Genomic DNA, 72,089 nt, shown 5'->3' with positions numbered 1-72,089 from the left:
TCTTTTTCTTTTCTCTCTATCTTTTCCTCATCTCTCCCTATTTTTTTCTCATAAAAAACCTTGTCACTTTCAATGACACTGGCTTGACCTTCCTCCTTAGGGTTAACTTCAGTATTAACCTTAAAATCGTTCAATCTCTGACTAATGTAACGAAGGTTCATCTCCATCCTTTTACATGATTCTTCAATGTTTTTCTGAGTAGAGATGGAATGTTGAAAAAATTGTTGAAGTGCGTCCTCCAATGCTGGCATTCTTGCCGATAGAAAGGGTTGTTGCTGCCATTGTTGTTGTGGTTGATTCTCAAATTGTCCGGCAGCTTGCCAAAATTGACTTTGATCCATGCTTGAGTGAGGTTCCCACCAGTGGTTGAGATTACTTTGGTAGAATTGAGTGCCCATATAGTTAAATTCTTGTCCGAGTTGCATCCTGCAAGCATTAGGCACAAAACTCCTAGAAAATATTTGTTAGCATAAAAAGATGGAGAAGATAAATAAAGAATCAGAGATAAGAAGATAAAATAAAAACAGAAAATAAAAACAGAAAACAGAAAAAAATAAAAACAGAAAATAAAATAAAATAAAAACAAAAAAAATAAAAACAGATATTCAAATTTCAAAATTCAAAATTCAAGTCAAAGATAATCAATAATCACACAAATGAACTAGTTAAACCACGGTCCCCGGCAACGGCGCCAAAAACTTGATGACAAATTTATGAACACCGAAAAACGGCGCCACAAACTTGTTTAACAATCGGCAAGTGTGACCGAATCGTATCAAGTAATAAAACTCGGTAAGACCAAGTATCGTTCTCCCAAAGGACTCACGGCCTAGTTAGTTATATGATTTGTTGATTATTTAAGACTTGTTAACGATTGATTGTAGGTTTAAATGCAAAAGACAGTAATTAAACATGTATGCATGAATTTGATCAATGGAAATGAGGAATACAAACACTTTAATGAATTAGATGGATGAGTATGTTGTTGGGGTTATCAATTTCATCTTATCCACTCTCATATACTTTTAGGAATTCATCATTCTTATCATCAATTGCTAATGTCACTCTCTAAATCACCTTGCAAGAAGGCCTATCCTTAATTACGAGTTCATACAATTCCTAGCATTCCTAGTAATTAGTTCTGAAGTGTAGGAGCTTAAAGGCAACCAATATGCTATTGGGAGAAATTCCACAGATCTAGACTTCCCCGTACGTTCCCATATCGACAAAATCAATAATCATGGCAATGAATGAGTTAAACAAAGCAAGCAATCACTAGTGGAAAAATAACATTCTATAACAAGACATATTATAACGTAGTTATGAAATCAGTCATAATATCGAATGCAGTGGCAAACTTGTAAATAATTTCAAAACATATTATAACGGAGTTATGAAAATAAGTTATAGTATAAAACACGGTGGCAAACTTGTAAATAATTTCAAAACATATTATAACGGAGTTATGAAAGTCAGTTATAGTATAAAACGCGGTGGCAAACTTGTAAATAATTTCAAAACTTATTATAACGAAATTATAAATATCAGTCATGATATAAAACGCGATGACAAATTTGTAAATAAATTAAAAATATATTATAACGAAGTTATTGACCTATGTTATAATATGAGTTTGGTAATATATTATGCCTGATGTTCAAAAATTGGTCATAATATCTCTTCATTTCACCTTGTGGAAACCTAATGACTTATTTCTTCTTTCTCGACACCAATCCTCATCAACCTAACACCACACTTTAGTAGGGTCTTGACTCCATCCACGGGCCAATCTTCACATCTTCATTCAGCATTTCTTCTCTCGCGAGAAACACTCTCATTTCCACAGATTCACTCATTTCACCCTGGCGAGCATCAGAAGCTTCTCACTCTCTCTTGAGAGAGTTCTTAAGCCGTAAGTCTCCATTTCTCTTCACAGATCTGCATTTTCGCTTCACTCATCATCCAACCACATCTACTGCTAGGGTTTCTCACATACCTTCATCTTTTTCGCCTTTACCTTCGATTCCACCAATTGAAACATCATTTTCCACATTTTCTATCGATTATAATCACATTCTACTGATTATAATCCCTTTCCACCGATTAAACGTTGACTTGAAGGATGTTGTTGCGGTCGACGTTATCGCGGGGAGGGCAATGGACCTGAAGACGGACTTGGCGAGGTTACAACACGGTTTGATATCGGAGATGACTACGTTAGAGGAGGCGAGGGCGGATGATTCTGAATTAAGGAAGGATTTAGGGGAGAAGGAGTCGTTGGTTGAGTCTCTAGAGAAGGAACTTACAACTTTGAAGAAGGCGAAGGCAGAGGGTGAGGTTATGGTTAGGGATTTGGAGAGAAAGATTGGAGTTCTGGAAACCAAGGAAATTGAGGAAAGGAACAAGAGGATTAGGTTCAAGGAGGAGATGAGAGATAAGGTTGATGAAAAGGAGAAGGAGATCAATGGTTTCAAACAGAAGTTGGTGGAATTGGAGAAGGTAACTGCTGAGATATACGTCTAGGTAAATAGCTTACTCATTTTATCCTTGATGCACAAATTTATGATCACCAAAATATGATGTCACAAACTTGTTTAACAATCGGCAAGTATGACCGAATCGTTTCAAGTAATAAACTCGGTAAGACCAAGTATCGTTCTCCCAAAGGACTCACGGCCTAGTTTAGTTATGTGATTTGTTGATTAGCTAAGACTTAAGAACAAAATAAATGGAGTTTAATATGCAAAAGACGAAAATAAACATGTATGCATGAAGTTGATCAATGGCTAAAACAAAAGACAAGCACTTTCAATGAAATATATTGATGAATATGTTGTTGGGGGTCAATTTCATCTTATCCACTCTCATATATTTTAGGAATTCAACATTCAAGTCATCATTGTTAATGCCACTCTCTAAATTACCTTTCAAGAAGGCTTCTCCCTAATTACGAGTTCATACGATTCCTAGCATTCCTAATAATTAGTTTTTTTAGCATAGGAGCTTAAGGCAACCAATATACTATTGGGAGAAATTCCCTGGATCTAGACTTCCCCGTACGTTCCCGTATCAACAAAATCAATAATCATGCATTGAATGAGTTAAACCTTGTATGTTTGTTGGGGAATCAATGTAATCTTTTGAACAATAATGAAAGAATGAAAGAGATAGAAAAACCCGAGAAAGAGAAGAGGAGAGCTGTCACCATCTCCCAATCTACCCCAAGGGGTGGAAGAGAGAGTGTTTGCTTCGTTTCTGCCAAAGATACCAACCCTAAGACATCTAGGTCTTTAAATAGGACATAAAAATAATAGAAAACGGGTCCAGGCCCAAACAGATCATAAAATCGCATAAAACTGGCCCAAAACTCGTCTGGTTGACTTTTTTCGTATTCTGGTTGACTGTTTGACTTTTTGGTTGACTGGTTGACTTTTCTGGTTTCTGGTTGACTTTTCTGATTCCATCTCTCTCCTTCTTAACTTCTTTCACTAAATTCACCTTAAAACCTGCACAAAAACACTGAAATCAAGCATAAACCTGTCCAGCTCTCTTATTTCTGAAAATATGGATAAAAGCATGATTTCAAGCTAGTTTCTAAGTGTAAAGGTTGCTTTTTGTGTCAATTTTAAGCATGAAAATAACAGTTTTTCAACTGTTATCACAACCCCAAACTTAGAACTTTGCTTGTTCTCAAGCAAACAAGATGTAACTCAATCTTCAACCATTCATATGATGGTTCACTCATTCAAAAATCCTCTTTTTCAAGGTAAGTAACAACTTCACTCAAACTTATGACCAAGAGTTCAATCAAGATGTGCACATGCTTTAGTGTTCACAAAGTCATTTAAATTCCAACAAATGCTATTTTTCATGAATGATCAATCAATTAAGCATGGATGTTCATGTGCTTATGGAATATTTCCTCACTAGGTAAAGTGTTTCACTCAACACACAAGTGTATAAGAGGTAAAGTGTTTCACTCATTCACTCCACTATCACAATGTTACATGAATCAACTTTGCCTTTCATTTTACCACAATCAAAAACATTCACAAGCATGCATCATCACAAGGACTTTTCAGTGGCTTATAATGTGGCTGGGCTAACAAGAAAATTGGTTTTTCTGGATCACAAAATTTTTGAGTTAAGAGAATCATAACAACACAATTATTCTTATTCATTCTCAACTTTCTTTTGCATTTGCATTGAGCTTTGCTTCTTTTTCTTTTCCTTTCTTTTTTTTTTCTTCTTCTTTGCATATTCTTACTTTTTAGCTCTTAGCTCAATGCTTTTCCTTTTTCATGTTTTCCCAACAACCCCAAACTTGAACATTTAACAATACCACACAAGATCTTCTACTTAACTCAAGGTAAAGATTTTCAATCAAGGGTTTCAGTGTATGTTCAAGGCTAAGGGTTCAAAGGATAGAACACAAAGTGTTCTCTTTTAGTGGGCTAACTTTATGAATTTGGCCAATAAAAAGGGTTCCAATAAACGGCCTTGATCACATGATGCAAAACAAGCAATTGATTCAATCATAGAAAACCTGGGCAAAGTCATTCATGCTTTCAAAGTAATAGCATTCAATCATACCAAAAACTCTTGAGCTCAAAACCTCACATATAAGCTCATTCACATTTGACATACACATCCTGCTTAATTTCACAATCACAATCATGATATCCTGCATTTGTTCACAAAGCTTGTGAATCACCTGTATAAGCATTTTATGTGCACATCTATCTCAACATCAATCAATCACTAATCATCATCAAGCATTACTTATCACACAATCACAGTTAATAGCAAACCATCATAACAAACCATGTTTCCAATAGAGTACATCAAACCCTAATCTAAAACAAAAAATAAATAAGTTTAGAAAACTTAAACCAACAAAAGCATAAGCATATGATAGCATTCATCCGTAAATGTTATCTCAGCTCCTCATCAATCTGAGCTGTCCTCTGTATCTTCCTCTTCTTGGATCTTATAGTCTTGATTCTTTTTTCCCGATGAGGAGGCCATCCCTGCATCAAACATAATTCACAAAACCAAAAGATACATTGTAAAGCAATAGTAAACCACAATGAAGAAATCAGCCCCTTCAATGATGCTCTCTCCTAACCCCAAACTTAGATGGAAAACTAGTGAGCAAGTGAGTGGAAGGGAGATTTTCTAAAGAGGGATGAGGGAAAAGTTGTAGAGAACCTTTGAAAAGGTATGTAGGAGTGTGTGTGCAGAGAAGAGCCTGAAAATAAAAGCATTTGCGCAGCTTAGGGTATAAAAATACCCTAATGGGCTTGGGTTCCGCTAAAGGGTAACCAAAGCCCACTCTGCGATAGTACCGCTCAGCGGTAATTTGCCGCTTAGCGGCACTTTCGTGTAGTGCTCTTCTCCTTCTTTTCTTAACCTATGTGCCTCCTAGACATGCCCCTCACTGGTTCCCTGCAATTCAATGTTTAAAATACTTATGCAAACCCTAACTAAAATAAAACAAACAAAAACAATCAATCAACTGGGTTGCCTCCCAGGTAGCGCTTGTTTAACGTCACGAGCCTGACCCAAAATCCACCAACACCCATCAGTAGGTGTTACAACTTACCAACACCCATCAGTAGGTGCTAAATTTTCTCACCAACACCCATCAGTAGGTGTTACAACTTAGCATCCTTCAGTAGATGCTATGTCAAACTAGCATCCTTCAGTAGATGCTATCTCCAAAAATAATGACAAAGTAATGTTCAACATATTAAAAATTTACAAACCAAAGAAAAATTAAAAAGTTCTTAAATCCACTGGGTTGCCTCCCAGCAATCGCTCTTTTAACGTCATTAGCTTGACCTAGTCAAGCTCAAGTTCCTTCTTTATAGTTGATGTTGTCATCCCACCAACTCCTCAGCTGTTTCCTGTGAACTATTTTGGTCCTTCTAGAATGTGGAGACTCTATCTCTATCATCTCCTTCTCTTTAAAGCCCTTCACAACCCACAACTTGTTTTTGATTCTCACAGGTGTACCAAGTTGGGGTCTTCTTTTCTCCCAATCATCAGGAATTTCTCCTCCTCTTCCAATCTTTTCTTCCTTGTGCACCTGAAACAACAAACAATGGTTACCTGCAACCTTGGGATTTTCATCTTTATGACTAGTCATGTGTGCATCTTGAAATGCAGCTTTATAACTAGCTTCCTCCTCCTGTGCTTGCGTCTCATCTTTGAAGACGTCTACAACCACTCTCTCCTCTCTGTCCTGGAGCACTACTATACCTTCATTTACATCAATGATAGCTTTGGCCGTTTTCATAAACGGTCTTCCAAGTATGATAGGTATCTTCTCTGTCTCCATCTTCATCACCACAAAGTCTGCCAGGAATTGAAGTTTGCCAACACAAACTATAATGTCCTCTGCAATCCCACATGGCTCCTTTGAAGATCCATCGGCCATTACTAGATTAACCTTTACAGGTTTCACATTAACATTGCCGATTTGCTCCAGTAAAGAGTAAGGTATCAAGTTAACACTTGAACCTAGATCAAGAAGAGCTTTCTTCACCCTTTTCTTCCCTATGGTACAAGGGATAGAAAAACTGCCTGGGTCTGTTGCTTTAGGAGGGAATGACTCTTTTTTAACAGTTATACACTCTTTTGCCTCATCATCTCTACGTCTCTTCTTTGTAGAGATTTCTTCATTAGATTTAGTGTAAACCGTAATCTGTTGCAGAATCTGTTCCCAAGGTGCATCATTATCCACCATGTTGAATAACTCTATGAAGTCCAGTTGTTTCCCTTGATGGATTGGAAAAGGAAAAGTGTTATTGCTCTCTATTTCTCTTCTCTCTTCTGTATCTAACTCAACTTTCTCATCATCAACACTCTCTACCACCTTGCACTCTTCTCTGGGGTTAACCTCAGTATTAGCCCCAAAATTTCTACTTGGCCTTTCTTCCACCTGTTTGGTGATCTGCCCCATCTGAGTCTCCAAATTTTTGATAGCAGCTTCAGTGCTCTTCTGTGTAGACTCAGTCTTCTGTATGAAATTGTTGAGAGTTTCCTCCATCCTCATGGACCTTTCATTAAGCATAGATAACTGTTGCCATAAGGTGGGTTGCTGCTGCTTATTATATTGACCAGCTTGCCCAGTTTGCCCTTGACCAATACTTAGGTGTGGTTTCCACCCCTGATTGTAGCTTCCTTGACGATACTGATTGGTCATGTAGTTTACATCCTCTACGCCTCCACACAATTCGCACAACTGGGTTTGTACCTGTGTAGCAGTTTTCAACTCTTTGGGTAATTGTGCAAGAGTTTTAGTCAGAGTCTCCAGCTGTTGAGTTAGAATTTTGTTTTGAGCTAGCAGGGCATCATGTGTCTGTAATTGGAGGACTCCTTTTTGCATAGGAGCTCCTCTCTCACTGTGTAGCTCATTATCACTAGTAGCCATGTTTTCTATAATCTCTGTTGCTTCCTCTGGAGTTTTCCATTTAATATTGCCTCCTGCTGAGGCATCCAGCATCATCTTGGTTTGTGAACCAAGCCCTCCAAGGAAAGTTAAGACTACTTCCTGATCTTCAAAGCCATGCGTGGGTGTTTTTCTTAGCAAGCTTTTGTATTTGTCCCATGCATGCCCCAGTGATTCTTCCATACCCTGCTTAAATGAAGAAATCTCTTGCTTGCCTTTTGTCACCTTAGATTGTGGGAAGTACTTGTTTAAAAATTTTGTGACCATTGCTTCCCACTCTGTGAAACTTTCTTCTGGGAAAGAATTCAACCAAAGCTTAGCATTGCCTCTCAATGAGAAAGGAAACAAGCTAAGTTTGATAGCTTCGTCTGGCACCCCATTAATTTTGACTGTGTTGCAAATCTCATTGAAGGTAGTGAGGTGCTCATATGGGCTTTCATGAGATAACCCATTAAATTGGTTGTTTTTCACCAGTTGAATCAGTGCTGGTTTGACCTCCATATTAGCTGCATTGACTCTAGGTCTATCTATACTGTTAAAGTGCTGAGGTCCAGCTATATTGGAGTAGTCAGCAAGAGTTCTTCTAACATTGTTGTTCTCCATATTTTCTGTGCTATGAACAGAACCTTGTGGTGATGATTGTAAGAGAGTTTCTGGAGAAGGGAAAAGTTCTCTAGATGTTCGAATTCTTCTCCTCCGTCTACTCTCGTCTAGACCTTCAAGCAGAGGTTCTGTTGTTTTCTTGCTCCTTGTTCTAATTGCTTCCTGCATACACAAGAAAATAAAACCCTAGAAAAGATTTGTTAGCACAAAAAGATATAGGAGAAGATATAGATTCAGAAGATAAAAGATTCAGAGGATAAAATAAAATAAAATAAAATCTAATCTAATCAAATCAAATAAAATCAAATCAAATCAAATCAAATCAAATAAGATAAAATAAAATAAAATCAAATCAAATCAAATCAAATCAAATCAAATAAGATAAAATAAAATAAAATCAAATGAAATAAAATCAAATAAAATCAAATAAAATCAAATAAAATAAAACCAAATCAAATAAAAACCGAAAATAAAAACAGAAATTCAAAATTAAAGTCAAAGATAATCAATAATCACACAAATTAACCAGTTAAACCACGAGTCCCCGGCAACGGCGCCAAAAACTTAATGCACAAATTTATGATCACCAAAATATGATGTCACAAACTTGTTGAACAATCGGCAAGTATGACCGAATCGTTTCAAGTAATAAACTCGGTAAGACCAAGTATCGTTCTCCCAAAGGACTCACGGCCTAGTTTAGTTGTGTGGTTTGTTGATTAGCTAAGACTTAAGAACGAAATATTTGGAGTTTAATATGCAAGACAGAAAATAAACATGTATGCATGAGTTTTGATCAATGGCAAAAGCAAAAGACAAGCACTTTCAATGAAATATATATATGAATATGTTGTTGGGGGTCAATTTCATCTTATCCACTCTCATATATTTTAGGAATTCAACATTCAAGTCATCATTGTTAATGCCACTCTCTAAATTACCTTTCAAGAAGGCTTCTCCCTAATTACGAGTTCATACGATTCCTAGCATTCCTAATAATTAGTTTTTTTAGCACAGGAGCTTAAGGCAACCAATATACTATTGGGAGAAATTCCCCGGATCTAGACTTCCCCGTACGTTCCCGTATCGACAAAATCAATAATCATGCATTGAATGAGTTAAACAAAGCAAGCATTAAGCAAAGAGGAAAAACCCTAACTAATGATGAAAGAAAGCATAAATCTTAGATTAAGATGCAAGCACAAATTCCATATATGAGAGCTTCAAAAGATTACATTGATTCCCCAACAAACATACAAGGTTTAGTTCACCATATTCATGGTGAACCTAGATGAACAATAATGAAAGAATGAAAGATAAAACCCTAGAAAGGTGAAGAGGTAGCCTGAGCATCCAAGATCCTCCTTCAAAGGGGTGGAAGAGAGAGTGTTTGCTTCGTTTCTGCCAAAGATACCAACCCTAAGACATCTAGGTCTTTAAATAGGACATAAAAATAATAGAAAACGGGTCCAGGCCCAAACAGATCATAAAATCGCATAAAACTGGCCCAAAACTCGTCTGGTTGACTTTTTTCGTATTCTGGTTGACTGTTTGACTTTTTGGTTGACTGGTTGACTTTTCTGGTTGACTTTTCTGGTTTCTGGTTGACTTTTCTGATTCCATCTCTCTCCTTCTTCACTTCTTTCACTAAATTCACCTTAAAACCTGCACAAAAACACTGAAATCAAGCATAAACTCTCCAGCTCTCTTATTTCTGAAAATATGGATAAAAGCATGATTTCAAGCTAGTTTCTAAGTGTAAAGGTTGCTTTTTGTGTCAATTTTAAGCATGAAAATAACAGTTTTTCAACTGTTATCAATCCTCACGCTGCTCTTTTGATTTCATCTCTAATTGGGATTTTGGTGTGTTGTATACTTTCCGCATGCTAAAAATTGGGGATGCAGGGGACTTTTGTCTTGCTAAAATGTTGACATATGATGATCTTGCTTCCTCAATGAGTGATATTGCCAAACTTTTTTTTTGTTCACTGTTTCAACATTTTTTGTCTAAATTAATTTCTGTTTGTTCTTGCTCTAAACTTAGGTCATTAGGACTCCAAGTTATATGTGCCCAGAATCATACCTGGGAGACTTTGTACTGGAAAAATCACTCGTTGAGAATCCAGAATCTAATGCATTGTCTAATTCTTGCTTTGCTGGATCTTATGGATACATAGCCCTAGGTAATAGTTGATTACACCATTGACTTTTGTTATTCATCTCATTCTTTTGTTATGCAAACTTTTAATACCCAGATGAAATTTTAGTTTAATCTAATCAGAATTTTGTTCCAGAAACCTCTAAGTATCTTGTCCAAGTGTTAACCATGGATTGACATTTATATGATTTTAGAGTATGCATACTCACTAAAGGGCACAGAGAAAACTGATGTGTACAACATATGAATGGTGTTTATGGAATTTGTTACTATTAAAATGCCAACAGATGCAGCTCGAGATAGCCATACACTATATACAATGTTAGGAAGTTTCCTTGCAATCGTTACACTCGCTGCATGACATCCTCCACTGGCATTGATCTTAATCTTGCAAGGAAGGAAATGATCATCCTTGGGACACAGTATGCAGGGGAAATGAAGAAGGGTGTCTTTAGTGTCATGCACTATCTCATGCCTAAGCGCCAAATCCTATCCCTGCACTCTGGCTGCAACATGGGAAAAGCTGGGGATGTTGCTCTCTTTTTTGGACTCTCAGGTATAACTCTGTTGGATCATCAAATAAGTGTTAGAACCAGAAATTTACCAGTCTTGTTACACAGAACTTCCGTATTCCAAAAATGGATTTTGTCCTCTTCCATTTTGCAGCACTAATTAATGGACCTTTTTTCTACAATTGTTCATATTAGGTACTCGAAAGACCGCTCTGTCCATGGATCATAATAGGTATTTAATTGGAGATGACGAACACTGTTGGAGTGAGAGTGGTGTCTCAAACATTGAAGGGGTGCTACGCCAAATGCATTAATCTCTCTCAAGAGAATGACATCTGGAACGCCATCAAATTTGGCACAGGTGCTACCTTTGATTAATCATAGGCTACTTTAACATCTCTTCATCTTTGACTTCACGAATTTTTACACATTTTTATTATTCACTTGGTTGTGAGTTCTGGAGAATGTTGTCTTTATTGTAAATGTTTTATTAATAACTCGCCTTTTTAGCTCTTTTTATGCATTAAGAAAATTATATTGGTAGAGCTTGAAACTTTTTGTATATATAACGTATAAATAAACTTTATATTCATATATATATATATATATATATATATATATATATATATATATATATATATCACTTACCATTATTTTCATTATGGTTAATAAAAATATTTTTAGCAATATAGTGTTAAAAATTGAGCATCATTGTTTGCCTTTTACTAATAATTAGTGTTTATCTACTCTAGTTGTATTTAGTATTCGTTAAAAGTCTATATTAAGGTAGAAGCTTATTAACTAATACTATTATATTTTCATAGCATGTGCATTTGATTTTAAAAATATGAATACTAATTATTTACCGACTTTAAGAATGAAACTTAAAAAATCCAACCTCAATTTGCAAAACTCCTGATGCAGATAGTTCATTTGATTTGCACTATATTTGGAGCATAAACAATAAAGTGGACTAAATTACAGGAAAAATTGGAGCATAAAAACATGATAAGTAGTTAGTTATAAATCAATTTTTATTGTAATAACAAATTATTACAATAAAAAATTGTAATAATCTTTTTTTTTTACAAAAACATATATTATAACATACTAAGTCATGTACGTCATAATACGTTAGTGTTGAAAACACCATATTATAACGTATCAACAAATCTACGTTATAATATCTTTCGCGCATATTATAACAGATTTCAGAAACTACGTTATAATATGTTTAAGCTATTATAACGTAAATTTCTGCTACGTTATAAAATACGCAGACTTATTACGTCCAGAACTATGTCTTTAGTAACTACGTTATAATAGGTCATTTTTGTACGTTATAAAATGTCATTTTTCCACTAGTGAATAAGCAAAGAGGAAAAACCCTAACTAAAGATCAAAGAAAACATATATCTTAATATAAGACGTTAAAACAAATTCCATATATGAGAGTTTCACAAGACTACATTGATTCCCCAACAACAATACAAAGTTTAGTTCACCATATTCATGGTGAAACTAGATGAACAATAATGGAAGAATGAAAGATAGAAAAACCCTAAAAAGAGAAGCGGAGAGCCGTCACCATATCCCAATCGACCCCCAAGGGGTAAAAAGTGTGTTTCTACTTCCTCCCAGCCAAAGATACCAACCCTAGGACGTGCAAGTCCTTAAATAGGGCATAAAAATAACATAAAACAAGTCCAAGCCCACTTAGAATGACGCTGAGCGGTAATAGCGCATGATCCATTTTGCCCCCAGCTGCTGTTTTTGCCCCTCAGCGGTGATTTTGGCACCCAAAAAGTGCCACTCAACGGTATTTTACCGTTCAGCGCCACTCGGTCACACTTTTTCTGCATTCTGGTTGACTTTTCAGCATTCTGGTTGACTGGTTGACTTTTCTTGTTGATTGGTTGACTTTTCTGGTTGATTGGTTGACTTTTCTGGTTGACTGGTTGACTTTTCTGGTTGACTGGTTGACTTTTCATGTTTCTGGTTTACTTTTCAGCACTCCAATCATTCGATACTTCAATTCTTCTTTCAAATCATTCAATTAGCCTACAAAATAAAGGGAATCTTGCACAAAACCATTAAATTCACTTTCAACTCTCTTATTCACAAAACTAAAGCAAAAATATGAGTTCAAGCTAGTTTCTAAGTCTTAAAGGTTGCTTTTGGTATCAATTTTAAGCGTAAAAATAACGGTTTTTCAACCGTTATCAAGCAGCTGCTTCACCAAATTGTGTCTTAATTGAATATGTCTATTCTTTCCATTGTAATTTTTGTTTTTAGCTATAACTATTGCCGATTGGCAATCACAGTGTATTGACACAGATGAGGTTGGTTTCATTCCTAGTGGAATGTTTGCTAAGAAGTTTTTCAACCACTCAGCCTCACTACCAGCCATCTCAAGAGCGACAAACTCAGATTCCATTGTTGATCTTGCAATAATTGTTTGTCTGGCTATCTCCATGTAATCGTACCACCCCCAAGTGTGAATACATAACCACTAGTGGATTTTGTCTCATTTGAATCAGAGATCCAGTTAGCATTAGTGTACCCTTCTAGTACAGCGGGAAATCCACTATATTCAATGGCATAATCCATTGAACCTCTTAAGTATCTCATAAGCCTAGCAAGTGCATCCCAATGTTCCTGATTTGGACATTGAGTGTACCTACTTAGTCTACCTACTGCATAAGCAATATCAGGTCTAGAAAAGCTCATCAAGTGCAGTAAGCTCCCAATTATCTGGGCATACTGAGGCTGAGATAATGATTCTCCTCTATTTTTCATTAATTTAGAGTTAGCATCATAAGGGGTACTCACTGGTTTTAAGTCATAAAACCCAAACTTTTTAAGAAGTTTCTCAATGTATTGTTCTTGAGATAGTAATATACTATCTCCCTTCCTTATGATTATAATATCTAAAATCACATTGGCTTCACCCATGTCTTTCATTTCAAATTTTGATCCTAGAAACAATTTAGTTCTAGCGACAATCTCATTGCATGTACCAAATATTAACATGTCATCCACATACAAGCATATAATGACACAATCACCATTTTCAAACTTAGAGTACACACATTTATTAGCATCATTAGGTGAAAACCCATCACAAAGCAACACATTATCAAGTTTTTCATGCCATTGTTTTGGTGCTTGTTTCAACCCATATAAGGATTATAAGAGTTTGCATACTTTATCCTCTTGACCAGGTACAACACACCCTTCAGGTTGAGTGATAACAGTTGAAAAACTGTTATTTTCATGGTTAAAATTGACACAAAAAGCAACCTTTACACTTAGAAACTAGCTTGAAATCATGCTTTTATTCATATTTTCAGAAATAAGAGAGCTGGACAGGTTTATGCTTGATTTCAGTGTTTTTGTGCAGGTTTTAAGGTGAATTTAGTGAAAGAAGTGAAGAAGGAGAGAGATGGAATCAGAAAAGACATCAAAAAGTGCAAAAGGAGAAGCCGCAAGTACCGCTCAGCGGCAGTTTACCGCTGAGCGGCACTCAGGAGCTCACGGGAGGACCGCTGAGGGGCAAAATGGCCGCTGAGGGGAAGAAACGACTCACGCACTTACCGCTGAGCGGTACTTTACCGCTGAGCGGCACACTTATGGGTTTGGACCTAGATTTTTTGTAATTTTAGAATAGTATATAAGCTTTAGGACGTCCTAGGGTTTGTATCTTTGGTAGAAACGAAGCAAACATTCTCTCTTCCACCCCTTTGAAGGAGGATCTTGGATGCTCAGGCTACCTCTTCACCTTTCTAGGGTTTTATCTTTCATTCTTTCATTATTGTTCATCTAGGTTCACCATGAATATGGTGAACTAAACCTTGTATGTTTGTTGGGGAATCAATGTAATCTTTTGAAGCTCTCATATATGGAATTTGTGCTTGCATCTTAATCTAAGATTTATGCTTTCTTTCATCATTAGTTAGGGTTTTTCCTCTTTGCTTAATGCTTGCTTTGTTTAACTCATTCAATGCATGATTATTGATTTTGTCGATACGGGAACGTCCGGGGAAGTCTAGATCCGGGGAATTTCTCCCAATAAGTATATTGGTTGCCTTAAGCTCTTGTGCTAAATAAACTAATTATTAGGAATGCTAGGAATCGTATGAACTCGTAATTAGGGAGAAGCCTTCTTGAAAGGTAATTTAGAGAGTGGCATTAACAATGATGACTTGAATGTTGAATTCCTAAAATATATGAGAGTGGATAAGATGAAATTGACCCCCAACAACATACTCATCAATATATTTCATTGAAAGTGCTTGTCTTTTGTTTTAGCCATTGATCAACCTCATGCATACATGTTTATTTTCGTCTTTTGCATATTAAAATCCAATTATTTCGTTCTTAAGTCTTAGCTAATCAACGAATCACATAACTAAACTAGGCCGTGAGTCCTTTAGGAGAACGATACTTGGTCTTACCGAGTTTATTACTTGAAACGATTCGGTCATACTTGCCGATTGTTAAACTAGTTTGTAACATCATATTTTGGTGATCATAAATTTGTCCATCATTGAGTCATATAAATTTCCTCCTCTAAATCACCATTCAAAAAGGCTGTTTTAACATCCATCTGATGTATCACTAGTTTATGGATAGCTGCTAGGGCTAACAACACTCGAATAGAGGAAATCCTAGTCATTGGACCAAAAGTATCAAAGTAATCTATGTTGGGTTTTTGAGTAAAACCTTTTGCTACTAATTTTGCCTTATATTTCTCTATGGATCCATCAGAGTGATACTTTTTCTTAAAGATCCACTTACAACCAATGGGTTTTGATCCTTTAGGCAAATCTACTAAAGTCCAAGTATTGTTTTTCTGAATTGATTCAATTTTAGTCCTAATGGCCTTATCCCACTGTTTTGCATCAGGAGCACTAGTAGCTTCTATAAAGCTTATTGGATCATTATCAACAAGATAAGTATAAAAGTCATCTCCAAAGGAAGTTTCCTTTCTCTGCCTTTTGCTTCTTCTCAAATCCTTATTTATGGTATTACTATTATCATTATCATCAGCAGGTTGAGACATCTCACTAACCTTTAAGGGAAACACGTGTTCAAAAAATTCAGCATTTTTTGTCTCCATTATAGAATTTCTCTCAAGTATGTTACTTTTAACAACTAGAAACCTAAAGGCAGCACTATGTTCAGCATAACCTAAGAACATACAATCAGAGGATTTAGATCCTATTTTCCTTTTCTTAGGATCAGGTAACATCACCTTAGCTAAGCACCCCCACACCCTTAAATATTTAAGGTTAGGTTGGTAACCTTTCCACAACTCATAAGGAGTTTTACCTATTTTCTTATGGGGTATTCTATTTTGTAAAAAACATGCAGTAAGCAAGGCTTCTCCCCAAAGGTTATCAGGTGCACCAGAACTAACAAGCATAGCATTCATCATTTCCTTAAGGGTTCTATTTTTCCTCTCAGCTACTCCATTAGACTCAGGTGAATATGGTGGGGTCACTTCATGGATAATTCCTTCTTTAACACAATAGTCATTAAAAAGCACATACTCACCACCTCTATCTGATCTAATCCTTTTAATTTTCTTATTCAACTAATTTTCTACTTCTGCCTTATAGGTTAAAAATACATCAAAGGCTTCATCTTTATGTTTTATTAAGTAAACTTTGGTCTATCTAGAATAATCATCTATAAAGGTCACAAAATAATTTTTACCTCCTCTAGACATGGTTTGTTTCATATGAGGTAGATCAGTGTGAATTAACCATAATAGCTCAGTTTGGTGTTCTACAGCAAAACATGTTTTCTTTGTTAATTTAGATTCTACACATATATCACATTTTCTACTCTGTTTATCATGCATATTAATCAATCTTAGTCGTTGTAATTTCAAAACATACGAAGAATTCACATGTCCTAATCTAGCATGCCATATATCATACGAGTCAACAATATAAGCAGAAGAACTTGATTCATTAAAATTTTCAGAATCATTTAGAATGAAGAGTCCTTGATCACAATATCCCTTCCCCACGAACACATTATTTTTTGTCATGATGATCTTGTCAGACTCAAATGACACTTTAACCCCCACCTTTCCCAATAGTGCTACAAAGATTAAATTAACTCTGATTGATGGCACATGTAGCACATCACTCAAGGCAAGAGTCTTTCCAGATGTGAGTTTGAGAAGAACTTTTCCTTTTCCCAGAACAGGAGTGGTCCTGGAATCACCGAGGTAGACGTGTTCTTCTCCATCCCCCACACTAGTGTAAGAGGTAAAAGCACTTCTGTTTGCACAGATATGCCTAGTAGCACCAGAGTCTACTACCCACTTGCTCACATTGGTCATCAGATTCACTTGAGAAACGACCGCAGCAATAATGTCATCTCCTTCGGCTATATTGGCCCTAGGAGGATTGTCGTTTCTCGCTCTACGTCTGCACTGTGATGCATGATGGCCTGGCTTCCCACATACGAAGCAATTTCCTTTCTTTTTAAAGGTGGGTTTAGATTCATGGGGACGAGATTTAAGAAAATTATTTTTCTTTTTGTGATCAGGTTTGTATTCGTACCTTTTTGGAGCAAGTTTTACTTCTACCATATTTGCTTTCGCAGATAAAGCTTTGGCCCTTGTAGTAGCACACTCCTTCCTGTTGGTATCTTCAATTATTATGTGTGTAATGAGTTCTGGTAGAGACATTTGCTTGTGCCTGTGTTTCAATTGTTGTTTGTAATCTGTCTAGGATGGCGGCAATTTCTCGATCAGAAGTTCTGAAACAAATTCATCCGGTAGTAGAATGTTTTCTGCTTTGATGTCTTCGAGCAACTTGTGGTATTCATTGATTTGAGTTTTTATGTCCTTGTCTTCAATCATTTCCCAACGGTAGTAATTTCCTATGACGAATCTTTGTCTGACGACATCTTCGACAGTGTATTTGAGAATCAACGAGTCCCAAATGTCCTTTGCTTCCTTGTACGAATAATACACATCGAACAAATCATTAGAAAGTGCACTAAGCAGAGTGTGTCGGCATACCTTGTTCGCGTAAGTCCACTCTTCAACTAGTTTTGAGTTTGAAGGAATAATGGAGTCGGGCTTCGGAGATGAAAGAGCAGCAACAACTCCATACATGTCTAAAAGGGTGGAAACGCGTTCTTGCCAGCGTTGGAAGTTCTGTCCAGAGAAAATCTCGATTTTTGACACGTCCGAAAGAGATTTTGCGAAGACCGTCTGGGTTCCGGAAGCAATGGTTTGACTCTCTGAAGGCATGTTGTTGATGTCAGTGACGCACAAATTTATGATCACCAAAATATGATGTCACAAACTTGTTGAACAATCGGCAAGTATGACCGAATCGTTTCAAGTAATAAACTCGATAAGACCAAGTATCGTTCTCCCAAAGGACTCACGGCCTAGTTTAGTTGTGTGGTTTGTTGATTAGCTAAGACTTAAGAACGAAATATTTGGAGTTTAATATGCAAGACAGAAAATAAACATGTATGCATGAGTTTTGATCAATGGCATAACCAAAAGACAAGCACTTTCAATGAAATATATATATGAATATGTTGTTGGGGGTCAATTTCATCTTATCCACTCTCATATATTTTAGGAATTCAACATTCAAGTCATCATTGTTAATGCCACTCTCTAAATTACCTTTCAAGAAGGCTTCTCCCTAATTATGAGTTCATACGATTCCTAGCATTCCTAATAATTAGTTTTCTTAGCACAGGAGCTTAATGACAACCAATATAATATTGGGAGTAATTCCCCGGATCTAGACTTCCCCGTACGTTCCCGTATCGACAAAATCAATAATCATGCATTGAATGAGTTAAACAAAGCAAGCATTAAGCAAAGAGGAAAAACCCTAACTAATGATGAAAGAAAGCATAAATCTTAGATTAAGATGCAAGCACAAATTCCATATATGAGAGCTTCAAAAGATTACATTGATTCCCCAACAAACATACAAGGTTTAGTTCACCATATTCATGGTGAACCTAGATGAACAATAATGAAAGAATGAAAGAGATAGAAAAACCCGAGAAAGAGAAGAGGAGAGCTGTCACCATCTCCCAATCTACCCCCAAGGGGTGAAAAGAGAGTGTTTGCTTCGTCTTTGCCAAAGATACCAACCCTAAGACATCTAGGTCTTTAAATAGGACATAAAAATAATAGAAAACGGGTCCAGGCCCAAACAGATCATAAAATCGCATAAAACTGGCCCAAAACTCGTCTGGTTGACTTTTTTCGTATTCTGGTTGACTGGTTGACTTTTCTGGTTGGCTGGTTGACTTTTCTGGTTTCTGGTTGACTTTTCTGATTCCATCTCTCTCCTTCTTCACTTCTTTCACTAAATTCACCTTAAAACCTGCACAAAAATATTGAAATCAAGCCTAAACCTGTCCAGCTCTCTTATTTATGAAAATATGGATAAAAGCATGATTTCAAGCTAGTTTCTAAGTGTAAAGGTTGCTTTTTGTGTCAATTTTAAGCATGAAAATAACAGTTTTTCAACTGTTATCAGTCAGCCATAAGTCCTTAAGATTGTTGGAAAAAGCTGACAAAATAGTATTTTCTGAGGCGTGTAGAGTCACTGTCCTTAAGGACTTATCCGCGGTGTGTTGCGCAAGTCCCCTAGGATACAACAGGAACTTCTCAGAATGTCTGAGGATCTCAGAACTAGCAAGGAACTCTAAATAGAGTATAAGAATAACCCTGAATATTTTTAGAAGAGAGAAAGAGCTAAAGAATGAAATTCAGAAAAGAGAAGAATGAGAAAGATTGAATTTGGTGTGTCTTCGAATGGAGGAGGAGCTCCCTATTTATAGAGCTAGAAAGAATCAAGAAAATAAAAGAAATTAAAAAACCATAAATGATTTAATTAAAACAAATTTGCACGTTGAAAGAAAATGAACGTTGCCACCCAATGTTCCAAACATTAAAGCTCATAATTTAATGTTTTTAAACCACACATTAACTTTTGCAATAATATAATATTAATATATTATAACACAGTCAACCACGTCAGTTAAGAAACTGACTACAACGTGCCACGTCAAACACACACTAACGCCGTTGAAGACAATTTAACGGAAAGGGTCCAATTGTTGCAATTTTTATAAATTTGGGACCCAATTGAGATTTCCAGAAACAAAGGGACTAAATTGAGATTTCACGCAAAAATAGGGACTTCGTGAATGATTAAACCTAAAATTTTTAAACTATTTAAATAGTATCAATAGCTGAATCGGTGAAAAGAAATAAAGATTTTTAACTACCAATATTGCTAAATAACAACTTCAAATTGATAACTAATTTTATTTACAAAATTTTTACATATTTATAAACAATATTTTATTTTCACATGCTTATAAACAATGTTCTTGACGAGTTATAAATACTAAAAATTTAATAATATCAAATAACAATCAACATCAATATATAATTTAGTAAAGACTAATATAAAAATTAAAAGTATAAAATAGAGTATTAAAGTTAATCGATGTTTTAAAATAATGAGACAGAATATTTTAACGTTAAAATAATTTAATAATATAAATAAGATTTCATAAACTCGTCTCATTATCAAAAACACTAATTACCTTTTTAGAACTTCTTTTCTAAGTTCTTTTTCCTTCTCTCTACAATTTCTAACTCCTGGATCATCTGTTTGATGATTAGGAAGTGTCTAAGCGATCACGTCGATGAATCTTTCATTTCTTATCGATTAGTTTTCATTATAGAGCAAGTAAATTTTAGTTCATTTTTCCTTTACTTCTTAGTTTGAGGCCATGCATAAGGGATTCTTTTGCATGCGTCATTTGGCTTATTTTATCCAGCTCCTTGTTGATAAGAAGTCATAAAGACTTTTTATCAAAATTTTGTGGTTCATAGGTGTTTATAGAGTTTCTTATGCTCAAAGCAAGAGAAGTGCACTATGTAGAGGGTGGTAACATTCCTGTTAAGGTAAGGGAAGCTAGTGTTTTCTTTTAATATGAGTTATGAAGTATGAATTGATAGACAATGGTATGTGAACTTGATGTATGTGGAGTGTTATGTTTGAAATTTTTAGCATTTAATGTGTTTGGATGAGTGAATTTGTGCTTGGATTGGATTATTGTGATAAATTCTATGGTTATAAGGTTTGGTAGAGTCAAATGTGTTTTAATATTGATAGAAAATATTAAACAAAGCATAGGGTTCTAGAACGATGGTACCTAACGTATGAACATGAATGATTTCTCACTATCTGTGGTGGATCATGACATTATGAGTGGAAGCTCCGTCATTTGCTGTTCCACACAACTACCGCTACAATTCCTTCTGCCTATGGTTCTATGACTGTGAATCTGACGGACAAATTGAAGATGGACAATCGAAAGGGGAAATGAAAGAAGTGAGTGAGAAGAGGCAATGAAGGAAGGAAGAAAATAAGAAAACGAAGGAGGAGAGGGAACGGGACGACGAACAGGAAGTCCAAAATTTTGAGAAGAAGGGGATTCGAAAAAATGGGATTTGGAATTGGGAAAGAAAAAACTTTAAGTCTAATTTTTTTAGAGGGAAATCATGTAAAAAAATGTAGAAAATAGATAAATTATTTGAAGAGGTTATAAACCTCTATAGAAAACAATCAAAACTCCCACTATTATTGTCAATTAGATAATTCAACTTAAGTATCTTAAATCATGTTAATTTGTGGGGTTTTTTTAATAACTTCTGCAAAATAACCCCTGCTAAATAACTTTTTTTAGTGGCTGAAATAGAGAGCTTGGGGTCTTGTGTTAGACCATTTCTAGAGTTTCGACATTCTCAGAGTTCAGTGGTGTCGGTGTAAGTAAAGCTATATTTTTGTTAAAAGTATGTTTGTTATGTAAATCTAGTATCTTCATGAATGGTGACATGATTTAAATGTAAATGGGGTATTTATTCTAGTATTCATTGTATAATATGATGATTATTGATAGTATGGTGTTTGAATGTTAGCAAGGTGTGATCGTGGTAATATTATTGTTCAAATTGTATATGTTTAAGTTGTACTTTGATGATTGGAATTGGTTGATAGGGTAGGGAGTAAAGAGTTCTCAAATGCAGAGGTTTAAAGTTGAAAATGGAGGTTTTAATAGGCATTTTTGTGAGATAAGATTTAGATTGAGAAATCTGGTGTTTCGAGTTTGATTATATGTTATTTGAAGGTTGTTAGCAACTTGAATTAGTAAATATTTGATAAGGAACTAGGTACGGGTCAATGTAGTGATTTTGGTATGTTTTAGGTTCAATTTTAGAGGTTTTAATTAATAGGTGAAAGTCTAAAAGAAATAAGACTGAGGTAAAATAAAACTTTTAAGTCCATCCTTAGGTGATTTAAAGCTGGTTTGAACTTTAAGAATGGTGGGAAAACTAATGTGAGACTTATTACTAGTTGATATGTTGAAATTGGCTTGAATTAGAACTAGTTTTAGGGGTTTTACGAACGTCGAAACTCTAGAAATGGTCTAACACAAGACCTCAAACTTGTATCTTTGGCGTTTACCCCCATTTACATTTAAATCATATCACCATTCATGAAGATACTAGATTTACAAAACAAACATACTTGTAACAAAAATATAGTTTTTCTTACTTTACACCGACACCACTAAACTCTAAGAACGTCAAAACCCTTGCTTCCAACTCAAGAAACTCTAAAAATGCCTACAAACTATAGAATTGAGATTAGAAAAGATCATTAAGACAGTTGATTGACAAAGAACAACAAATAGATAAGGGTGAATACATGCGCCAACCCTCAAAACCAAAGATTTTATAACAAAACAACGAAAGGAAAAAGGAGTCGAAACTTACTTGCTCTATAGGAGAAATTGATCAGGTAGAAACGTAGACCTTGTTGTCATGGTCATTTAGGGACCTCTTGATCGTTAAAGAGATGATTTAGGAGTTAGAACTCTTTCAGAGAAGGTAGAGAACTCAAGAAAAAAGTTTTAGAAAAAATGAATTGTGTTTTAGATAATAAGACGATATAAACTTCTCTTTATATCATGAAATCTTTATTATTAAAATAAGTCGATCTCATTAAACTAAAACACCAATCTACTTTATACACTCAAATTTCTCGGTTATTACATTAATAAATCATAAATTAATTTTTATAAAAAGTCTATAAAAATAAATAAGTTTTATAATTTTTTTAAACTATAAATATCTATTTGAATTCAAAAGAATACTTACTAAAAAATAAAATTGAAAAATAATTTTTTATTTGAATTTAGAAAAATAATTATTAAAAAGATAAAAGTGAAAACAAAATATGTACAACAATCTCCTTTATTAATAATAAAATAGTATAAATTATAGATTCTATATAGTTATATATAAGAGAGAATATATATTTTTCCTAACTATTTCGAATCCACTTTTTATCAATAATTCTCCCAGATAAATAATATAAACACACATCTTTTAATTTGTAAATATTTTTTTAGATCATAATTTTTTAAATTGTATTATTACATTTAATCTAAAAAGTAGGGATACACAGGGCGAGAGCGCGTGTTTGTATTAGTTGGAACTTGGAAAGAAAAATTCTCCCTTGTGAGCCTACACCGTTGCCGTGCACCTCCAAGCAGGAGATCCGAGCACACACCGAAACGCGCAACCAAACCGTTAGTTTCAGAGCCGAACAAACGGAACCACCAACAAGCCAAACACAAACCCACACTTCTTCTTCTGCTAACCCAAGAAAGAGAAAGAAACAGAGAAACAGGAAGCGAAAGAGTTCACCATAACGCAGAGAACTCCACTTTTGATCACACTCAGAGATGGACTGTGCTTCAGTGGGAAGCGAAGAGTACTCTTTGTTGAAAGATTTAAGACTCGAAATTGAAGCAAAGGACGGAACTTTCTCTCTCTGCTTTTGGCTTTATTTCACGACTTCCTCTGCATTCCCCTCTACCATTATTCAGCAGGTCTTACACATTGTAGTTTTTCCCTTCTTTCTGAGTTTTGTGTGTTTGTGGGGTATTAAGGTTTTTCTCAATCTTCTTGATCAACCTTTTTTCACTGTTTGGAATTTGTAATCGTAATATCGTGGGCCTGGACATTCTGTTTTCCTTGTTCTGTATAATTGGGATAGTCTCGTTCGAGAAAGTTGTGAGTTCTCTATGTTTTCACTGCAAATTAAATTTGTTTTGGTTTTGATAACTGATGGACTGCTTGAACGTGTGTTTCTCATCCTCTAGTTGGTGGTTTAGGCTTTAAGGGGTTTTCATTTGTGCTCTTTAGTCTGAAATCTGCTTTCAATCAGTAAATTTATTACTTCCTGTTTTGCTAAACCTCTTTGCGTTAACTAAAGTTGGAGTTTTGATAGGATTAACTCAGTTTTTGCAGAATGTTCTTGTTGTTTTACTTCATACTCAAAAATCCTTATTAGTAAATTAGAGATGTAGAATTTAGACTAGACCTATTCGATTATATATAGCTAAATATGTGATGCTCACATTATGTTAGTAATGCCGGCTTGCTATAGAGTTGGGGAAACTGATTTCGATAGAATTTATTATGAACGGTTTGTTGAATGAAATTAGAATGGATCTCATTTTAGTCATAAATTTACATAAGACCATGTGTCTCTTTAGAAAGTGTGAGAATTTGTTTTCCATAGCGAAAATTAATAGGGCCAGGAATGGTAAAACATCTCCCATCCTCCATTTGACGCTACGCCATCTCTCAAGTGCAAGGTTAAATGCTTTGATATTTGATCATTCAACTTTAACTGTTTAGCATTTAGGTTTGTGTAGTGATATATTAGAAGCGATAGTTGTTTTTGTTTAATATTTTGTCTGCTGTCTTGATACTTAAGGTTGAAAATTTTCCATGCCAATTACTACGGGCAGTATTTTTTTGTCATTTTCTTACCTTTTGGGGAATAAAACTTAATATTTTTAATCATTGAATGGACAGAAATATAAATCAATTTGCTTTGCAGGTTTACTCTGATATCTCTGAAAGTGCTCCTTTTCTTGTTATTGATGATAACAAGAGAATCCATTTGTTACCAGTTCTGCTCTTACACGAAGAAGCTCCTGATACCGGCAATATAAATTCCTGGGCAGAAGTTCCACATGCAACTATTGATTTTAAGTTTCCTTTGGAAAAATGGGTTCATGTTGGATGTCAGGTATCTTATATAATTATTTGAGAATTACCTTTCGTAAACTACTTTAATGTTTCTTTGTTGGTTTTTTCACTTGACTGAAATGCCATCCTGCTACACTCCTAAAATTGACTTATTTTACCATAAGGCACTTGCCCTAATATGTGTATTCTTCAATCATTGATTTTTTATTTTTGCTTGCTGGAATATATAAACTGGGGTAAAAATAATAGAATGAAACAGAAAAGCAAATTCCTTCTCGTAAGATTTTTCCTTCCATGAAAGAACTTGTGACGAACAATGGAGCACTTTTCTTGCTGCTACTAGTAGAGCCCTCTCCTGTCCTTTCCTTTATACTTTTTAATTTTGTCTAATTGGAATATCAGATGGTTACCTTCTTGTGCAGGTTTGTCCAGATTATATCCAGCTTCAGATTAATGGAGAGATTGTAGGAGAGAAGTCTCACTGTTCCTTATTAAATGAAAAATCTGGTTCAAGAGATTTGAAGAAACTCACATTGGCAAATGTTGGCGGAGATGGAAATAGTGTACAGTGTTATGTGCACAATTTTGAAATATATCCTACTATTGCTTCTGTTAAGGATTACCATTTAAAGGTGATTCCATGCTCATATTTTTAAAGTACATGGTAGATTCACATTTCTTTGTGCATCTTTGTTTATAAGAATCAGCAAAAACCTTATTTGATCCTTTGAATGCCAGGACCCTCCTCTGAAGTTATCAATTGATGAATCATCTGTCTCCGAGATTGAAGAAGAAAGTGATGGTGTTTGGGCTGTTGTTGGTGGCAAGGTAAGAAAGATATTTTATAAACGATACCATGTTAATCTTATTTTATACGTTCATCTTTATTGTCATAAATCATAAAGAGAAAAGTCCAGGCTAAGCCCTGCATTTTCTGTTGGAGTTTAATTTTGGATATATGTGATGTGATGCAATTTATGTTTAACATTTTAAATGTTCTTGTAAACCAATCATGTATATGCAAGTTTGCAAGTGTTAAGAGTTAAGTCAAACTTTTCTTGTTACCATGAAAATAAATATGAACAAATAAAATAGATGATGGAGAGGTGAAACAACTGCTATGTTTCTAGTATTTGCATACCTATTATTTATACTTCTGAAAATGTGACTATTAATTCTTACTCTTTTCTTTCCAGTGCTCATACTTTTGAGAAATGCACAAATTAGTTCCAGTGTTAAAGTTTCCTTAAGTGAAAAATTTAATTTCAAATTCATTTGCATAATTTGGCACAGGCATCTTGTCGTAGGAACTTCTCTTTGGATGTTGTTCTATCAGATGCTTTTGGACAGCCCGTAGATAAGGAGAATGAGGTTTATAATCCTGATTTTTATTCTGGGCAAGTTAATGGTCTCTGGAAAAAGGAGCTTGGATTTGTAATTTCACATTATCGTTGTTGATTGTAAGCAGGTTTTTGCTTCACTTTTGTATGCCGACACTAGAGTTCTAGTGGAGAATACAACTGATGATGAAGCACCCCTTTTAGCTAGTTATGATGGAATTGAATTTTCTTCTCGTGAAAGACCAAGTAAGCTTATGCTGGGTCGTGCTTCGTTTAAGCTCAAAATATCTCAGGTGAAGATGCCAACAATGAATGTGTGCTTTTGTCATTTCCTCTAATTTATTGTTTTTCTGCTGCTACTTGATAACTCTTTCTGAACTTTTAGTTGGAAGCTAACAAGATGACTGATGTCATGTGCCGTGCACAACAATTCATACTTTTATATCATTACCATAATTATGATGGTCAGCATAGGCAGTAGATTCATTCAGAAAATACAAAAAAATCCTAAAGAACATAATATGGAAGCACCACCATATTGAAAAGTGTGTCAAATGGGTGGGCAATGGAAATAGGTGTAACCGTTTTTGGAAAACACCATTAGGAGTTAGTGAGAGAAGATGATAGAATGAGGCTCTTGGTTAGACAAAATAGCAAAGGCATCCTTTGGATAAGATAACAAGATATAAGAACAACATTGTTAGGGGTTGGAAGGTATATGAGAGAAAAAGGTTTTGGAGAGAAGGAGAAGGCTGAATGGGGGAAGACGGAAGACCAAGCCGAACGGTGGAAAGCGAGGAGAGGCCAGACCGAACGGTGGAAGGTGGGGAGAGGTCAGACCGAACAGTGGAAGGCGGGGAGAGGTCAGGCTGAACGGTGAAAGACGGTGAGGAGTCAAGCCGAACGACCGAAGGAGATGAGAGCTCGAGCGAAGGGATGGGAAGCAGTGAAGACCCTGAGCCGACCATTTGAAGAGTGACTATCCTAATTGGGACAATAGTTAGGATAGGCGGGAAATATTTAGTAATAATTATAGTAAATAGAGTTATATCCTAGGGAAATATTCAGTACAAGTTAATTATAGTAATTAGGGCTATATCCTAGGGAAATATTCAGTACAAGCTAATTACAGTAATTAGAGCTAAATCCTAGGGAAATATTCAGTATAAGTTAATTATAGTAAATAGAACTATATTCTAGGGAAATATTTAATATAAATAAAGCCGAGACGCTAGGGTTGGAGGTATGCTTTTGATTATTGAGTTTTGTTGACAGGCTGCTAGAGTCTTGTGAGGGAGGTTATGCTCCCAGTTATCTTTGTTTACTTTTGTTTATTCAGATATTACCATCAATAAAAGAGATTCGTTCATCCATTATCATTCGTTCATTGTCTTTTCTACCTATTGTGCCAAGGGGGATTAGGCCTCTGGTTCGAATCCGGCAGGTCGGACCAATTTGTTAGGTTCCTGGGTTGGAAACCTAACTATCAACGCTCACAGTAAGCAAAAGAACAAAGAAAGAATGAATTTCTATATTGAAATTGAGAACAAAGTACACTGATAGCGTTAATGGAGGCCTAATCCCCCTCTTAACCCTACCGGAGGCCTAATCTCCCTCTTCTGGCCAATGTCCAGATTTACAAAATAATCTTCAAAACTCCCCCCACAGAATTACCAAAAGGCTTATTTATACTCTATTTCTCTCCCTAACAACTTAACAAACTTTTCCGCTCTTTACTTTTATCCTAAATCCATTACCCATTATACCGTGCCACCCCATATCCTAACAAATGCTCAGATTTTTGAATATACAAAGGAAAATGGAGAGGTCACACTTTTCTTAGCTCAATTATGCTTTCCTAATTGACATGATGTATAACGTAAGTTTGACAACTTGGAGACACTTGGTCTAATAGCTAAAGCTTTGACGAACCATGATGTCCTAGCTAGGCATTTATAGGCAGTGTCAATCATTCCTCCCATAGTTTGTTCCTGCAAGATAACAACTTTTAGTAAAGATAATGGCAAAATTGTGATACTGTGAGTCAATGAACAGAAAGAATGTTAAATGGCAACCAGGGACATATAAGTTAAATTCAACTGTCAAGGAGGGAAGAGGATGATGGTGTCAATGTCATGTGATTTCATCGGGGAACTATTAGAAAATGTGATAGCCATTAAATAACCAATATAGGGGAAAGAAAATAGAGGAGGGAAGAGGATGATGGTGTCAATGTCATGTGATTTCATCGGGGAACTATTAGAAAATGTGATAGCCATTAAATAACCAATAAAGGGGAAAGAAAATAGACAGTGAGAGATACTAGCTATAGCTATGGTAGTGGTGATTTGGGTTTTCTATGGCAGCAGTTCATGGTCTCTTTGAACACCATGACTAATGCAACACTGGTTGTGAGAAAGAAGATGAAGCCTCTGGTCTGCGTGACCTGACCCAAGACTAATCCACCCTAATTTCATTGTTTTTAAAGCTGCTCTAGGTCCTTATTCCAAACCCAATACTAGTAGTTTTATTTTGTGAAAAAGGGTTGGGTTGTACAACCTAACCCAAACCTAACTCAATTAAAAAAACCTAAGGTACCAATAACAACCCAAAACGAACTACAGTTTCATTAAACAACCACAATAGCTCAGCAAGTCATTGGTGTCGTCCATGTGACTTGTGTTGCATGAATTGCAATCTATTCCATTGCTGCCTATGATTTATTCCTCCTCCACCTAACCTTTCCCCTAATGCAAAAATATTATCTTTTCTCTTTTTTCTATTTCCTATTCTGTTCTTCATCGCCACCTCCCCTTTTTTGTTTCCTCTTTCGTTCTATAGTGCTCCCCTTCACTTTTTCAATTTTATTTTTCCTTTTCTACTGTATTATTTGCCTTTATTTAAAGTCTTGAATTTGAACTTGGTGGTATTTTGGCATTAATTTTGTTGTTATTTGAATATCTAGACTTGGTATTTTATTAACTGTATGGTTATCTTTCATTAGCATTGCAATGATATTCCTACATTTTTTTATATTATTTGTTTGTGATGCTTTTGACATAATCCGTTATTGCTTTCTATGTATTTTTGTAAAGTATTTTTGTGTTTCACATTGGGTGCATTTTCCAAAATGATCAACAATGATGATGGTGGTTGTAGTTGTGACAATACTTGGAATATAATGTCATTGTTTGGGAATGTGCTTAATGCTTTGAGATGCAAGAGAAGATATACTGAGAATGTGAGAAAAAGAGCTTAAGAGATTGGTCCTTCTTATTTATAGAAGAAAATTACGTCATGAATATCTAAGTAATTAATGCTAACAACTCATAGGTATAACATATAGCGGTTTTCCAACACAAGTGCTAACTGTTAGGATATTTATCCTATTTTATCATCATTATATTGTGTCAAGGGTTACTCTATTTATCATGATTATATTGTGTCTAGGGTTATCCTATTTATCATGATTATATTGTGTCTAGGGTTACCCTATTTATCATGTACTCTTGTATCAATTTATTCTTATAAATAGAAGATTATGAGAGGGATCAATCAAGCCCTCTAGAATTATTTTACAGTTTAATTCTCAAGTTGGTATCAGAGCGGGTCGATCCCTCTTAGGATTTCCACGGTCACAAAAGGGCTATAAGTGTTTTTCCCCTTCCCTCAATCGTCGTTTTATCTCTGCTGATGTCACTTTTGATGAATCTTCTTTTTACTTTTCACGTCTATCTTCTAGTTCTGTACCTCCACCTGCTACTGTTGATATTCCTATTTTCTGTGATCCTCCTGGTGATGCTTCACCCATTTTTGTCTCCTCCTTCTTTAAACTCATTCACCACAGGGTCGTCGTTCACCACCACCCCTTCAGGTTTATAGTCGCCGCAATTGTCTCCCTCATGACTCACTTCTAGTGCCGCCTCCTGTGTCTCCTCCGGCTCCAGCAAATGAGTCTGACCTGCCTATTGCCCTCTGTATAGGTATACGCTCTACACGTAACCCTTCCCCCCATTATACTGTTTTTAGTTACCACAAATTATCTCCATCTTTTTACATATGTCTCTCATCCATTTCTTCTGTGTCAATTCCCAAGTCTGTGGGTGATGCCTTAACTTATCCTGGCAGGCGTCAAGCTATGCTGGATGAATTAAGCGCTTTACAGAAAAGTGGAACTTGGGAGCTTGTCCAATTACCATCTGGAAAGTCTATTGTTGGTTGCAGGTGGGTGTATGCTATCAAGGTTGGCCCTGATGGCACAATTGATCGTCTGAAAGCTCGACTGGTTGCCAAAGGCTACACACAAATTTTTGGTTTGGATTATGGTGATACTTTTTCTCCAGTGGCAAAAATGACCTCTGTTCGCCTATTCATTGCCATGGCCGCTCTTCGACAATGGCCTCTTTACCAACTTGATGTCAAAAATGCTTTCCTTAATGGTGATTTGCATGAAGAAATTTATATGGAGCAACCGCCTGGCTTTGTTGCTCAGGGGGAGTCATCTGGATTGGTATGTCGTCTTCGCAAATCCTTATATGGCCTAAAACAGTCTCCTCGGGCCTGGTTTGGTAAATTCAGCTGTGTTGTTCAACAATTTGGTATGTCTTGCAGTGAAGCAGATCATTCAATGTTCTATCGCCACTCAAGTGCTGGATGTATCTACTTAATAGTGTATGTCGATGATATTGTTCTCACAGGAAGCGTCTATCTTGGCATCTCTCAGATGAAACAACACCTATGTCATCATTTTCAAACCAAAGATCTTGGCAAACTCCGGTACTTTTTGGGTATTGAAGTAGCACAATCCAACACTGGTATTGTCATATCTCAGAGGAAGTATGCGTTAGACATCTTGGAGGAAACAGGGTTAATGAACTCTAAATCTGTTGAGACACCTATGGATCCTAACATCAAACTCCTACCAAATCAGGGGGAGCCTTTCTCAGATCCTGAACGGTACGTTACACGTCCTGACGTTTCCTTCGCAGTTAGCGTGGTGAGTCAATTCCTAAACTCCCCATGTGAAGACCATTGGGATGCAGTTGTTCGCGTACTGAAGTATATTAAAGGATCACTTGGAAAATGTTTGCTATATGGTCCTAACAACGATACAAAAGTCGTTTGCTATTCAGATGCTGATTGGGCTGGTTCCCCTTCTGATAGGAGGTCTACTTCTGGATATTGTGTCTCTATTGGTGGCAACCTGATATCTTGGAAAAATAAGAAGCAAAGCGTTGTGGCAAGGTCCAGCGCAGAAGCACAATATAGAGCTATGGCATCAGCTACTTGCGAGCTTGTGTGGCTTAAACAATTACTTAGTGAATTGAAATTTGGAGATGTCACTCACATGACACTTATATGTGATAATCAAGCTGCTCTCCATATTAGCTCTAACCCTGTCTTCTATGAAAAAACCAAGCACATTGAAGTTGATTGTCATTTTATTTGAGAAAAAATCATATCTAGAGATATCAAGACTGAGTTCGTTAACTCAAACAACCAGTTGGCAGACATATTCACTAAGTCCTTACGAGGACCTATAATTGATTATCTTTGTAACAAGCTTGGAACATATGATTTATATACTCCAGCTTGAGGGGGAGTGTTAGATCTTAAGATGTGTGTTTCTGTTAATTGGGCTCAGCCCATTCTATATTAAGGGCATTGGCCCATATCTTACATTATAAATAAGCTACCCTATGTGTATGCAAAAGGCACAAGGGATATTTCTCCCAATCTTCCCTATTTCTCACAGTGTCCTTCATGGCTGAAGCCCAATCTGCCGTCGAAGAAATCAGGATGTTTTTGGAAACGGACCCATTAGAGGAGATCAAAATGAAACTAGACAAATTTTACATGGTGTTGATCCTTCGTGCCCTACATCCGATTTTGATCATCTCAGAGATCAACTTCTAACTAGTCATGAGGTCCCCTCTATGGAAACATTGACCACTCGCCTTCTGCGTGTCCCGGTACCTCAAACTCAGGAAGCGCATGAACTAGTGGAACCATCTGTCATGGTTGCCACACGAGGAAGAGGAGGACATGGCATTAGAGGAGGAGGACGAGGAGGTCGAGGACGTCCTCAGTGCACATACTGTAAAAAGATGTCACACAAGAGAATTGCTACTCCTTACATGGTTTCCCTTCCAAAACTGCCAATATTTCGAAGACTGAAACTTCCACTTCGAAGACTGAAACTTCTACTTCTAAGTTCTCCGAGGATGAATATCAAGAGTATTTAAGGTTAAAGTCTAACAGTTTGGAACAACCATCTCAATCTCCCAGTACATCAACAACCTGTGTTTCTCAATCCATGGAAGGTCAAAATTCATGGGTAATTGACTCAGGTGCTTCTGATCACATTTCTGGTAATACCTCTTTGTTCTCATCTATTTCCTTTCGAGAAAAACCTCATTTCATAACCCTTGCAAATAGATCTAAAACTTCCTCTAAAGGAGTCAGTCATGTTTCCTTGTCTCCCTCCCTCAATCTCAACTATGTTCTTTTTTTCCCTAATTGTCTTTTTAATCTAATATCCTTAAGCCAGTTGACCAAAATGTTAAATTGTTTAATAACCTTTGATCACAAATCTTTTGTTATACATGAGCGTGGTTCGGGGAGACAAATTGGAGAAGGATATGAAGCTGGCGGATTATACCATTTTGGATCTCGTCCAAGAGTGTTCTGTGTTGCTGCTCCTAATCCTAAACTGCTACATGACCGGCTTGGCCATCCTCATTTGTCCAAATTAAAAAAGATGTGTCCTGAACTTAGTGATCTCCAGACCTTAGAATGTGAGTCATGTCAATTAGGAAAACATGTTAGATCTTCCTTTCCTAAAAGGTCTCAATCAATATGTAATTCTAGTTTTTCCATCATCCATTCTGATATATGGGGACCTAGTCGTATCTCTTCTTTTGGTTTTAGATATTTTGTTACCTTCATTGATGAATATTTAAGATATACTTCGGTTTATCTTATGAAAAATCGTTTTGAATTGTTAACCATCTTTACATCTTTTTTGAATGAAATCAAGAATCAATTTGGTTAAGTAATCAAAATATTAAGAAGTGATAATGCAAAAGTGTATTTCTCATCCTCCTTTCCTGCCATCTTGAGTACCCATGGTATCTTACATCAGTCTATTTATCCTCATACACCGCAGCAAAATGGTATAGCAGAACAAAAAAATAGACACTTGGTTGAAACTGCCTGTACCCTTTTGCTTGGTACCCATACTGGGGGATGCCATCTTAACTGCATGTTATCTTATCAATAGGATGCCCTCCTCCTCTATTGATAATAAAGTCCCTTTCTCCATTCTGTTTCCTAATGATCCTCTCTTTCATACATCTCTCCGAGTGTTTGGTTGTGTATGTTTTGTTCATGACATGTCTCCAGGTCTAGACAAACTCTCTGCTTGCGCTCTCAAATGTTTCTTCTAAGGCTATTCTCGACTTCAAAAGGGATATTGGTGTTACTCTCCTGAAACTAAGAAGTATTACATGTCTGTCAATGTCACATTCTTTGAACAAACTCCTTACTTCTCTCCATCTGTTCAGGATGTTTCTATCTTCCATCAGGTCCTTCCTATTGCAGTGGTTGAGTCAAATAGTTCCACTGTCTCTATCATTCCAAGTCTTGATCATAGTCCTCCTGAACCTGTTTCTCCACATGAGATCATGCCATACAGGGCCCCAATGGATAGTCCACCTCCCCAAGACAATGGTGAATCTCCTACTTCAAATTCTTCTTCCTCGTCACATCCTCCCACGCCTCTTGGTGGAAATGATTTAGCATGGCCTATTGCTCTCAGGAAAGGTACTCGTTCCACTCGAAACCCTCATCCCATTTATAATTTTCTTAGCTATCATCGATTGTCGCCCTCCTATTTTTCTCTTTTATCCTAAGTGTTTTTTGTTGTTATACCCAAGAATGTGAAAGAAGCACTTGATCATCCTGGATGGCGACAAGCTATGATTGTAGAAATGCATGCTCTTGACCATAGTAATACTTGGGAGTTGGTGCCCCTTCCCCCGGGCAAAAAGGCGGTTGGTTGTCGATTGGTGTATGCAGTTAAAGTTGGCCCTGATAGTGAAATTGATCGACTCAAAGCCCGACTTGTTGCAAAAGGTTACACTCAGGTTTATGGTCTTGATTATTGTGACACTTTCTGTTAGGAGGTTGAGAGTGTATGAAAGAAGAAAGAAACATTAATTAGCCTAACTGCCTTTGCAGTTAGGAAAGGCGGGAAGGGGATGTATAAATAAGCATTGTATTTTGGTTAGGGGGAGCGTTTTTTGAGAATTGTAGTTTGACAGGAATTCTTTAGTCCTGTAAGGGGGAGGTTAAGCTCTCATCATTTGTGTACTTTGTATTCTTTACTATTGATAATACAAAGAGAGGTTATACATCATTCTGTGGAGTCTGTTTGGGTGTGTTAGTGTGAGTTTCTGTAGGTTTCTTTACCAGAAACCTATCAATTGGTCCAACCTGCCGATCAAGAGGACGTGCGAAGTGTTTGGGTGAAAACCATGGAGGGGAGAATGGAGGCGCCGAAAATCACAATGGAGGGGATGAAGGTGGAGGTCGTCGCCGTGCGACGGGATATACAACAAATGATGCGGATGATTGGGGCGAGAACGAACAATCATGATGGAAACTCTGACGGGAGTGACAGTTCGGTGAATGATAATGGGGGAAGACCCGATCATGTGGGGATACAACAATATTGGCGAAAACTGGTGGATCTACCATCCTTTGAAGGGGTGGAACCTCACTGCTGGATTAATCGGGCAAAACGTTTCTTTGACATTCAGAAGGTGGCGGAGGAGGACAAGGTGGAGCTCGCATATATTAGTATGGAGGGTAGTGCGAGTTACTGGTTTAACATTTGGAAGGAAAAAGCCAAGATTTGTTCTTGGACGGCCATGAAAATGGCGTTAGTTAATCGGTTTGGAGGGGGTCCAGAGGAACTGTGTTTGAGCAGCTTGCGACAATGTGGCAAGAAGGATCAGTGGAGGAGTACGTCCGGAACTTTGAAATACTAATAGGCCAGACTCGTGGGTTATCGGAGGAGCTTGTGCTGGGGATTTTTCTCGCCAGTTTGCGAGAAGACATAAAGGGTTTTTTCTCGCCGGACTCCATAGAATGCTGTATAACCTCTCTTTGTATTATCAACAGTAAATATTTAATACAAGATATTACAAGTCTAACTACCTATATTTAATACATATTTTAGCACTCCCCATTAAGTTAAAGCATACAAATTACATGTACCAAGCTATAAACAATTGGGGATCCCCGACGTATACTCACTTATGCTAAGGATTGAGCATCTAAAGTTGTGGAGATCCGCCCACAAAATCTAGAGGATCTATTGAGAGACATGGAGATCCCTAGAGATGTGGAAGGAGTTTCTAGTGATGTCAGGTCTGGTGAGAGGACAACAACTAGAAGTAATTTGTATCAAGGACGTTTTCATGGGAGTAGGGGAGTGGTTTCTTGGGTAGAAATGTTGAAGGGGACTTAGACTAAATCGAGGAGTTCTAGTCATATTAGCACAACTAGAAGAGATGGTGAGAAGACAACAACCAGAAGTAATTTATATTAAGGACAAATGCAAGGGAGTGGGGGAGTGGTTTCTTGGGTAGAAATGTTGAAGGGGACTTGGACTGAATCGGGGAGTTCTTGTGACATCCCAAAATATATAACAATGTATATATGTAGAATGCATCGATTATAATAATAGAAAGCAGTTAAGAGTACACAATAGATAGAATTAAGGAGTACAATTATCCAAGTCTGGCTGGAAAACTTTAAAACTTAAGTACAAGTTCATAATTCTCCAAAACACAGATCATGCTAAAATGAAGGCTAGAGTCTTTCAAAATAAAGAGTTGTTTAAAATAAGAGCTATAAGAAATCCTAAGCGCTAGGGGCTGGATCTTCCTCAACTTCCAAAGCTTGCTCCAAAGGTACATCATCACCTACTGCTCACATCCAAAGGATTGGATGATCATCGCAAGGGAGAAAGCAAACACATGCAACACATACAAATGCAAGGGTGAGCTAGGTCTCAAACAATCATACAATTCATTTTCAATCAATCTAGCATTTACCAGAATATCCATACACATATAAACACCTTAGTCAACATAAGCATTTATTTCATAAAACTCATCAAGTCAAGCATCCTATCATGTTAAGACTCTAGACACGTCCGGACATAGAATGTATGTAGAGCTGGGGCGGGTTGTGCACTTATGATGGCCTCTACTGCTTTGCAAAGCCATTGCCGAGGGGTTCCACCCGACCATACACAAGGCTAGTCCGTTACCGCGGAATAGACCTCCAGTGATAGCGTCTACCCTAGGACCTCCCACTACTCCCACCACACGCGTCAATCCTCTCTAAGTGAGAATGAAAGACCGTTGGAGTGTTAGGGATAACCCCCGTATGGAAGCCTCTTACATTCATTCAATACACTAACTGATCCCACCGAGAGATCTAAATTTCCGATTCAATCCGACCATTTTAAATCTCATAATATTCCTTTTGGATCAACAATGTACATCATAAACCACTTATAACCATACACTTTCAACCAATCTGGATCACATGAAGATGCATTCATAAATTGTAACCGAAATATTTAAATAACATAACTTACTGGAATGAGAGAAAACATAACAGAAAATATCACTACTGGACGAACACTACTTGGACGAGCGCCAAAAGCCCTTGGGCGGACACTGTTTGGACGAACGCCCTAACCCATTGGACGAACTACTTGGACGAGCGCCAAAAGCCCTTGGGCGGACTTTGTTTGGACGAACGCTCAACGATCAAACCTCATGAAGACCGAGCGCTAGCGATCACTAACCAATATCAAGACCGGACGCTTAAGATTCAACCTTAAGAATACAAACTTAAGGCCGAACGTTCAAAATCGCAACTTAACCAAGGCCGAACGCCACCAATATGAACGCTCGCTACTACCTATGGACGCTCGCTACTACCTATGGACGCTCGCTACTAATTCAACCCCTGACCGAACGCTAATTAAACCTTCAACTGACCGAACGCTACTAAACCAGCGAATGAACGAACGCTACTAACCAACACCTGAGCGATCGTTACTAAACCATAACTTGAGCGATCATTATTTAAACCAATGACCGAACGCTATTAATATCATCCCCTAAAACCGAACGCTCTCCAGACAAGGACGAACGCAAATTGCCTAAACATTATGACCGAACGCTACTCAGCACATGGCATGACCGAGCGTTCAAATCCGACATGGACGAACGGTCAGCTTGCGCATTCTGCAGCAGAATGGTAACAGAACCTCCCTTGACCATTTCTAACCACTTTTCTCAACTTCTTAGACTCTTAATTCTCGTTTTAGACTTAATTAAACTTATCCAAATGATTCTAAACATTTCTACTACCATTTTTAAGTGATTAAAGTTCACTTTCAGCTCCAAAACACTAACTTCAACAACTTAGGGACCCAAATTTGATTCTACTACTTGGAACCTGTTTTCGACTACTGTTATGCTTCTAACAAGTCACAATGGACTTGTCTAGGCTGCCCAAACAGTCCAGGAACACTGCAGCCTTCATTTACTCAAAATCCCTACCTCACTTCCTCTAAAATGGCCTAAAATTGACCCTAAAGACACTTTATTTCCTTTCTAATAGTACTACCACAGAATTTTCACGCCAAAACAATTCCAACATACCCAATTCCATCATTCTAAGTCATTCCAAACAGTTTATAGACATCAATCACCAAAATCACATAACACACACTTCCATACATGCATTTCAAGTTTACTAGAACCAAGTTCATGCTTCCACAACATACCATTTCAAAATTTTATCATGCATTCACTCCACACAGTAAAATCAAGAATAGAACTAGCTCCCCTTACCTCTAGTGTAGACAACCAAGCTCAAGTAGGAACCCTAGACCACTTGCTTGCACTCTCAAAATGTTAGAATCACCTAGAAATCATCAATTGATGATAGAAAACGAATCTTAGAACCAAATAGAAGCTAGAATACGGAAGAAAACGAAATGGGTTGCATGCATCAAGTTCAATCACATGCTTACAACCCTAGGGCACATGAGAAAGGGGGTTTTCTTACCGGTTCTGATTAGAGAAAAGGATCGACTAAGAGCAAGACCCGCTACTTTGTGATCGTTGGGGCGGCACCTAATCGAGAACTTAATGGTTCAGTGTGAAGAATGGAAAGGGAGAAGATATAGGAGGAGGAGAGAGCTTGCAGGAAGAGGAATGGTTTCTCAGACAAGAGGAATGAGTTAAAAATCAATGTTTCAAAACTAATGTAATTTTATTTTAAAGTACTCAACCTCTCATCTTTTGCCACTTGTCATCCCCTTTTTGCTGACTCAAATCCAAGTCCTTACAGTTCTAGTCATATTAGCATGAGTAGAAGAGATGGAGGAGAAGTAACCTTAGAGTCTAAGATGAGTAGTTCGCATCCAGGAGAAAACAGAATAAGGGGATGGCAAAATTTACCCTACCCTGAATATATTAAGCTAAGAGAATAGGGCATATGCTTTCATTGTGGAGGACCATATAGTCCTGGTCATAAATGTCCCAATAAGAACCTTTGGGTGTTAATTTTAGGGGAGAATGAAGAGGAAGAGGAACCCGAAGAAGAAGAAGATTGAAAATGCAAGCAGCGAAGAAAGTCGTGGATCGTGTGAAGGAAACCGCAACAAACATTGTTGCTTCTGCCAAGTCTGGTTTGGAGAAGACCAAAGCCACTCTTCAGGAGAAGAGTGAGAAGATAAATGCACATGATGAAGGAACTATTCGTGATCAATTTCCATATTTTCACCTTGAAGACAAGGTTGTTCGGAATCCGAGGAGTATTGATAAGGCTCTTAAGGTGTGTGTTAGAAAAAAAGTTGAAAAGTAGAAGTTACAAAACAAGTTAGTAGTAGTTAGGCAGTTTATAGGTGGTTAGCGGAGGTTATTAAGTAGGGTTATCTTTTAAGGAGGAAATTGTCCCTCCTCTGTTGTGTGTATTTTTTGTTTTAGAACACGGCTTGTCCTGTGTGGAAGGGAATTTCTTCCCTTGGAAGTTATTGTATGTTTTCTTGTATTATGTTCTTTAGAATTAGAATGTTATCTTCCATTGTGCAGGAAGATTTTTGTGTTAATTTCTTAAACTGAATTATAAATCTGGTTTCTTGTTTCCAAGAAACCTAACAGGTTGGTACTTAATTATATATTATAACGGTTAGATGTTAAGTTGTGTGTTTCTATTAATTGGGCTTAGCCCATTCTGTATTTAGGGTTTAACCCTTATCTTACATTATAAATAAACTACCCTATGTGTATGCTAAACACATAAGGGAGATTTCTCCTAATCTTCTTCACTATATTCAATATGGTATCAGAGCACAGGAATAGTTCCCGCCAACTCCACGGTCTCCGGTACCCATCACCGCTGCTGTCGCCGTCGTCGAAGTTCCAGAATCGACCGACGACCACACCATTGGAATCGTCTCGGCTGGGCGACCACCGTGGAACAAAGATCGCGGTGAACGGACCACCCACGCGCCTCCACGTGCCGCCGCAACAGTCACCGCTGCCGCCGCTTCCCGCCGCGTGTGCCGGCGCGTCGCCGAAGAGTTCCGCCGCCGATCAGAACCGCCGTGATCGCCTCCTCGCCCTCTTTCTAGATCTGTGGTCGTTGCGTCAATCGGAGCACTTTGGATTTTTTTAGGGTTTCTCCCTCTCCATGGCTGCCCAACTTGATGATCGGAGTCGGTCTCGCCAACCAGGTAAAGGACGTCCAAAATGTGACCACTGTGGCAAGCTAGGCCACAAAATTGATAGATGTTATGCACTTCATGGACGTCCTCCTCGACCTATAGCAATGGCTAATTCTGATCCACCCCCCAATCACCGTCTGCAGACCATCCTACTTCATCAAATACCATAAATAACCCTTTACTCTTTCAGGAATTTCAGATGGTATGAGGACCGTCAGCACTCTAGTTCCACTACATCTGCTTTTGTTATACGCACAGGTACTCCTTTTGTCGGTCTGACTCACTCTCTCGGATCTTGGGTCCTTGACTCAGGCGCCACCGATCATATCACTAGTAACAAGTCCTTGTTTTCTTCCTTGTCATGTCCGGTTAATTTACCCTCGGTAACGATGGCTGATGGGTCTAGAGTCTCATCTCATGGTATTGGTACTGTTCATATTTTTCTGTCCATATCCATTGATAATGTACTTTATGTCCCTGGGTCTCCTTTTAACTTATTGTCCGTAAGTCGTCTAACTCGTTCCCTTAATTGTGTTATTTCATTTACCAAAGATTCTGTTTGGTTGCAGGACCGGAGTTCGAAACACATGATTGGCACAGGATGTGAGTCTGATGGCCTATATCATCTCAGGCCTTCTCCACATGCTGGCGTAATCATGGAGTCACCATCCCTTCTTCATGCTCAGTTAGGTCATCCCAGTCTTGCCAAACTGCAGCAACTTGTTCCGAGTTTGTCCAAATTATCAAGTTTGTCTTGTGAGTCTTGTCAGTTAGGTAAACATACTCGTAGTTCCTTTCCTCGTAGTGTTTCACAACGAGCGTCATCCCCCTTTTCATTGGTTCATTTTGATATTTGGGGACCTAGTCGTGTTAATCAACTTTAGGATTTCAGTATTTTGTTACCTTTATTGATGGCTATTCCAGATGTACTTGGTTGTTTCTCATGAAGAATCGTTCTGAGTTGTTTTCTATTTTTCAAACTTTTTTCAATGAAATAAAAAATCAGTTTGGGGTTTCTATTCGCACTTTACGCAGTGATAATGGCCGTGAATACCTTTCTCAACAGTTTAAACATTTTATGGCTTCTCATGGCATTCTTCACCAAACCTCATGTGCTTATACCCCTCAACAAAATGGGGTGGTTGAGCGTAAGAATAGACACGTTATTGAAACAACTCGTACCCTTCTCATTCATGGTCAAGTACCCTCACGTTTTTGGGGTGATGCTGTTCTCACGACATGTTATCTTATCAACCGCATGTCATCTTCCGTCCTAGCGAACGAAATCCCTCATTCTATATTATTTCCTCAAGACCCTCTACATCTATTACCTCTTAGAGTTTTTGGGTCTACATGTTTTGTTCATGATTTTAGTCCTGGTCTTGATAAGTTATCTCCTAGGTCTCACAAATGTGTCTTCTTAGGATTTTCACGGTCACAAAAGGGCTATAAGTGTTTTTCCCCTTCCCTCAATCATCATTTTATCTCTGCTGATGTCACTTTTGATGAATCTTCTTTTTATAAGGGAGATTTCTCCTAATCTTCTTCATTATATTCAATAATAACCATATCTCAGGACAATGTGAAATCTCTAACAAAATAAGTATATAGTAATTGTATATCCTTTGTTCCTAATTCTCAATAGACATATTGCCTGGGTATTTTTTTGTCAATAATTTATGGTTTTCTCTTTAGTGATATTGTTTTCCTTGAAAATTTAGAAAAACGCTAGACGTTGAAGTAGTTATACTATGATGACATAAAAGTATTATAATTATCCATATCGCTGTTGGTCTTTGGTCTTTCTGGAATTTGTACATGGTGTTATAATTAGAACCAAAGACCATAATATGTTAATTTTATTGACATGGGGTTGTCGTTGTATTTATCAGCAATTTTAGTATCATAGCATATAAGCATGTTTCATTTCAAATTCATAGTGCATTATGCTTGAATTAACTCTGCTCCCAGTAACTATTCTCCCATCTGCCAGCTTTCATCCAAGTGTGATAACAGGTTCTTCGTCATCAGATTTTGTGTTCCAAAATTAGGAAATTATCCTTTTCTTGAGACATACTCCCATCCAATTCGATGCATCTCCAGAAGCCGTAACACAAGATTGTCCACTCTGGTGTGGAAAAAGTCAACTGCTCTTAATTGCTCTAGTGTATCTCAATCTTCAGCTTTGGATGATGGGTCCTTCGAACTTCAGCATTCAGGTCATGAAGCACAAGCCAATCCACTAGTGAAGCGGTTTAGACTTGGTCAAGACAAGACATCTGTATCAGTGAAGACTGACCCCACCTTAGAGCAACCTGATGAAGAGTGTAACTCTCAAGTCCAGACAGCTAACCAGGTGATTACATGATTTATTTTTCAATCTTGTTTTCTGTATACATGGAGATGTTCTACCTAGTTGGTTTACTACTGACAGCAGAGGCTGATGTGATCATCATTGACAAAATTAGTTTCAGTGTACGTGTTTGGACTTCTTAGATTCGTTATTTTTAATTTTGTCCATTATTCCACCTCATGCAAATACCAAAATATTTGAAAGCACAGACCAATTCAAACCTTCTAAGATTTAATTAAGAGAATCCTTGAGCAATAGGTCTAATATTCTTTTATTGTATAAAGTAGTTGGCTATCTTTGACGCTTAAAAGTTAAGGAAAAGGCCTTGGAATGGTTTTGATTTATATCAAACATTGAATATGATCTCTCTAAGGCCAATCTGATATTGTCAGCTATATGATGTTCTAATCTACTTCAGATTCTTACTATACTGGTCTAACCTAGACTTAAGTGTAGACAAGGCCAATTTGTCAACCTTTGCTTGTAGATGCTTCGTTAAATTATTTTCTTAGATATTCTTAAGTAGGTCCTCTTTGCTCTTATTTTCTCTTAACTGACACTGCAAACTTATTGTCACTAGGTTGAAAATGAATTTCCAAGAAGCTTCGATGGAAGGCCTGCAAACTTCAATGAAGCATATGATTCTCCATCTGATTCAGAGAGTATAGGGGAGGGAAATTCACCTTTAAATACTGCGAGTAAAAGATATCCAATATCTGATATGACCATTTTCAAATACTGCCTTGCAAGCTTGGCTGAGAAATCTCTCATACTCAAGGAAATTGCAACCTCTGCTCCTGACAAAGAAATTTTAGAATTCGCTAATCATGTGTCACACTATTCAGGATGTTCGCATCATGGGTGAGTGATTTTGGTAGAAGCAATTATGTAACTGCTTAAGGATGGTGAATGGGTGTAATTGCATGTAAATAGAAAAAATGGATCAAGAATCTAAAATATTTATGGATAATTATTTTTCAAATTTTATATCTTTATGAATTCTTAGCTTAAGCTGTTTGGTCCTTGTCAGTTTCAAACGTTAATACTCGCTTGTGGTATTCATATTTTCATATTTACTACTGGTACTGCATATGATGTCAACAAGCAACTATTTTAATGCTTAAGCTGTTAGCTGAAGGTTCATGAATGACTTTATTATGAGTGGAGGTAACTCTATGTATGAGTTAAATTTTGGGATTAAGTTAGGCTTAAACCAGCAATCCAAGACAACCTACCATATAACCCCTGGAAAAAGCCCTTTCGACTTTAGGTGTAGACAATGCAGACCCACTTTTGCCATGTGCTTAAATATAACTCCTGTATGTATGAGTTGGAGAGAGACAGCAAGGATCAAACTCCTCTTGACAGTTAATTTGAGCCTGTTATACACCATGTCATTGATCAACTATCCTAAGAGCTTAACCAGGCAAAGGCTCATGAATGGCTAGCAAAGGCTCATGAATGGCTTTGTTACATTCTCAAACAATAGTTATAACATCTATAGAAACGTGACATCTGGAACTATTGCTTGCTTTCATTTGATTAAAAGATTTGGCACAATAAAATCTAAATGCAAGTTCAATGTTCTGGCAAATACATTTTATTCTTGTGCCCAGATTGTATCCTAATTATTCGATTCTCAAATGTGTTTACTTTCTTAAAAGTTTTCTGAAGTATAATTTATTGCTATATCAGAACGTTTTCTCCTAGGTCGTTTTCTCCTTTTTAACTACTGGCTCTGTTTCGATATCAGAAACCAAATATTAATTGCCAAGAGATTAATAAACCATGGAAGAAATCTCTGGAAGGTGATGCCTCTAAACAATCACCACATTCTTTGGGAGAATGCTGTGTATGAGATTCAAGAGCATTTCGTGAATATTGCTTGTTGCAGTTCAAGGTCTCTCTCACCTCAGGTTTATATCTTTTACTTCTTGAAGGAAAGTTACTGTTATGTTTTATAAAAGCTACTAAATGTCTAAATATTTATTAATTGGTTTCATGTGAAATACTTTGTTCCTAAATGGTTTGGACATCTGGAGGGTTTTGTAATTACCATTACATTACAAATGAATATACATCGTTTTCTGATTACCAATAGTAAAATGCGAGTCTTACGCATTCAGGCATTATGATTTATTGTCATAATATTGCCTTGATGAACTTAATTTCATGTGGTAAAGCATGGCTTTTCTTTTCAGGGCTAAGTATCCCCATTGAAGCCTATTATTCTTACCATTATTAGAAATATAAGCAAATAATAGTAAATAAAAGGAAAAAAAATACTATTATTAGCGGTCTGAGTTTTTGAAAGTACCAAAACCATAGAAAAATTGCATGCGAAATATGATAAATTTTGCATTTACTGTAGGACCTAAATCTTCTGAGAAGGATCGCTGGATGTCAAGAGTACCTAACACAAGAGAACTTCGAGAAGTTGTGGTGTTGGTTGTACCCTGTGGCAATTACAATATCAAGGGACTGGGTAAATCCTATCTGGAAATCCACATCACCTAAGTGGATAGAAGGGTTTATAACCAAGGAAGAAGCTGAAGCTTCACTACAAGGTCCCACAGGATTTCAAGAACCTGGTACCTTTGTACTCCGATTTCCTACCTCACGAAGCTGGCCACATCCAGATGCTGGTAGCTTAGTTGTAACCTATGTTGGCAATGACTACAAACTGCACCACAGGCTACTTTCTCTGCACCAGGTTTATGGGTAAGTTTAATTTATTTCTTCTTCATAGAAGAGATTGCTGTTCTTTATTTAATGATCAAATGTGATAGCTTTCATAACAGCCTATGTATATATTCACGAGTACAGACACTTAACACTTATCATAAATGCTATCCTTTAACTAAAACATCAATCACATTTCTTGTAGTTCTTATAGCACTGGCGATAGAAGAGTTGACATGAAACCGCTTCAAGATATGCTATTGGCAGAACCTGAGCTGTCTCAATTGGGAAGGTAATTACTTACATAAAGCATTTTCTTATTGTTTCTTATACACTGAATGCTTAACAAATCTCAAACATTTACTGTATTTGTTTCATCGGAAACTGTTCAGGATAATAAGAAGTCATTAGGCAAACTATAATTGTTGCAGAATATTCCCAACATTCGTGTTAAAGTTGCTTTCAAGGTTGGTTGTCTTTGCTCGAAAGACTCAGAAAAGTAGATGGGAGTGGTGGCCTGTGAACTTTGGTAATATATTCTACAGTTTACTTGTATATTATGAAAAATTAAGGTTTTAGGCGTATTGTTGTAAACATTAGTGGCTGATAATCTTTATATAAAAAGTTATCCCCATTTATTTGTATTCAAAACCAATCAAAACATCTCTTATATTGTTGAGTTGGCTTCCATAAGTATTCCTCCCCAAAGTGTTGTGTCCTGCAGAGGTTACAACCATTTGGAACAATGTTTTATGTTATAGGGATTAACTAATACGAACCAAAATTATTACAAAATAAACTTGTAAGTAAACTTATCGAAATAAAAAAATAGGGAATGAATCTTTAAATATTGAAGCTATAAATTGCATTTGAAGCTGCTAGGAGAATTAAGACAGATGGAGAACAAGGCAGCTTCTTCCTGCACCTCCATATATATATATATATATATATATATACATATGTATATATCTATATATATACACACATTCATATCTATATATCTATATATACACACATTCATATGTATATATATGTATTTATATATATAGATATATACATACATACATATGTATATATCTATATATATACATACATACATATGTATATATCTATATATATACATACATACATATGTATATATCTATATACATACATACATATGTATATATCTATATACATACATATGTATATGTATGTATATGTATATACATATATATATATATATATATATATATATATATATATATATATATATATATGAATTTTGTTAACTTGTAAGTTTTTTTTTAAGTTAGTATATTTTAACAAAGTATACTAAGTTTTAAAGGACAAAAAAGATTTCATTTTCATAAAAAAATATATTTTAAACATAAGTGTATTTTAATAATTTTTATTTTTAATTTAAAATAAAATATAAAAAAATCAGAAACATTCACTTAATTATGATCCATTTTAATTTGTTTCTTTCCATCCTTTATTTCATTCACACATAATGTAACATCCCAAATTACAGTAATTACAACAAATCAGAATTAATTACCATTAACAGTAAACAATGCAGTCTTTATAATTAACAGATTTCAAAAGCCGAACGGCTTAGAGTGCAGAGTTAAGATATACAAATCGGAATCAGTAAAAGCTAATAACGAACGGTTTTACAAAATAAAATAACCGAACGCATAAACCAAAAACGGACGTCCTAAACTAGAAAGAAAAGACGGACGTCCTACTGCTCCGCTTTCACTTCCACTTCAACTAATTTTTCTTCTTGGATCATCTCCTCCAAGGTTGCTTCGCCCTCTGCTCACATCCACAACGGATGATCATTGCAAGACAGGACGAACGTACATATACGAGGGACAACACAAGGAAAACGAAAGGGTAAACTTATATAATTTAATTTATAATTCAACATAAACCATAAACATTTCAATTCATGCAAGCACAAAACTCAACATTTAACATCAACCTACATATATATATATATATATATATATATATATATTCTAGACCGACCGTCCGGACTGTATGAACTGTGTAGTTACAAGCGTTCCTGCACCCGAGTGGTGTAGTAACTGGGATACACTCAACAGCTGCCACTCGAGGTTAATCCGTTCTTACGTCGCCCATGTTAACTTATGGACTAAGGACCTCCTGCCATTCACACGCATGACTTACCCTCTCTACGTGAGAAGAGTAATCACTGAATATCAGGATGGACAGCCTGGCTTAACTTATCCACAGTCATACTTTACCAAATTTAATATTTAACATATCTGAGACGTTCCTCCTTAGAACGCTCGTTCAAAATCCATACTCATAGAATCACTCAATATAGTGTTCACATGGTAATATCTTATAATTTATCATCATTCTCATCTTTAACTCTAAGAGCACAAAAGGACGAACGTTCAGTCCTTTGAAGAATTAGGACGAACGTCCAAATAAAGTACTGGGTGGACGAACGTGACTCTCTGTTTGGTCAGGTAATTGAACTGACTATAATGATACTCAGAAAATTTTAGTGAAGAAGATCTTGGACTAGATTCAATGTACCAAGTATGGTCAATAATACTTAGAATTTCCTTTGTAAAATTTTGTATATAAAGAACCGATGCCAGTATTTGAACGAAGGTGAGAGGATGAATATTGTAATATTTGAACGAACGCTATTTACGTTCGTTTAAGGAATCAAAGATAAGGACGAGCGTGGGGTTTAAGACCGAACACTACATCAAAGCGAACGCTAGGTAGATGACCGAGAATCAACCATGACGAACGCTTGGTATAAGACCGAGCGCTCTTTAGAACGAATGTTTGGTTTAACACCGAACACTATTTAGGACGAACGTTCGGTATAAGACCGAACGTTACATATTTTAAAGTGTAAAGTATTTATATACAGCTGAGCTGAACCGAACGCTCAAACATTTAAATGGGGACGCTCGCTCTCAAGCGGAGTTCTTCCCAAATGAAAGAATTCCATTCTAAGTTATTTTCAGGGAAACCGAACGGTATAAGATCGTACGGTGACGAGCGTAATTTATCATAGGGAGTGATTTACGTTTTCAGATTTCAACATTTAAACTTATACTTTATAATTCATGTGATTTTCAATTTATAAACTTTATAACATTCATTCCAATTACTTCATATTCAACATCATCATACAGATTTACTTCATACAATCATAAACATCCATGTTCATAATCACTCATCTAAATCATCATACATCATACATTCGCATTCATACCGCATACATGCATTTCAGTCATCAACATTCATACGTTTTCATACATTCAAATCAGATCATACCACATTCAAGTATAAATTAAACATATAAGCTTCCCTTACCCGGATTTGTAAGCAACTTTATCCTAAGTGCAAGATTGTTGGCTTCGTTCAACTAACGTTTTGCTACCCTCAATATCACTTTACTCTTTCAAAACAAATCTAGCCACAATAAAATCACAGGACTTAGAATACACTCTTGCATGCAGCCAAAACGCAGTTTTTCAAGAAACCCTAGAACGAACTACTAAAGGAGACTTACCAGTTTCAGCCTTTGAAACTGTTCGGTCCAGTTGGTAGCTTGCAGTTGGGCGAACGTTCCTACGGTGCTGCAAGTTGATCGGAGAAGAGGTGTGAGGTTTACGGTAGAGAGAAGTTGGGAGTTCTAGAGAGAAGGTGGAGAAAATGAAGGGTTGAGTTCAGAGGTAGAAGATGAGTGCGTGCAGGTGAGAGAGATTTTCAAAAACTCCGTTTTGTTAAATCCACGTTCGTTTGGACGAACGTCTCCCAAGCCGACACCTGCACACCCACTGCTGAATTGGAAGCTTCTCTAGTGACACGTGGCGTGCGTGCATGCGGTGCAAGGTGCGCTTTTAATGTCTCTGAACCGTGAACGTGGGTGCATTAATTTGATGTGACAGAGATTATCATTGCTAAATATTTAGGGTCTCACACATAACAATTCAACATTGTAATTAGCTATGTACTTCCAGAGTTGGGAAACGTGGAAGACAGGATGAAGGTTTGATAACTGAGGAGGCAAGGCAAGTTCATAAGCTACTGGTCCAATCTTCTTCAAAATCTGGTACGGCCCTATGAACTTGGGAGACAGCTTCTTTGGACGAACGGCTCGGCCTACTCCAGTGATCGGATTAAGTCTTAAAAAGACATGGTCACCTGCAGCGAACTCCAAGGGTCTTCTTCTTCTATCCGCATATGATTTCTGCCTGCTCAGGGACGTCTTCAATCTATCTTGGATCAACTTAACTTTCTCAGTCGTTTGCTGGATGAGCTCAGGTCCAGTTAGCACGTTCTCTCCATCCTGGAACCAGTAAAGTGGCGTTCGGCATTTCCTTCCATAGAGTGCTTCAAACGGCGCCATACCAATGCTAGACTGGAAGCTGTTGTTGTACGTGAACTCCACTAGCGGCAAGATTTCATCCCACGCGCCTAAATGATCTAGGACGCACGTCCTCAGTAAATCTTCCAGTGTCTGGATCGTTCTCTCAGATTGACCGTCCGTCTGCGGGTGATAGGCTGAACTCATCTGCAGTTTGCTTCCCAATTCGCCTTGTAAAGATTGCCAAAACCGAGATGTGAATCTCGTGTCTCGGTCAGAAATTATGCTTGAAGGCACTCCATGCAACCGAACTATCTCCTTGATGTACAACTTGGCCAGATTTGTCATTGACATCTTCAAGTTAACGGCCAGGAAGTGGGCGCTCTTTGTTAGCCTATCCACGATCACCCAAATCGAGTCATGATTCCTGACCGTGTGTGGTAGATGGGTCACGAAATCCATGGAGATGCTGTCCCACTTCCATTCTGGAATCTCCAACTGCTGAAGTAAGCCTCCGGGTCTTTGGTGTTCGGCCTTTGCACGCTGGCAAGTTAAACATGATGCTACAAAGCGAGCGACATCATTCTTCATTCCAGGCCACCAGAACGAGCGTCGAAGATCTTGGTACATCTTAGTCATACCGGGGTGTATGCTAAGACGACTATGATGTGCTTCCTCCAATATGATTCGCTTCAGCTCGCCATCATTAGGAACGCACGTCCTACCCATGTAACGCAATAGGCCGTCCGTTCTTGTATTGAACTCCTTGGTTTGATCCGAACCGAGCGCACTCAAAATCTTTACCAACTCTTCATCCTCACGTTGCTTCATCCGGATACGGTCAAAGATGTTACTGGATATTCTAAGAATACAACATTTGATGCTGTTCGGTTCCAACTCGAACTGTAACCTTAGATCTCGGAAGCTCTCAACCAGATTCAACTCTCTAACCATCATCACCGGGACATGAACTGCCTTCCTGCTTAGGGCGTCCGCCACTACATTGGCCTTCCCAGGGTGATAAAGTAGTTCAAACTCATGATCTTTTAAAAATTCCAACCAACGCCTCTGCCTCATGTTCAATTCCTTCTGATCAAATAAATATTTGAGGCTCTTGTGATCACTGAAGACTTGGAACGTAGACCCGTACAAGTAATGCCTCCAAATCTTCAGTGCAAAAACGACCGCTGCCAACTCCAGGTCGTGCGTTGGGTAGTTCTTCTCATGGATTTTCAATTGACAAGACGCGTACGCTACTGCTCTCTTTTCTTGCATGAGCACACAACCCAACCCTTGGTGAGAAGCGTCGCAGTATACTTCAAAGGGCTTGGACGTGTCCGGAATGATTAACACTGGAGCGTTCGTCAATTTCACTTTCAGTTCCTGGAAACGTTCCTCACACAGATCAGTCCAGGCGAACGGCTGATCTTTCCTGGTAAGCTGTGTCAGGGGTGCTACTATCTTAGAAAATCCCTCAATGAAGCGCCTATAGTAGCCCGCGAGACCAACGAAACTCCTTACTTCCGTGACCGAACGTGGACTTTCCCATTCCAGTACCGCTCGCACTTTTGCTGGATCTACTGCGATGCCTCCAGCCGACACCACATGTCCCAGAAACTGAATTTCCTTCATCCAGAATTCACATTTAGATAACTTTGCATATAATTCCTTCTCACGTAACACTCCAAGTACAAGTCTAAGGTGTTTCTCATGCTCGTCTTCGGTCTTGGAATAGATGAGGATATCATCTATGAAGACGACTACAAACTCATCCAAATAAGGCCTGAAGATGCGATTCATATACTCCATAAACACGGCTGGAGCGTTCGTCACTCCAAATGGCATCACCACGTATTCATAATGCCCATACCGAGACCTGAACGCTGTCTTATGAATGTCATCCTCCTTAACTCTGATTTGATGATATCCGGATCTCAAATCAATCTTTGAGAATACTGTTGCCCCATGCAGTTGGTCCAGCAAATCATCTATCCTCGGCAATGGGTATTTATTCTTGATGGTCAGCTTGTTTAATTGCCTGTAGTCAATACACAACCGCGAGCTGCCATCCTTCTTCTTCACCAAAAGAACGGGCGCTCCCAACGGTGATACGCTCGGCCTGATAAATTGCTTATCCATGAGCTCTTCAATCTGCTTCTTAAGTTCAATCAACTCGGCAGGCGCCATTCGGTATGGTTGAACAGAGATAGGTGATGCCGTCGTCACCAAATCAATGGTGAATTCCACTTCACGAACAGGAGGTAGTCCCGGTATTTCTTCCGGAAAGACGTCCGGAAACTCATCCACAACCGAACGTCCATTATTGTCACTAGTGGACGATCGTTCTTTTACCAATCCTCCGAATTCCTGATCTTCATGCGTCATAATCAGGAAACAGCTGGCGCCCTCCATAATGTCCTCTTTCAGTTGGCCGAGCGTCACTGACACCTCTTCTTCTTCTTCATCCGGAAAATTAACTCTTTCGCTCCGCAATCTATAAGAATGCGATTGGCAGCCAACCAATCCATTCCTAAAATTACTTCTAAATCCCTTAAAGGCAAACAGATTAAATTCACCTTATAACCACGCCCCTCAACCACAATAGGACATCTAATGCACACAATAGACGTCCTAATCTCTCCAGCCGCCGGGGTTGACACCACCAGGTCAAACTGCATATCTCTTTCCACTACTCCCAATTTCTCAACACACGCCTTCGAGATGAAGGAGTGAGTCGCCCCCGAATCAAATAGCACATGACAAGGCATTCCATACAACAAGCATTCACCAGTTATAAGATTACCTGAGCTTGCTGCCTCCGCGCCAGTTAAAGCATATACACGTCCAACTACTTGAGCTCGTCCACCTCTCGGCTGATTCCTTCCAGCGTTAGGTGGCCTCATTACTACGCGTCCGCCCATATTGCACTCGTTATCCGAGTGTCCATTCCTTCCACAACGATTGCAGTGTTTTCCTCCCACCAGTTGAGGGCATGACGAACGATAATGTGGCCCTCCGCATCTAAAACAGGTGATGTTACCTTGCTGCCCAGACTGTCCGGCAGGAACCAAGGCTTGAGACCCACTTGTGTTTGCTGACTGATTTGGACGAGCATAAGGAGATCCCCTCTGATTGACATTGCCCCTTGAGACGATCGGTCCCCTTACTGCTTGTTGTTTCTTGTGTCGTTCCGCCTCTGCCAAGTTCTTCTCCAACACCTTGGCCCTCTCCACCATAGCTGGGAACGTTCGGATACACAAACTGGAAATCAACACTTTCAGGTCACTCCGCAAACCATTCTCAAATTTCCTACACTGCCACTCTTCACTTGTGGCCATAGTATTGAATCTGACGAGATGCTTAAATTTATTAGTGTACTCTGAAACAGACATACCACTCTGAACCAGCTGTAAAAACTCAACCTCCTTTGCAAAACGGACGCTGTCAGGGAAGTACTCTTCATAAAACTTGTTTCTGAACACTTCCCAAGTGATCGGTTGTTGAGCGTCCGTCAGAATGGCTCTCGCGCTCGCCCACCAGTGGCTCGCTTCTCCAGTCAATAAATACTCCGTGTACGCCAACCTGTTTTCATCTGGACATCTCTTGGCGTTGAATATCCTTTCCATGTCCCTTAGCCACTGGTCTGCCTCGTCAGGGAGGCCCTTACCATTGAACTTAGTAGGATGATGCTGGAGAAAACTCTCCAAACTCCACTCAGCAGCAGGTTGGACAGCGTTGGAAGAGGACGCTCCAGGCGTGCCTCTGGTAGCAGCAAGAATATCCATCAACTGCCTCTGAGTTGCTTCAGAGTTGGCGCGTGCGATCTCCATACTCTGCATAGCGTTCTGATTTTGCTGCATCAGAGTAGCGTTCTGCTCCATTAAAGTGGTATTCTGCTGCTGCAGTCTTTCAATCACAGATTCCAACAACCGGGTGTTGTTGGACGTATCAGATTCATTGGGTTGAGGAGGAGGAGGGAGTCTAGGAGCCATTTGTTCTCTGTACACAGAGAAAAACGAGTGTTAGTTATGTTCAGGAGTTAAAATAATAATAACTCTTTAAACATACAATAAGCACACAGCAAAAACACAGTGCACTCATAACCTACAGTGTCCTTTAATAGAACAAAACTGCTCTGATACCACTAATGTAACATCCCAAATTACAGTAATTACCATAAATCAGAATTAATTACCATTAACAGTAAACAATGCAGTCTTTATAATTAACGGATTTCAAAAGCCGAACGGCTTAGAGTGCAGAGTTAAGATATACAAATCGGAATCAGTAAAAGCTAATAACGAACGGTTTTACAAAATAAAATAACCGAACGCATAAACCAAAAACGGACGTCCTAAACTAGAAAGAAAAGACGGACGTCCTACTGCTCCGCTTTCACTTCCACTTCAACTAATTTTTCTTCTTGGATCATCTCCTCCAAGGTTGCTTCGCCCTCTGCTCACATCCACAACGGATGATCATTGCAAGACAGGACGAACGTACATATACGAGGGACAACACAACGAAAACGAAAGGGTAAGCTTATATAATTTAATTTATAATTCAACATAAACCATAAACATTTCAATTCATGCAAGCACAAAACTCAACATTTAACATCAACCTACATACATATATATATATATATATATATATATATATATATATATATATATATATATATATATATATATATTCTAGACCGACCGTCCGGACTGTATGAATTGTGTAGTTACAAGCGTTCCTGCACCCGAGTGGTGTAGTAACTGGGATACACTCAACAGCTGCCACTCGAGGTTAATCCGTTCTTACGTCGCCCATGTTAACTTATGGACTAAGGACCTCCTGCCATTCACACGCATGACTTACCCTCTCTACGTGAGAAGAGTAATCACTGAATATCAGGATGGACAGCCTGGCTTAACTTATCCACAGTCATACTTTACCAAATTTAATATTTAACATATCTGAGACGTTCCTCCTTAGAACGCTCGTTCAAAATCCATACTCATAGAATCACTCAATATAGTGTTCACATGGTAATATCTTATAATTTATCATCATTCTCATCTTTAACTCTAAGAGCACAAAAGGACGAACGTTCAGTCCTTTGAAGAATTAGGACGAACGTCCAAATAAAGTACTGGGTGGACGAACGTGACTCTCTGTTTGGTCAGGTAATTGAACTGACTATAATGATACTTAGAAAATTTTAGTGAAGAAGATCTTGGACCAGATTCAATGTACCAAGTATGGTCAATAATACTTAGAATTTCCTTTGTAAAATTTTGTATATAAAGAACCGATGCCAGTATTTGAACGAAGGTGAGAGGATGAATATTGTAATATTTGAACGAACGCTATTTACGTTCGTTTAAGGAATCAAAGATAAGGACGAGGTGGGGTTTAAGACCGAACACTACATCAAAGCGAACGCTAGGTAGATGACCGAGAATCAACCATGACGAACGCTTGGTATAAGACCGAGCGCTCTTTAGAACGAACGTTTGGTTTAACACCGAACACTATTTAGGACGAACGTTCGGTACAAGACCGAACGTTACATATTTTAAAGTGTAAAGTATGTATATACAGCTGAGTTGAACCGAACGCTCAAACATTTAAATGGGGACGCTCGCTCTCAAGCGGAGTTCTTCCCAAATGAAAGAATTCCATTCTAAGTTATTTTCAGGGAAACCGAACGGTATAAGACCGTACGGTGACGAGCGTAATTTATCATAGGGAGTGATTTACGTTTTCAGATTTCAACATTTAAACTTATACTTTATAATTCATGTGATTTTCAATTTATAAACTTTATAACATTCATTTCAATTACTTCATATTCAACATCATCATACAGATTTACTTCATACAATCATAAACATCCATGTTCATAATCACTCATCTAAATCATCATACATCATACATTCGCATTCATACTGCATACATGCATTTCAGTCATCAACATGCATACGTTTTCATACATTCAAATCAGATCATACCACATTCAAGTATAAATTAAACATATAAGCTTCCCTTACCCGGATTTGTAAGCAACTTTATCCTAAGTGCAAGATTGTTGGCTTCGTTCAACTAACGTTTTGCTACCCTCAATATCACTTTACTCTTTCAAAACAAATCTACCCACAATAAAATCACAGGACTTAGAATACACTCTTGCATGCAGCCAAAACGCAGTTTTTCAAGAAACCCTAGAACAAACTACTAAAGGAGACTTACCAGTTTCAGCCTTTGAAACTGTTCGGTCCAGTTGGTAGCTTGCAGTTGGGCGAACGTTCCTACGGTGCTGCAAGTTGATCGGAGAAGAGGTGTGAGGTTTACAGTAGAGAGAAGTTGGGAGTTCTAGAGAGAAGGTGGAGAAAATGAAGGGTTGAGTTCAGAGGTAGAAGATGAGTGCGTGCAGGTGAAAGAGATTTTCAAAAACTCCGTTTTGTTAAATCCACGTTCGTTTGGACGAACGTCTCCCAAGCCGACACCTGCACACCCACTTCTGAATTGGAAGCTTCTCTAGTGACACGTGGCGTGCGTGCATGCGGTGCAAGGTGCGCTTTTAATGTCTCTGAACCGTGAACGTGGGTGCATTAATTTGATGTGACAGAGATTATCATTGCTAAATATTTAGGGTCTCACACATAACAATTCAACATTGTAATTTGTTGCTCTTGTTCTGTTTGTTTATTTATTTGTCACTTTAATAACAAAATAATTGATGATGTTGATATTGATTTTTGTTTAAAAGATTTGTGTTATATTTTTTTCTTCAAATTATTATTAAATTTCACTTTTAAATTTTAGAAACAGTAGTTTATCTTCATATGTTTGATATACTCACGATTCTTAAGTTGGGATTACAATTATCATGACTAATCATTAGCTTAATTGTTTTATTGCATAAGTATGAAATTCTTTTATAATTTTATGTTAATAAACTATTAAATAATCAATTTGCGCATTTAAGTACTCAATAATCCATTTCCTTAATATTTTGTGAGAAATACTCATTTCGTAGCAAGAGACAAATCCATTTAAAGATTATGTTTCTATTTGTCATGAATAATTTTTACTGTTATCCTCTGAATCTAGATTTGTTTACCATATTCGTTAAGATGTTGGATCAAATCTCAAAGTCTAATGACAGTCTTTTCCGAATATGTTGATAAAAGATTGTAATGAATGATTTATATGTTTAACATGATAGTCAAAATGAAAAAATGATTTATTTAATTCTAGACTATTCATAAAAAAATGCGTCACTGTATTTTTGACACTGGTGTTTTTTTGGTAATTTCAGAAATCAAAACATCAACGAGAGTAACGTGCTTTGGTGAGTTACGGGAATTACAAACCTTCCTAAAGATACGTTACTGTTTTTAAAATTTAAAAACAAAATTTAATAATTATCGAAAAAAGATATAACATAATCATCAAATCAAAAATCAACATTAAAATCATTAATTATTTTGTATGTTTTTGATTTTTTTATTTTAAATTAAAAATAAAAATTATTAAAATATCTTTATGTTTAAAATATGCATTTTTTATAAATGAGAAATTTTTTATTTTTTAAAACTTGGTACACTTTGCTAAAATGTAATAACTGAAAAAAGAATGTACATAAATTAACAAACTCATATATATAGACTGACTTTCCGGACTGTATGAATTCTGTGTAGCTACGATGTTCGTGCACCCAGGTGGTGTAGTAACTGGAATTTATCATCAGCTGCCACCCGAGGTTAGTCCCTTCCATCCAAAGTACCCCTAAGGACTAGGACCTCCTGCCGTTCTCACACATGACATACTCTCCTCTACGTGAGGACGAGCCCTCACGGAACATCAGGATGAATCGCCAGCTAAGCTTTGTCCACATTCATACTTTACAAATTCCAACTTTCATCCAAGAGTCGTTCCTATCTGGAACGCTCGTTCAAAATCCACAACCATCATTTCATCTCTTATACTGTTCATTCTTTATAATTTTTCACCTTAATATCATTTTCATCTTCCGTTCTAATTACATAAAAGGACGAACGTTCAGCCCTCTTCATAACGAGGACGAACGTTAAAAACGAGGCCGAGGAAATCCTCGTTTAAAACAGAATAAAACCGACACATATTATATGACGAACGTCATTACCACTTGAATCAGTTAAATGAACTGACTCTAGGAAGATCCGATCAATACTCAAAATAAGTTAAGTACAAAGGCTCTAGGCCGAATCCAAGTGGATATAGACACCACAAGACGAATAAAGAACTATACCGAGATCAATTCAATTTATAAATACCGACTGCCAATCAATGACCGAACGCGATAATACGTATTTACTGAAATTTTGGACGAACGCTATTTGTAACACCCAAATATTTTAAAGGGTATTACTGATAGTAGAGACTAAATTAATTCGATATCTCATATAAACAATCAAACTTTATTTCAATTACTCCAAAGTACAATACCAAACTTACAAACTTTAAACAATATAGTCTTCACCGTTGACATTTCAACTTTTAAATTTTACACAACATAATCTTCCCAATACAAATTTATTCTTTTTACAAAAATCCATGAAAGGTTTTCCCCGCATCTCTCTCATCTCTAAGCTTTTTCAACCACATCTGCAACATTATCTAATCACATATAACATGAGTTATATGATCATAGCATAAACAAATAAGGGTAAGCCAACCATATCAAATCAATCATTAAACTTGTAATAAGAATAGTTTAATCATTTATTTCTACAATTACTCAAATATCATTACCCCGATGTCATTAATTCATCATTATCGAAATCATCTTCCTCAATTTCATAAACCTTACAATTTATACTATGCTTACTCACGAAGCCTTATGGTCAGACCGCTCTCTGCCTGCTTCCTTAAGCCTCACCTGTATACTATGTCTTACTCTCTGAAGCCTTATGGTCAGACCGCTCTCTGCCTGCTTCTATAAAACTTATGAACCACATATTTATGTCAAAGCCTTATGGTCAGACCACTTGCTGCCTGCTTTCATTAACCTCAGGTGTTACTTTGTTCATACCAAGCTCTCATGGTATAACCGAACATACTACTTCCCGTAGGAAACATCATTTCATAAGCAATAATTTCTTATATCCACTCCAACATTTCATCACATCAACATTTCATACTCTCTTATCCACTCCAACATTTCATCAAATCAACAATTCATAACCTCTTCTCCACATAACTCAATCATGTTCATTCTCTAATCATAATTTGACAATAACCTATTTTGGTGTCAATAAATTAAACATATCGCCAGCTATCATACTTCATATTATAAACTCATTTTTGACCATAACGAGTATAACTCAACATATTTTCACCAATTAAAGATTCATAGATCAGCCAAAACATTTCATCATATCTTAGCCACTACGTATTAAAGTCTGAGCTCAATGTAACGATAAATAAAATATATATGAAGTTTTTACCATGATAACTTTATGCATCTCCAATTAACTTATTTTATTTTAATTTCATCCTATTAGAGATCTTTCTTTACCCCAATTGGTCACCGGAGAGGACCCAGATGTCTGAACGCATCAAACTCACCTTCGACGCCAACACATATGACTAGTCACAACTGACTGGACCAGGCCAGGGCTGCTCTATGATCAGGGATGTGCCAACTCAGGTTTTTAAGGTTCCTCTATCCTACCAACAAAGGGAGGCCTTCAATAATTAACAATTTATTTATTTAAATTATCTACCTTGTTCGCTTATGCTCTAAATCTAAAATGCCTAATTTTAATATTTTTACTTCCTCTTACAACAACCTCAAATAGTATCACTACATCTATTTAATACTCATATACAAGTTATTACAGAATCCTTACTCCAGACCTTCCAACAAGATCAATTTCAGCCAAGAAACTCATTCATGATAGAATTCATACAAGATAATTATAAACAATTACCCATAATAAGATATTACTATAAATGGTCATAGAAGAATACAATATTTGACAATCATAAGAATAATCTTAATATAAAAATTCATGGGAAACAAGAAGTTGAATCTGGCAGAGCCGGTTAGACAACTTCTAATCCATCCCAAAATACAATATAATTAAATAACAAGAACAATACATGTCTGGGGAAATAAGAAGTTGAATCTGGCAGAGCCGGTTAGACAACTTCTAATCCTTCCAAAAATGCAATAAAATAAATAAGTAAAGCAATAAATAGTTTGGGGAAACAAGAAGTTGAATCTGGCAGAGCCGGTTAAACAACTTCTAATCCTTCCAAAAGTGCAATAAAATAAATAACTGAAGCAATAGAAAGTTTGGGGAAACAAGAAATTGAATCTGGCAGAGCCGGTTAGACAATTTCTAATCCTTCCAAAATACAATAAAATTAAATAAGGAAAACAATAGAATGTTTGGGGAAACAAGAAATTGAATCTGGCAGAGCCGGTTAGACAATTTCTAATCCTTCCAAAATACAATAAAATTAAATAAGGAAAACAATAGAATGTTTGGGGAAACAAGAAATTGAATCTGGCAGAGCCGGTTAGACAATTTCTAATCCTTCCAAAATACAAAAAAATAAACAACTGATAACATACAAGTGGCATAACATAATCAACATTACATTTTACAACTATCACACTTGGATATCAACACAAAGTATACTCTCATTTAAAATTTAAGATCATACAGAAACAAAATACTCCATATTCAAGATATAAGATCAGAAAAAACAAAATATAGCATATCCAAGACTCAAGATAATACAAAAGGAAATACTCAAAGTTAGCTCCCCTTACCTCTATTACAGACTTAATCCCCTCGTCCTCTGAAAACTTCCAGAATATCCCCTTTGAAATTCTTCCCACTCTCTTCTCTCAAAAATTTTCTAAGTTCTTTGGTGTAAATTTTCAGCCTCCCCCCCTTGGCTAATTTACTATTCATTTTTACTATTCATTTTAACTATTCATTTTTTTATTCATTTTACTATTACAAAAATAATTTTTTATTTGCAATTTGATAAATTCTGATCTCAAAGCTACGTGGAACACTTATCCTTTCCAAAAATATTTTTTTTTTTTTTTTTTTTTTTTTTTTTACTATTCACTTTTTACTATTCACCTTTTACTATTCACAATTTACTATTCACTTTTTTTTTTTTTTTTTTTTTTTTTTTTTTTTTTATCTAGTATTTAACTTACAAATATTTTTCAAGGATCTTACAATCTCCCCAACAACAATTATTTTCGCCCTCGAAAATTATTTATTTAAACAAAGACTATCTAACAAAAGATTACTTACAAAAGAGATATGGATATTCCTTTATCATAAATTCTTCCAATTCCCAAGTCATTTCCTGTGTGTCTTCATTCCAAAGTACTTTTACTGTGCGAATATCTTTCCCTCTTAGCTTTTTCATTTGAACATCTAGTATACGCACTGGTCCAACTTCCATTGTTAAATTTTCCTTGACCTGAATTTCATCAACTTCTAACACATGCTTTGGATCTGGAATATACTTCCTTAGTTGGGATACATGAAAAACGTTATGCAAATTTGCCAATCCAGGTGGTAATGCTACCTCATAAGCCACTGGCCCAATCTTTTTGAGAATCTGATACGGTCCGAGAAATTTTGGTGTCAGTTTCCTCATCTTGATAGCTCTCCCGACTCCTGTAGTTGGTGTTACTCGTAAGAATACATGATCTCCTTCTTCAAATTCTAACGGTCTTCTTCTTTTGTCGGCATATGACTTTTGTCTACTTTGAGTTGCTTTCATCCGATCTTGGATTAATTTTATTTTTTCTGTGGTTCGCTGTAATAGCTCGGGTCCCACTGTTAGTGCTTCCCCATCTTGAAACCAACACAACGGGGTTCTACATCTTCTTCCATATAAAGCTTCATATGGTGGCATACCAATACTGGAATGATAACTGTTGTTGTAAGTAAATTCTACTAATGGTAGTATCTCATTCCAACTTCCAAGATGATCTAATACACAAGTTCTTAGCAAATCCTCCAAAGACTGAATAGTCCTTTCTGTTTGACCATCAGTCTGAGGGTGATAAGCCGAACTCATCCTCAACTGCGTTCCCAGAGCCTTCTGTAGCGTCTGCCAAAACCTTGAAGTAAACCTTGGATCTCTGTCTGACACAATTCTTGTAGGTATTCCATGCAACCTCACTACTTCCCTGATGTATAACTCCGTCAGCTTTTCTAGAGACATACGTTGATTAATGGGCAAAAAGTGAGCGCTCTTGGTTAGTCTATCAACGATAACCCAGATAGAATCGTGACCTTTTGATGATTTTGGTAAATGTGTTACAAAGTCCATCGAGATACTGTCCCACTTCCATTGAGGAATGTCTAACTGTCGTAACATCCCTCCCGGTTTTTGATGCTCCACTTTTGCCTTCTGACACACCAAGCAGGCTGCTACAAACTCGGCCACATCCCTCTTCATTCCATTCCACCAAAATGACTCTTTCAGGTCTTTATACATCTTAGTCATACCTGGATGTATGCTAAGACGACTTTTATGGCCTTCGTCTAAAATTAAATGTTTTAATTCACTCTTTGCAGGTATACACACTCTGTTCTTAAATCGAAGGATGCCATCTTTACTTAGAACGAAGTCCTTAACTTGATCGGTGTCCAACAACCTGATCTTTTGCTGCAACTCTTGATCCATCGACTGCTCAACCTTCACTTGTTCTAAGAAGTCACTAGTGATTACTAAATGACCACACCATATATGATCTGGGGTTAACTGCAACCCCAAGTTCATATCACGTAACTTTTCTAACAGTTCTAATTCCTTCACCATCATTGTTGTTATCTGAGCTTGTCTCCTACTCAATGCATCTGCCACCACATTGGCTTTTCCTGGGTGATATAAAAGCTCGAAATCATAGTCCTTCATATATTCCATCCATCTTCTTTGTCGCATGTTCAGCTCCTTTTGATCGAACAAATACTTTAGACTCTTATGGTCACTAAAAACTTGGAAACTTGCCCCATAGAGGTAGTGTCTCCATGTCTTTAATGCAAATACTACTGCTGCAAGTTCTATGTCATGCGTTGGGTAGTTCTTCTCATGCGCCTTTAGCTGCCTAGATGCATAAGCTACAGGTCTCCTTTCTTGCATTAGGACGCACCCCAATCCTTGATATGACGCATCGCAGTACACCTCAAAAGATTTGCTAGAGTCTGGAATGATTAATACTGGTGCTGACGTTAGTCGTTGCTTCATATCCTCAAAACTGGCTTCGCACTTGTCAGTCCACAGAAATGGTTGATCTTTACGAGTTAACTGAGTTAGAGGACCTACAATCTTGGAAAACCCTTCAACAAAACGTCGGTAATAACCGGCTAATCCTACAAAACTTCGTACTTCAGTTACAGTTTTCGGCCGCTCCCACTTTAGCACAGCTTCCACCTTTGCTGGATCCACTGAGATTCCTTGAGCAGAAATCACATGACCCAAAAATTGTACTTTCTCTATCCAGAACTCACACTTTGACAGTTTCCCATACAGTTGATGTTTTCTTAAAATTTCCAACGCCACCCTCAAGTGTTCTGCATGCTTTTCCTTATTCTCTGAATAGATAAGAATATCGTCTATAAATACTACCACGAACTTATCTAAACATGACCGAAATATTCTGTTCATGTAGTCCATAAAAATCGCTGGAGCATTCGTCACGCCAAACGGCATTACCACGTACTCAAAGTGTCCGTAGCGAGATCTGAAAGCCGTCTTTTGCACATCTTCCGTCTTGACCAGAATCTGATGGTACCCAGATCTGAGATCAATTTTTGAAAACACCTCTGCTCCTCTCAACTGATCTAATAGATCATCGATTCTTGGCAAAGGATATTTGTTCTTTATTGTAACCTTGTTCAGCTGTCGATAATCCACGCACAACCTTGAACTTCCATCCTTCTTCTTCACCAGCAATACCAGAGCTCCCCATGGAGACACACTTGGACGGATAAACTTCTTCTCCAGCAGATCTTCGATTTGCTTTTTCAACTCTACTAGTTCGGCAGGAGCCATTCTGTATGGAGCCATAGAAACTGGGCCAGCTCCAGGCATTAGATCTATTGTGAAATCGATCTCTCGACTAGGTGGTAAACCTGGTACTTCTTCTGGAAAAACATCAACATATTCTTCTACCACAGGTATTCCGATGATTTGTTCTTCAGTATTCTCTCTTTTCTCCTGAGCTAACACCACAAAGCAGGTAGCTCCATCTTTGATATCCTTCGCAACGACTCGAGTTGAGCTTAGTTCTAAATCGTTCAAATTTAGAAACTCTATCTTTTGTTTCCCACAGTCAATAAGAACGTGATTGGCAGTCAACCAATCCATTCCCAAAATAATGTCTAGATTTTGAAGGGGTAAGCAGATCAAGTTCACTTTGAACTTGCGTCCTGCAATTTGGATCGGGCATCCGACACAGACTGAACTGGTCGTAACTGGTCCCGATGCTGGTGTAGAAACTACTAATTCACACCCTAGATCAAGCATCGGTAATCCGAGTCTTTCTAAACATGCTAGGGATATAAAGGAGTGTGTGGCTCCAGAGTCAAACAAAACATATACGCATTCTCCTAACAACATACAGGTGTGTAAGATTAATGTACCTGGCTTAGTAGCCTCTTCTGCAGACATTGCGAATACTCTCCCTGTTGCCCGGGGCTTTACTTCAGCAGAATCTTGTTGTTGTGGTTCTCCCACCTTCTTTTTCTTTGGACAAACATTAGCAAAGTGTCCCGGATCATTGCAGATGAAACATCTCTTCCCTTCAACTTTTTCCCCAATAAGTTTAGGGCAGTCACGTCTGAAATGTGCTCCTCCACACTCAAAACACTTCACTGTTCCTCGATATGATAATTGTGGTTTTTCATAAGGTTTTTTGTTGAATTTCATTGAAGATTCTCCCTTGGCAAGTCTGGAAACTCTACTTGGATCAAACTCCAATAATTCTATCATTCTGGCTTTCTCTACCAATGCTGGAAACTCTTGTATTTCCAATGGCATAAGTACCTTCTTCAGTTCATGCCTTAGTCCTCCCTCGAATTTTCGACATCTCCATTCTTCTGTGATATTCTGAGTATAAAACCTCGAGAGATAATTAAATTTTACTACGTACTCTTGTACTGATAACCTCCTTTGTTGTAAGGTCAGGAACTCCGCCTCCCTTGCAAATTTTGCACTGTTTGGAAAATATTTTTCCAAGAACCTTATCTTAAAGTTCTCCCAATTCACAGCCTCACCACGAACCGTCATCAACTGTTGCATACTTTCCCACCAATATTCAGCCTCCCCCACCAAAAGAAATGATGCATAAGTTAATTTTTGTTCTTCTGAGCAAGTTATTACCCGAAAAATCTTCTCGTTCTGCCTTAGCCAAGAGTCAGCCTCATCCGGAGTAGCCTCCCCATTAAATTTAGTTGGATCATGCCTTAAGAAGTCATTCAAACTAGAATGATTTTGAGGTACTTGATCAACTTGTTGTTGCTGCATCTTTGTCGAGTTTAAATGATTTCTTCAAAAAGATAACAATACAATTTAGCATATGATATCAATTTCCTCCAATAGTCGTTTTCATCATAACAATTAATAGTTTTACTAAGAATAATAATTTCACTCCCCATAGTCCCAAAATACTTTCGAAAACCATTGCTCTGATACCATAATGTAACACCCAAATATTTTAAAGGGTATTACTGATAGTAGAGACTAAATTAATTCGATATCTCATATAAACAATCAAACTTTATTTCAATTACTCCAAAGTACAATACCAAACTTACAAACTTTAAACAATATAGTCTTCACCGTTGACATTTCAACTTTTAAATTTTACACAACATAATCTTCCCAATACAAATTTATTCTTTTTACAAAAATCCATGAAAGGTTTTCCCCGCATCTCTCTCATCTCTAAGCTTTTTCAACCACATCTGCAACATTATCTAATCACATATAACATGAGTTATATGATCATAGCATAAACAAATAAGGGTAAGCCAACCATATCAAATCAATCATTAAACTTGTAATAAGAATAGTTTAATCATTTATTTCTACAATTACTCAAATATCATTACCCCGATGTCATTAATTCATCATTATCGAAATCATCTTCCTCAATTTCATAAACCTTACAATTTATACTATGCTTACTCACGAAGCCTTATGGTCAGACCGCTCTCTGCCTGCTTCCTTAAGCCTCACCTGTATACTATGTCTTACTCTCTGAAGCCTTATGGTCAGACCGCTCTCTGCCTGCTTCTATAAAACTTATGAACCACATATTTATGTCAAAGCCTTATGGTCAGACCACTTGCTGCCTGCTTTCATTAACCTCAGGTGTTACTTTGTTCATACCAAGCTCTCATGGTATAACCGAACATACTACTTCCCGTAGGAAACATCATTTCATAAGCAATAATTTCTTATATCCACTCCAACATTTCATCACATCAACATTTCATACTCTCTTATCCACTCCAACATTTCATCAAATCAACAATTCATAACCTCTTCTCCACATAACTCAATCATGTTCATTCTCTAATCATAATTTGACAATAACCTATTTTGGTGTCAATAAATTAAACATATCGCCAGCTATCATACTTCATATTATAAACTCATTTTTGACCATAACGAGTATAACTCAACATATTTTCACCAATTAAAGATTCATAGATCAGCCAAAACATTTCATCATATCTTAGCCACTACGTATTAAAGTCTGAGCTCAATGTAACGATAAATAAAATATATATGAAGTTTTTACCATGATAACTTTATGCATCTCCAATTAACTTATTTTATTTTAATTTCATCCTATTAGAGATCTTTCTTTACCCCAATTGGTCACCGGAGAGGACCCAGATGTCTGAACGCATCAAACTCACCTTCGACGCCAACACATATGACTAGTCACAACTGACTGGACCAGGCCAGGGCTGCTCTATGATCAGGGATGTGCCAACTCAGGTTTTTAAGGTTCCTCTATCCTACCAACAAAGGGAGGCCTTCAATAATTAACAATTTATTTATTTAAATTATCTACCTTGTTCGCTTATGCTCTAAATCTAAAATGCCTAATTTTAATATTTTTACTTCCTCTTACAACAACCTCAAATAGTATCACTACATCTATTTAATACTCATATACAAGTTATTACAGAATCCTTACTCCAGACCTTCCAACAAGATCAATTTCAGCCAAGAAACTCATTCATGATAGAATTCATACAAGATAATTATAAACAATTACCCATAATAAGATATTACTATAAATGGTCATAGAAGAATACAATATTTGACAATCATAAGAATAATCTTAATATAAAAATTCATGGGAAACAAGAAGTTGAATCTGGCAGAGCCGGTTAGACAACTTCTAATCCATCCCAAAATACAATATAATTAAATAACAAGAACAATACATGTCTGGGGAAATAAGAAGTTGAATCTGGCAGAGCCGGTTAGACAACTTCTAATCCTTCCAAAAATGCAATAAAATAAATAAGTAAAGCAATAAATAGTTTGGGGAAACAAGAAGTTGAATCTGGCAGAGCCGGTTAGACAACTTCTAATCCTTCCAAAAGTGCAATAAAATAAATAACTGAAGCAATAGAAAGTTTGGGGAAACAAGAAATTGAATCTGGCAGAGCCGGTTAGACAATTTCTAATCCTTCCAAAATACAATAAAATTAAATAAGGAAAACAATAGAATGTTTGGGGAAACAAGAAATTGAATCTGGCAGAGCCGATTAGACAATTTCTAATCCTTCCAAAATACAATAAAATTAAATAAGGAAAACAATAGAATGTTTGGGGAAACAAGAAATTGAATTTGGCAGAGCCGGTTAGACAATTTCTAATCCTTCCAAAATACAAAAAAATAAACAACTGATAACATACAAGTGGCATAACATAATCAACATTACATTTTACAACTATCACACTTGGATATCAACACAAAGTATACTCTCATTTAAAATTTAAGATCATACAGAAACAAAATACTCCATATTCAAGATATAAGATCAGAAAAAACAAAATATAGCATATCCAAGACTCAAGATAATACAAAAGGAAATACTCAAAGTTAGCTCCCCTTACCTCTATTACAGACTTAATCCCCTCGTCCTCTGAAAACTTCCAGAATATCCCCTTTGAAATTCTTCCCACTCTCTTCTCTCAAAAATTTTCTAAGTTCTTTGGTGTAAATTTTCAGCCTCCCCCCCTTGGCTATTTATAGCAAAAAAAAATTTACTATTCATTTTTACTATTCATTTTAACTATTCATTTTTTTATTCATTTTACTATTACAAAAATAATTTTTTATTTGCAATTTGATAAATTCTGATCTCAAAGCTACGTGGAACACTTATCCTTTCCAAAAATATTTTTTTTTTTTTTTTTACTATTCACTTTTTACTATTCACCTTTTACTATTCACAATTTACTATTCACTTTTTTTTTTATCTAGTATTTAACTTACAAATATTTTTCAAGGATCTTACACTATTTCCACCCGTTTGGTAATTAAAGACAAGGACGAGCGTTCGGTACAAGACCGAGCACCACTCATAACGAACGCTTTGGGTCGAGACTGATCACTGATTCGAATTAATAATAGAAATAGAAATTTATATAAGACGAGATGATAAAGTTAGGTTTTTAAGAATGACTAAGTGTCCGAATATATATTTTCAAGCTTCTCAACTCCTCACTTAACACTCAGGGCATCTACGTTTGGCCGAACGCTCAAACGTAGCACTAATACAAGAGGGCGTTCGTCCTCAACTAGAATTCTTTCCAAATGAAAGAATTCAATTCAAAGAAGTTTACTAACAGCACCGAACGGTCAAAGACCGTTCAATGACGAACGTTCATTATCATAGGGAATTTATATTCAAAGTTTCATTAACATTAAACTCATTTCTCAGCATAAAGTTTCATATTTTCAAATACTCATATCATAGTCCATTTTATATTTCTCATGTATCAGCTCATAATCATAATCATATACCAAAATCAAATATCATAAATTCATGCTTCATACAACTCACAGAACATCCATACAACATAATACAAACATACGAATTAAATTGAATAAGCTTCCCTTACCTGGATCAGTGGTGAACGTCTTAAGAGTATGATTTTTTTTCGTCCCTCTACAGCTTTCTACCCTCAACGATTTTCTTAATTCCTCCGACTAAGTCTAACCATAAAAATAAGGAAGAATTTAGATTATACCCCTGCATGCAACCAAAACTTGGTTTTGCATGTAACCCAGAGACGAACGACTAAGGTCGAGAAACTTACTAGTTTCAGAATCTGGATCTGTTCGGTCCAAATTGAGTGCATTTTTAATGCACCTGAGCAAAGGGTCGTGGGTTGCATTTAATGAGCTTAACAGGTGGCTTGGATGCATTTAATAGGTTCTGACATTCTCCCAAACTACAAAAATTTTTCGTCCTCGAAAATTAAAATTTACCCGAAAATAGTTGAGGATACAAGTCCTTCATGGCATCCTCCACTTCCCATGTAGAATCACCCGTCTTCTCGTCCCACACCACTTTCACTAACCGAACGTCTTTTCCCTTGTATAACTTGGTGCGGACGTCTTGAACGCGAACTGGCTTCATCTCTAACGTTCGGTCTTGATGAAGACGAACGTCCTCTAGCTCCAGTATGTGCGAGGGGTCGGCTATGTACTTCCGGAGTTGGGAAACATGGAACACTGGATGAAGGTTGGACAGTTGGGGAGGCAATGATAGTTCGTATGCTACTGGTCCAATCTTCCTTAGGATTTGATACGGCCCAACGAACTTGGGAGATAGCTTCTTGGGTCAAACAACTCTGCCTACTCCAATGGTTGGATTCAGCCTAAGAAAAACATGATCTCCAGCTTTGAACTCTAACGACCTTCTTCTCTTGTCTACATATGACTTCTGTCTGCTCCTCGACATCTTCAACCTCTCTTGAATTAATTTCACCTTTTCAGTCGTTTGTTGAATGAGCTCAGGTCCAGTCAATACATTCTCTCCTTCTTGAAACCAGTAAAGTGGCGTGCGACACTTCCGTCCGTACAAAGCTTCGAAGGGAGCAATTCCAATGCTGGATTGGAAACTGTTGTTGTAGGTGAACTCCACTAACGACAAAACTTCATCCCAGACGCCCATGTGATCTAGTACGCACGTCCTCAATAAGTCTTCGAGCGTCTGGATGGTTCTCTCGGACTGACCGTCCGTCTGAGGATGGTACGCTGAACTCATTTGAAGTTTGCTGCCCAGTTCACTTTGCAAGGATTGCCAAAACCGAGATGTGAATCTCGTGTCTCGGTCAGAGATGATACTGGACGGCACTTTGTGTAGACGAACGATCTCCTTAATGTAGAGCTTTGCCAGGTTGGTCATAGACATCTTTAGGTTAACCGCTAGGAAGTGAGCGCTCTTCGTCAGCCAATCCACTATTACCCAAATGGAATCGTGATTCTTGACCGTGCGGGGTAAGTGGGTCACAAAGTCCATGGAAATGTTGTTCCACTTCCATTCGGGAATCTCCAGTGGTTGCAGTAGACCGCCCGGTCTTTGGTGCTCAGCTTTTGCACGTTGACAACTTAAGCATGATGCCACAAAACGTGCGACATCACTCTTCATTCCCGGCCACCAGAATGATTTCTTGAGGTCTTGATACATCTTAGTCATGCCAGGGTGCGTGCTAAGATGGCTGTGATGCCCTTCCTCCAGGATAATCCTCTTCAGATCCCCATCATTTGGAATACACGTCCTACCCATATAACGTAATAGGCCGTCCGTTCCAGTGCTGAACTCCTTAGCTTGATCTGTACCGAGCGCGCCCAAGATTTTCACCAATTCTTCATCCATCGATTGCTTCTCTTTGATTCGATCAAATACATTACTGAATATCCTAAGGTTACATCATTTGATGCTGTTCGGTTCTAAATTGAACTGTAACCTTAGGTCTCTAAAGCTCTCCACCAAACTCAATTCTCGTACCATCATGGACGAGACATGAACCACCTTTCTGCTTAAAGCGTCTGCTACCACATTAGCCTTCCCTGGATGGTAGAGTAGTTCAAAATCGTAATCCTTCAAAAACTCAAGCCACCTCCTTTGCCTCATGTTCAACTCCTTCTGATCAAAGAGGTACTTGAGACTCTTGTGATCGCTGAAGACTTGGAAAGTTGATCCATACAAGTAGTGCCTCCAAATCTTCAGTACAAAGACGACAGCTGCCAATTCCAAGTCGTGCGTTGGATAATTCCTCTCATGTACCTTCAGCTGCCTAGAAGTGTACGCGACAGCCCTCTTTTCTTGCATCAGTACACAGCCCAAACCTTGATGAGATGCATCGCAGTATACCTCGAACGGTTTGGCAGTGTCTGGAATCACTAAAACTGGAGCGCTCGTCAACTTCTGCTTCAGTTCTTGGAAACTCTCTTCACACCGATCGGTCCAAGCGAACGGGTGATCCTTCCTGGTCAGCTGCGTTAAAAGTGCTACTATCTTAGAAAATCCTTCTATAAAACGCCTATAGTAGCCCGCAAGTCCCACAAAACTCCTAACTTCAGTGACCGAACGCGGACTCTCCCAATCCAGTACCGCTCATACTTTGGCTGGATCCACTGATATACCTCCAGCCGACACCACGTGCCCCAAGAATTGTATCTCCTTCATCCAAAATTCGCACTTGGACAACTTAGCGTACAACTCCTTTTCCCTCAAAACTCCAAGTACCAGCCTCAAATGTTCTTCATGTTCTTCATATCTCTTGGAGTAGATGAGGATGTCGTCAATGAACACCACAACGAACTTATCCAAATACGGCCTGAAAATACGGTTCATGTAGTCCATGAATATGGCTGGGGCGTTCGTCACACCGAACGACATCACTACATACTCGTAGTGTCCGTAACGAGATCTAAAGGTCGTCTTCTGAATATCTAAAGTCAACCAGTCAACCAGAATGCTGAAAAACCAACCAGAACGCAGAAAAAGTCTGACTGAGTGGCGCTGAGCGACACTTTTCAGGTGCCGAAATCACCGCTGAAGGGCAAAACAGCAGTTGGGGGGCAAAATGGATCATGCGCTTGTACCGCTCAGCGGTATTTTACCGCTGAGCGCCATTCTAAGTGGGCTTGGACCGGTTTTCTTTTGTTTTTATGGGCTTGGACTATTTTTATGTTATTTTTATGCCCTATTTAAGGACTTTGCACGTCCTAGGGTTTGTATCTTTGGCAGAAACGAAGCAAACACTCTCTCTTCCACCCCTTTGAAGGAGGATCTTGGATGCTCAGGCTACCTCTTCACCTTTCTAGGGTTTTATCTTTCATTCTTTCATTATTGTTGATCTAGGTTCACCATGAATATGGTGAACTAAACTTTGTATGTTTGTTGGGGAATCAATGTAATCTTTTGAAGCTCTCATATATGGAATTTGTGCTTGCATCTTAATCTAAGACTTATGCTTTCTTTCATCATTAGTTAGGGTTTTTCCTCTTTGCTCAATGCTTGCTTTGGTTAACTCATTCAATGCATGATTATTGGTTTTGTCGATACGGGAACGTACGGGG

General features: G+C 37.4%; 1 protein-coding gene, 2 long non-coding RNA genes and 1 pseudogene across 3 annotated transcripts; 2 read left to right on the top strand and 2 right to left on the bottom strand.

Moving 5' to 3' along the window:
• Positions 1–2,157: 2,157 nt before the first annotated feature.
• Positions 2,158–2,523, top strand: LOC148195257 (peroxisomal and mitochondrial division factor 2 pseudogene; annotated as a pseudogene).
• Positions 2,524–23,312: 20,789 nt separating this feature from the next.
• LOC124822334 (SH2 domain-containing protein A-like) lies at positions 23,313–45,789 on the top strand. Its single transcript, XM_088094289.1, has 12 exons — positions 23,313–23,710; positions 24,730–24,921; positions 25,304–25,513; positions 25,620–25,709; positions 26,175–26,252; positions 26,350–26,514; positions 42,040–42,402; positions 42,980–43,260; positions 44,153–44,315; positions 44,771–45,120; positions 45,287–45,373; positions 45,474–45,789. Exons 1-12 carry the CDS (start codon positions 23,564–23,566, stop codon positions 45,490–45,492), a joined length of 2,145 nt encoding a protein of 714 aa, XP_087950415.1. The 5' UTR covers positions 23,313–23,563; the 3' UTR covers positions 45,493–45,789.
• Positions 45,790–57,867: 12,078 nt separating this feature from the next.
• Positions 57,868–60,342, bottom strand: LOC148195256 (uncharacterized). The gene is made up of 2 exons (XR_015780801.1): positions 60,255–60,342; positions 57,868–58,087 (listed from the first exon to the last, which is right to left on the bottom strand). It is a non-coding gene; the product is annotated as an uncharacterized LOC148195256 (long non-coding RNA).
• Positions 60,343–65,219: 4,877 nt separating this feature from the next.
• On the bottom strand, positions 65,220–67,694 carry LOC148195255 (uncharacterized). The gene is made up of 2 exons (XR_015780798.1): positions 67,607–67,694; positions 65,220–65,439 (listed from the first exon to the last, which is right to left on the bottom strand). It is a non-coding gene; the product is annotated as an uncharacterized LOC148195255 (long non-coding RNA).
• Positions 67,695–72,089: the final 4,395 nt, after the last annotated feature.

This window comes from Vigna umbellata, chromosome 7 (assembly GCF_029865625.1).
Source record: "Vigna umbellata cultivar VRB3 chromosome 7, Vumbellata_1.0, whole genome shotgun sequence".
NCBI classification, from domain to species: Eukaryota; Viridiplantae; Streptophyta; class Magnoliopsida; order Fabales; family Fabaceae; genus Vigna; species Vigna umbellata.
Note: the sequence above shows the minus strand (reverse complement) of the source record. Positions and strands in the feature narration are given on the sequence as shown.

What these genes read in the sequence shown, in the direction of transcription:
- LOC124822334 (XM_088094289.1), top strand. Translation starts at nt 23,564, where the DNA reads ATGGACTGTGCTTCAGTGGGAAGCGAAGAGTACTCTTTGTTGAAAGAT. An exon ending in CCTCTACCATTATTCAGCAG is followed by an intron (nt 23,711 to 24,729) that starts GTCTTACACATT and finishes TTTGCTTTGCAG; the next exon opens with GTTTACTCTGATATCTCTGA. An exon ending in AAGTCCAGACAGCTAACCAG is followed by an intron (nt 42,403 to 42,979) that starts GTGATTACATGA and finishes TATTGTCACTAG; the next exon opens with GTTGAAAATGAATTTCCAAG.